The 72,089-nt window shown below is 38.6% G+C and overlaps 1 protein-coding gene, 1 long non-coding RNA gene and 2 pseudogenes across 7 annotated transcripts; 2 read left to right on the top strand and 2 right to left on the bottom strand.

Moving 5' to 3' along the window:
- Positions 1-29,305: 29,305 nt before the first annotated feature.
- LOC145072634 (beta-glucosidase 11-like) lies at positions 29,306-32,672 on the bottom strand. 4 transcript variants are annotated; one of them, XM_079019093.1, is made up of 13 exons: positions 32,447-32,667; positions 32,288-32,351; positions 32,007-32,068; positions 31,782-31,857; positions 31,632-31,703; positions 31,441-31,528; positions 31,085-31,340; positions 30,832-30,947; positions 30,512-30,732; positions 30,391-30,425; positions 30,208-30,289; positions 29,830-29,920; positions 29,306-29,706 (listed from the first exon to the last, which is right to left on the bottom strand). In XM_079019093.1, exons 1-13 carry the CDS (start codon positions 32,600-32,602, stop codon positions 29,475-29,477), a joined length of 1,551 nt encoding a protein of 516 aa, XP_078875219.1. In that variant the 5' UTR covers positions 32,603-32,667; the 3' UTR covers positions 29,306-29,474. The 4 variants fall into 4 exon arrangements, with proteins under 4 accessions (XP_078875219.1, XP_078875220.1, XP_078875221.1 ...); XM_079019094.1 differs by having other exon boundaries at positions 32,007-32,110; positions 32,447-32,505; XM_079019095.1 differs by lacking the exon at positions 29,306-29,706 and adding an exon at positions 30,071-30,141 and having other exon boundaries at positions 32,447-32,671.
- Positions 32,673-39,387: 6,715 nt separating this feature from the next.
- LOC145075474 (beta-glucosidase 11-like) lies at positions 39,388-43,349 on the top strand (annotated as a pseudogene). The gene is made up of 12 exons (XR_013692440.1): positions 39,388-39,809; positions 39,877-39,940; positions 40,235-40,296; positions 40,475-40,550; positions 40,661-40,732; positions 40,833-40,920; positions 40,993-41,243; positions 41,480-41,595; positions 42,009-42,229; positions 42,420-42,658; positions 42,731-42,821; positions 42,975-43,349. The product of XR_013692440.1 is annotated as a beta-glucosidase 11-like (transcript).
- A 9,457-nt stretch (positions 43,350-52,806) lies between these two features.
- On the bottom strand, positions 52,807-53,166 carry LOC145075473 (callose synthase 5 pseudogene; annotated as a pseudogene).
- A 7,706-nt stretch (positions 53,167-60,872) lies between these two features.
- On the top strand, positions 60,873-62,462 carry LOC145072570 (uncharacterized). Of its 2 annotated transcripts, none has more exons than XR_013691069.1 (4): positions 60,873-61,194; positions 61,278-61,464; positions 61,565-61,686; positions 62,127-62,462. It is a non-coding gene; the product is annotated as an uncharacterized LOC145072570 (long non-coding RNA). The 2 variants fall into 2 exon arrangements; XR_013691071.1 differs by having other exon boundaries at positions 61,565-61,950.
- The last annotated feature ends 9,627 nt before the right edge of the window (positions 62,463-72,089 follow it).

The raw sequence follows: 72,089 nt of genomic DNA, 5'->3' as shown, positions 1-72,089 counted from the left end.
TCAGTGGCGGACGCAAAAATTATGATAAAAATGGTATAATTTTTTTCGTCCAAATATAATAGCATAAAAAAAATTAAAAGTATTCGTACATTAAGTATACCATGTCATTTTTTTTTTTACTAATGACACTTGTATTTAAAGCTGTTGCACCTATATAATTCTTTTTTGAGTAAATTACACGAATGGTCTTTATGGTTTGGGGTAATTTGCACTTGGTCCCTAACTTATTTTTTTAATTCGAAAGGTCCTTACTATTTGTTTTTGTTACGCACTTGGTCCCTACTGCTTGTTTTTGTTACACGTTTGGTCCCTGTCTTACCTAAAAAAACTATTATTTAAATAAGGAAAAATGGTAGTGTAGGTAAGGTAAGGCGAGAGGGGTGGGGTTGGGGGTGTGTTTATTTAAATAAATTAAAAAATCAAGGGCAAAATAGTATTTTTAGATAAGCTAGGGACCAAACGCGTAACAAAAACAAACAATAGGGACATTCCGAGTTAAAAAAAAATAAGTTAAGGACCAAACGTACAAATTACCCTAAACCATAGGGACCATTCGTGTAATTTACTCTTCTTTTTTACACTAACGAGCTAAATGGGAGCAGTGGCCCGGGACCCCAAATACCCCATAAATGTCTGCCACTATCACTAATGCTTATGTGGTACCGATGACACAGAAACAATAAGCTTACAAATTATTATGCCTATGTTACATACTCGATTCTACCTTTGGCAATCGGTCCGTCTCAGTTAATCTAACAAACTAAACAAGAAAAATTCAACAAACCCATCGGTGGATTTAATAAACCCACCATCGTCCGCCTACCACCATCACTGTCCACCTAGATCTAGATCTGAAAACTGATACCACCATCATCGTCTGCCTGCCACCATCACATATACTTGTTTCAAATTATGAACCTGAACCCATTTTCTTAATCGTCAAGTCCTTCGCCTTTACCACCGTAGCAAACCTCGACCTGATCTTCTCAGTTGTAAAGTCGACGGGATGGGAAAATATGTCACCATTTAAGTCGACCCCCAAGTTCACCATGGTGAGTTATCAATCGAGAACAAAAAACCATGTAGTTCCTTACGTAAATAAAACAAAAAATGATAGAGTAAAAAATATTAATAATGGCGATTTGGTTTTTTTTAAACTCGCCCGACTCCCCTCCGCGCGTCAACACCGAAGGTACTACCAGAAGAAGAATAAACAATCATGATCCCTAGGCCCACAGTCCATGACTGGAATGCTCTCGATATCACACCGACCTTGTATTATCGCATCATTCGCCTAACACTCTGGGTCTGAAGATACCCACCTCATTCCATTGCACTGAAAGGACCTAATCAACTCCCTTACAACACCAACTGAGCACCACAAAGCCGCTACCCAAACAAAACCTTACGAAAACATGGCAGCATACGACCCGCGAATAGGATATCGGCTGCACTCTTGGTCCAACTCGAAGGCTATAACTCAAAAGGACCATGCACATAATTCGAACCAAGGGCTCCAATGCTATCTTGCCCAACTCACATGAAGGACCACCATGCACATCCTTAGGGAACCTATAATCTCATACCAAGAGAGAAGAAATACCATAGATAATCGAAATGATACCCCAATCAATAACAGAAACATCCCCACGATCAGTCGAAACAAGATCCTATAGTCGGTTGAGACTGAACGGATCCCACCACTACGCAACTAGCCCGAGAAGACTTCCATGGTGATCCCGAAGGTTACCACAACCTGAGTCTGCTATGAACCGAGTTCCCCACCATCATCGAGGGTAAACATACCTGAAGACCAAAGGAACATAGAACATATAGGACTTGATGGCAGATTGAACCGACCACTAAATTTCGGCTGACACAATTAAACTTTCAAGAGAACCTCCGTTGAATGATGACCCCACAAACAGTGGTCAAGGACACATTGACACTTATTCCAGAGAATCAAGACTCACATGGAACTGAACATACCCGCATCTGGAAAAGATCCACCGATCAACATCTGCCAAACTAATCTGAAAACAACAATCCAGACTATGAACTGGCAAATCCCTCAACGACTAAAATACTCAACCTGAGAATCCCAGTTCTCCCCCACTTAGGGCTCGAACTACCACTCACTAGTTCTGAAACCAAATCATAACTTAAACTAGCATAAGCAGGTATTACCCTTCCTAACTATGGAAGTTACGAGCCTGCTCACTCCTTCTCCGAACTTGGAAAAAATGAAAGGGCATAACCCTTGCCACAGATAACAACATTCCAATCCACTCCCAGCTGCAAAACCCAAGCAGATCGTAATCATTGTCCCCTTCCTGAGTCCCGCGACTCGAATACCCGACCTCTAGGAAAACCTTTAAGGCCTCACACCAAAGCTCACTAGGTCTGAACCAAACAACCCTAAATCAACAACTCCTCTAGGGCTCAAACACTTACCACATCCATATGCATGCCTAAGTAGCCACAACCAAAAGATTAACAGGAACATAAACACTGTTGCGAACCATGGTATCAAACCATGTTATCTTCCCTGACAAATACTTAAAATGCCTGAAACTCTCCTTGATTCGAGTATGGATCCTGTGTTTCCAGTAATACATGCCCAGTACTACCTTCCACACCTATCCATACTTTCCTCAAGAATCATCTCAGGTCCTCCAAGACCTACTCATAAAATACTCCCAATACCTGCTCTACAGCGAAACAACCACATTAAAAAAAAACTTCCTAGGCTCTGAAAGGATTCCACCCACACCTCCTCTGCCATCAGCTGCCGAAGAACCCCTACCAATGCTAGCTAACCACTTCATGAATACAATTACATGCAAGAAAGCTTAAATAATCCTTTGACTAAAGGATTCATCCCTACAACAGTTGGACTCAGACAAGAGTTGCGCAGCATGACCAAGTCCTTCATTCTAATATTATTTAACCCTCATGGCATGCAATTTAATGTATTCATTCGATGGTTAACTCCAATCGACATGGGTCCCACAAAGCACAAATCAACCAGCATTCGAGCAGAGGAGCTGACTGGCACTAAAGCACGATAAAATCGACAGGTTCTCATACGAACTCTTGATCTCAGACTCCCATCAGATCGAGCTCACCCTCTTCCCGCCCTCACTCTCTCAAGAGTGGCTAATCATTCCTCATGCTGACCCACTATGAACTGTACCCATTCAAGCGAAACCACCGTCTCCTTATCCAATAACTCAACTGGCCGCTGACCCCACACGACTCACCATACCACTAGCTGTCACATGACTCTCCATTGGTGCCAGATGACTATTACATGAATAAAATCACATACCCCACAATTTAAACAATATTAGGCTAACAGATTCAACCCTACAATGGTTGGACTCAGACAAGAGCTGTGCAACATGACCAAACCCCTTACCTTAAGATCATTTAAACCATGTAACATGTGACTTAGCGTATTCACTCAATAGCCAGTTCACACACGAAAGAGTCATAACACAATTAATCAGGGATTCTATAAGAGGTAATGCATCATATAATCAGAAAATTCTATCATGCAATTCCTGAAGATCCCTAGCCTATCACTAGCATGATGTTCTAACATATCACAAGATCAAATCAATGTGGTAACTTGGGGTCTACTTACTGGATCCGGCTGATCGTACACATCGCATCCTCCTTGATTATTTTGAAAACAATTCTAAAAATCATTTGTAAAATCTTTTTCCTTAGTTTGAGACTGGATTCACACGAGTGTTCCTTCAATTTACTCAAAACAAGGCTCTGATACCAACTTATAACATCCCAAAAATTTCAACAACTTTAAACTTTTCAAAAAGATCCTTTTACTAATAAAATTTTCACAAAATGGTGTTCTCAAAACATTAATTGAAAATCACTGCCTCCCAAAATCAATGACATAGAATTAGGATGTGTACGGTCACGCCTTCGCCTTGCCACAAATCTATGAAACACCTGAAACCATAAACCCAAAAACTGTAAGCACAAATCTTAATAAGTTCCCCCAAAGTACCAACACACAACAGATAACATAAACTAGGGATGTTATTCGGGTCGGAACCGAACCGAACCGACCCGAACAAACCGAAAACCGAATAAGGGTAATTGTATGAACCGAAAACCGAACCGAATAATCAATACGGGTTCGATTCGGTTCGGGTATTATTCGGTTCGGTTCGGTTCTGACCCGAATAACCCAAATAACATGTAGAAGATGATTAAGGAGCCAAATAACCCGAATAAACCGAATAACATTTACAATGTGATAATAAATATTGTATTTTGTATGACTTGAATGGAGTTTGATCATAGTAGAAACTAGAAAACAACGATGATGAGACGATTATTTTTTCCAGACGCAAGGGCCAACTTTTTTTTCTTATCATGAATGGACTTTGAAGTTTGAACTTTGAACCGGTGATGATCGATCAATGAGTCCAGGTTATCGTAAGTCGCAAGGGCAGTAGCCGCAATTATCGATCAAAGAGTAATGTCGCAAGGATGAGAAAAACCTCAATCGATCAAAGAGTAATGTCGTCGACTCGTCGATTTGGTGTAATACGGATGATCGAATTCGATTGCGTTGATTTTTTTGGTGTATTACGTGGGTTTTTTTGGGTAACGATTGATAGAAAAGAAGATCGAATAAGTAATCATGTTAGGAAAAAAATGTGACTTTTCATATTCGGTTCGGTCCTTTTGGACCGAATAAGCCCTTATTCGGGTAACCCGAACCGAATAACCCAAAAACCGAATAAGCCTTATATAGATACCCGAAAACCGAATCGAATTGCTTATTCGAGTCTAATTCGGTTCGGGTTTTCGGGCCAAATTCTCATCCCTAACATAAACAACAAACAACATGCATACAAGGCCTTCAGCATGACTGGAACGGCCTACCGGCCTACACTCCATCTGGTACGCCTATAGAGCCTTTAGTCTGACTGGAACGCCCATCGGCCTACAATCTATCTAGTATGCTCACAGAACCTTCACCATGACTGGTACGCCTCACCGGGCCTTCAGCCTATACGGAACGTTCTACAGACCTTTAGCCTGACTGCTATGCCCTACTAGCCTTCAGTCTATCCGAGACACCCTAGGTCTGTTGGCATTCAGCACTAAGGAGGACTTGCTCAACCCAACCATACACACAAACCATGTCAACATATACATAACAAATAAGCATACATATAACATACTGATATAAATATTACCGGGTTTGTTGAATGGCAATACAAAGCAGTACAGTCTCAACCCAACCACACTACATCAACACATGCAACCGGTAAACATATAGCCATAACGGATAACGGGCAGATCTAACAGATCTCTAAGCATGAAATCATCCTATCTACCAGGATACAGATCTAACAAATTACCACAATACTCAATCCTATGATAAACCATGATAATAATCCAAAGGGATGACATTGGTGCCTTCGACCCATAAGTACAGTGGGGAAGACTCACCTCACACTGTCGAATCATACAGACGATTCCTGGCTGTTGGCTGACAGATCCCCGAACCGCCAACATCAAGACAACACCTCATCAACAGCTGACCCCTCGAATAATCTTTGACTGTAGATTCGCTAAAAATCCACTCACTATCAGATACCACAAAGACAACCCATCAACATCTAGTCCCTGACCCACACTATGAGTCCAAATTAGGGTAAAATACCTTTTTACCCTTCCACAAGCTTGGCCCAAATTCAAGACCCAAACTAGATGACTAAAGTCCCAAAATCCAAAAATAAACATCTAAGGTCCAAATATGGCCCAATTTTCCAAATTGGGACCAATTCCTTTTGTGGGCCTTCACCCAAGAAAGTCCAACAAGACAAAAGCCCAAACCATAAAATCCAGATGGCCCAACATGGCCCAAGGCAATCCGAGCCCAAAAACAAAGAGGTCCAATACCGCTGCATACGCGGGGCGTACTCCGGAGGTACGCTCAGCGTACACGAGGCTGCGTAGAATCCACCATCGGGGTGGTTGATTGGGTACGCAGGGCGTAACCTCACAATCCTTGCTTCAAGCTTCCAAGCTTCTTGATGTACCTTTCTTTCTTCTAAAAGACCAAGAACTCACTTTAGGGATCAAAATCACACTCCAGGGGTGTTAGGGTTTTGCAAGAACGACTCTAAGGCTTTGGAGGCAAAAAAGGTGGGGATAAATGACCATAAGGATGCTTAAATACGCCTCAAACCCTACAACTTAGGTTTTCTTTCGGACATGAGTACGCCCAACGTACTAGGGCACACCCTAGTATGCTTAACATACTCACATGTACGCTCAGCGTACCACTCCTTCTTCCAAAATTACGATCTTGCCACTAGTGCTTCTTGTGACTACTTCCTTCCAAAACAAGGACCAAAATGACATACTTTAAAACCAAGAGATGGACTTGAAAATGCCTAAAAACTAGGGTGTTACAACAATGGCCCATGAATGATGTAATCTTGTTGGATCTATACTTGAACTCTTCTTCTATACACTTTGCCACCACCTTGCTCTTCAAGATTCAACATTTCAATGGAGAAATAAGCTCATAAATGATGCCAAGGCTAAAAAACAAGACATAGGAGGCTAGGGTTTCTCAAGGAATGATCTTAGGTGATGGAGTTTGGTAATAAGAGGGTTTCCCATAAGTTAGAGCCCTTAAATAGGGCTCAAAACCAAAGATTTAGGGTTTTGATCTGCACAGATTACGCCATGCGTATCATAAATTACGCCCTGCATAATTCATTTAATCCCCATTACACCCTGCTTAACTTTTAGTTACGCCCTAAGTAATCCAAAAATCCCCAATTTCTACTTCAACTTCAAACAGTCATAACTTCTTCGTTTCAACTTCGTTTTCGGTGTTCTTTATATGCACATAAAGTTATTGAAGAGCCACATAATCCTATCTAATTACTTTTGTCTTATCACCTACCGAACTAAAACCATAATTCATGTAAGAAGCTCAATCTATAACTTTTCCTTTTCTTCCCTTTGTGGCCAGCTTACGAATCAAGGGCTTAGACCTCACAAGCAATGTTATCAACCTTTAATAAGGTCCAACTGTACTTTATCAAAGCCTAAAGCCTTTTCATTGAAACATCCCAAAAATACGGTCCAAAAATTTTGTTTTGATTATTTATAAAAGTCCATAATTACCATTTTTCATCTCATAAATACATATGTAATGTATCTCAAATCATCATAATAAAATAGTGTATCAAAATCATGTGCCAAATATCAGAGTCTAAACATCCCAGGCTGAATCAAATGGTATGTGCACTGCAATCATCCTGAGCTCTTCTTCTTGCTACCGGAAGTACCTGAAACCAAAACTGAAACTATAAGCACAAATCAAGCAGCATTCGGGCATTGCGTATACATACTCAAACATATACTACTCTGGCTATTGAAGTGACTAATCTGTACTAGCATGCAGTTCTCATAAAGCTGAAACACGTATAGCAGACACATAAGGCATTCTTCCTAGATCCTTGGTCCTATTCTAGCATGCTGTTCTACTGAAACTGATAATCATAACATAAACTTGTATTGGTAATTTGAGAGTACTTACTTGAGCTCGGCTGATCGCATGCACCACACCCTTTTCTCTTTTTCAAAAACTCTTTTCTTTTTAAGTTTCTTTTTCAAAAATTTCTTTCGAAAATGTTTTTCTTTTGAAAACCTTACACCATTTCCTTAGTTTGAGTTCAGACACACCCAAAAGTGAGTCCGAATCCCTCAAACCAAGGCTTTGATACCAATTTGAAACATCCCAAAAATACAAGCCAAAAATTTCGTTTGAAAACATTACTAAAGCCATAATATCTAAATATCATATAATAAAACCATAAGTCGTGTGTTTCAAAATGTCATAAAATATGTCTCATATCAACACTGATGTAAAGATCATGTCAAAATATAAGAGTCTAACTCCCAGGCTAAAACTGTGGTGTGTGCCATGCCATCATCCCGAGCTCTTCCCCTTACTAGCTGAAGTACCTGAAACCAAAACTGAAATTGTAAGCACGAAGCTTAGTGAGCTCCCCCAAACTATCACATACCATACAATAACATATAAGCACATACTGGGCCTTGCCCACTGCATCGGACCGAAGTCCGGAACTGACTAGGGTATTGCCCTATGCATCGGACCGAAGTCCGTAACTGACTAGGGTCTTGCCCTTTGCATCAGACCGAAGTCCGACACTGACTAGGGCCTTGCCCTCTGCATTGGACCGAAGTACGGAACTAACTAGGCCTTTCCCACTGCATTGGACCGAAGTACAGAACTGACTGAACATAGCATAACATATAACAATAACACATATACTGCACAGACATACTGAATCACAAAAACATCAAGCATATTGATCTACTTCTCGGGATCACCTCGGTATCGGACCGCAGTCCGAAACTACTGCTATCTAAACGGGCCAACATTATGGCCGTAGACCCGTTCCTACCAGAAGGAAACTCACCTCGAAGAACTGACTGCTGAAAATCTGAGTGAAAGATCCCTGACTGCTGTCCCGGCTATCATGACCAAAAAAACACTTAATCAAAATGAGGATCCTTCTATGGGTAAATTGACAATTTTACCCCTACTATGGTGTGGGTCATAACCAAGCCCCAAACCCTTTAATTCTTTCTAAGTCCATCAATGACCCACTAAAGGCCCACTAATGGCCTAATTTTCTAAATTGGGCCTAACTCCTCATATGGCCCTACCTAACCCCAAAAATGTGTAACGCCCGGGTTTCAGGGCTAAGCATTTTTGTCAATGTAATAGTCTAGTTCAACTATTGTAACTCTTTTTGAAGTAATAAAGATGCAATATTTGAGTATTATGTGAATTATGTGTGTTTATGTGTTTATTATTTAATTATAAATGTATAATTAATAAAGAATAAAAATAAGTGTCAAAATTAAAGTGTGAGATAAGCCCGATATCTTTATATAAAGTTGTATTGGTCGAAACAAGGATTCCGGGGATATAAGGAACGCCGAAATCCGAGTTATAACGAAGAAGTTATGACCCGTCGAAGTTTCCCGACAGAACCGACACGGTACCGGGAAGCGTGAATAGTGAATTTACGATAGAGTGAGATTTAGCCTTAGAGATCTAAACGAAAGTCGTAGAATATGTTAAACTAAGAACATCGGTAAAAAAAGAACGCCCAAATCTGACTTCGTATGAAGAAGTTATGATTTTTCGAAGTTTCGGATTAGCAGTGTACAACCCGAAATTCGAATATTAGATCGAGTGGTTTTTAGCCGACACAACCTAAACGAGAATCGAAGATCTCGTTAAAAGTAGCGTAACGAGAAAAAGATGGGCGAAAACGGACGTCGGATGAAGAAGTTATGAGGATTTAACGGACCAATCATATCCCGGCCTGTTAATAATATAAAATTTAAAATCAATTCAAAATTAGCCGACGAAGTCTAAACGAAAGTTGTAGAGTACGTTCCCACCTTCGCATGGATATAAAGAACGTCGAAAACGGAGGTCGTACGCGAATGTTACGAATTTTTGAAGTTGTAACTCGAAATTGCGAAGTCTGTTGCAAATCCGATGACGTGGCTTAATCCTGACCGTCGCTTGCTGAACACGGTCCTCGCTTCGGATGATGACACCTCGCGTCCCTTACGCCCTGCGTCCGAAGTCTGTACGCCCCGCGTACCTTCGCTCTTATCCCTTCTGAGTCCGAGTGCGAGCCAGCTGGTGCGAGCTGGCAACCATATCCGAGCTACGCCCAGCGTAGCGCTGCTGGACGCCCAACGTAGACCGAGGCTTCGCGCCTATAAAAGGGTCCGAAGGCAGCTTTCATTTTCACACCAAAACCCTCTCTCTCTCTCTAAAATCTTTCTCTCTCTCTAAGTGCTCTAAACACCCCTAAGCCCTAGATAAAACCCCTAGCACCCTAGGGAAGCCCCGAGGCTCCCGGAGTCCCGAGAAAAAGGACTCTTTTGGTTTCGAAACGCTGCTCCAAATAAGTTCCGGTTTTCGATAAAATTCGCTGTAAGTGTGCTACGCTTACGCAATTTTTAATATATCTTTCAAATAATTATAGGAATGTTATTAGGTCCTTAAAATAATTATTTGGGCTATTATTATGAGTTATATTGAGTGTTATTAACGCTTATATAATAATAATAATAGTCAGACAATTAATTTGTCACGGTTATCGTTAGACTAAACCCTAGTGGTATCGATACTAGGTTTTATCGAAGGAAAATCGTTTTGAGGGTATCGAAGCGCTGTCCGAGTGCTGAGTCACCACCTTTCAAGTGAGTGCATATTTACTTTCAGCTTACACATAGATATGAAATATTATATATAAATTACGTGCTATGTGTGCATATTATCTGAATACTTGCTATCTATGCTGGATGAACATTGTTATACATGTTTTCAATGATTTAAACTGTATATGTATTTTATATCTACAAAAATGTTGGGGTAAAACATGGGTAGATGTAATAGGTGATGTGTGATAAAATGATGAGAGGCCTCGATGTTGATGTTGTTGATCCTGTCATCTAGCGGAGTATGGATGACGACCACGGACTCTTCTAGACAGTCCAGTGGAACACTAGCAGGCTCGCAACCTGTAGGTGTTTGTGAACGATGTGTTCACCGGTGTACTCCATCCCCCACATGGTTGCCTTTAGGACATTTATTGCTGAGGAATCTCCTTAGCAGTAGTGTCCGTCCCGATGATGATCCTTAGGCTAGGTCCCTTATGATAGGTGTTTAGGGACGTAAAGTGAGGATAACGGGAACGGGTAATTAGGTTATTGTTGATTGATGAAATTAATAAACTTATTTATTGTGGGTTGAAAACCCTATGTGCTCACCAGGCTCCCAAGCCTGACCCACTTAGTTTTATGTATTACAGGTAGTGGCGCTTGGGCATAGATATGATGTTGGACGGGGGATTACGGATATAGACCTGTAGATATGAAATAATGTAGTAAGGCTTATATTGTACTGTTTATGCTTTTGATCTGTACGAACATGACATGCCAAGTCTTTTAATGAAATATATTTCTATGAAAATGCTTTTGATAAATCTTTATCATAATATTGTTTTGGGACAAATTCCGCAATTCTTTTATTAAAAGATTACTCTGATTTTGAAATAAAGTATAAACAAACCGGTCTTTTTTGCCCGTGATTTTGGAGATGTCACAGTTGGTATCAGAGCATTAGTTTAAGTGAACTAGGAATTTGTAGGATTTCTAGACTTAAACTTAGAATGCTAAGCGATGATTGTGAGGTGTGAGCACTTGCTTATTTTAGGAACTCTGCCTAAAATTCTTTTATGTGCTAAACGCTTTGTGCATGATATGCTGTTATTTTGTTCGGATCTATGGTCTGTTGCCGACCGGATCTGGAAACCTTATGTGTTTAGGATTCTAAACGTACGATTACGATATTAGAACTAGCATGTAAACGTTTCGGAGCGATAAGGACGATTTAAACGTCTATCCTAAATAAAGATCTAAATTCACCTTATTCGGTGTATAGATCAAGATGGCAAGGACCCGTAGCGGAAACGTAAACGCAAACGGAGACAGGAACCAACCCCCAGTGGTTCAGCAAATACCTGTTGTTGAAGAAGTTGCACCTGAGCCAGTTACCATGGTTGGAGTTCAAGCCATGATTCAGGCTATGCTAGCTGAACAAAGGGAAGAAATGAGACGGATGCTCCACGAGAATAGGGACGAACCTACCATACATGTTGAACCGACGGAGCCAGTTCCCGAGCAATTTGAGGAAGGGAACTACAGCCGCCAAGCGAGTCAAGTAGGGACTCAAGGTGAGCAAAGGGATGGCCCAGAAGGGAGAAACAACAAGGATGGGCGGATGTACAAAAATTTCTTGGGTGTGAAACCACCAAGTCTCAAAGGAAGTCCAAAGCCTGTTGAGATTATGGACTGGATCTCCGAGATGGAGATGGTGTTTGAGAGCTGCGACTGCAGCAAGAAGCAGAAGACTGTCTTCGCTGTGAGACAATTGAAAACTGGAGTCTTAGGCTGGTGGAAGCTATTGGCAGATACAATGCCGCGAGGAGAAGCTCTGAAAATGTCATGGGATGAGTTCTTGGAACAACTGAAGGCGCAGTACTGTTCAGAGATAGACCTGAACAATGAGTTCCAAAATTTGAAGAAGGGGAGAATGAGCATCGATGAATATGCTGCTGCATTTACAGAAAAGATGAAGTTGTTTCCATACCTAGTGCCAACCGAACTTTCCAAAATTGAGAAATTCGCAAACGGACTGCCGGCTGACGTTGGCCCAACAGTCAAGATGGAAACCACTCTGAAATCAGTTGTTCGAGCAGCTAAGAACGTGGAGACCCAACAAAAGGAAAGAGGTCTGGAAAGGGCTGAGGTTGGTGAGAAACGGAAGTTCGATGGATCCTCGAAGTCCAACAAGAAGAGTAGATTCTCGAAGTCTGGTTCGAGAGGAGGAGGATCAGAAACAAAGTGGTGTGACAAGTGCAAGAAGTAGCACTTTGGGAAGTGTGACGGAGGGGTCACTTGTTTCAAATGCGGAAAGCCTGGGCACTATGCCAATGAATGCACCCTCAACCAGAAGGCTTGTTATGGGTGTAATGAAGAAGGGCACATTTTGAAGGACTGCCCGAAGAAAAAGGAGGCAGGAAGACCCAACATACCACCAAAACCGAAGGCGAGAGCCTTCCAGATGACGCTCGAGGCTGCGAAGGAGGCAGCAGACGTCGCTTCAGGTACCTTTCTTGTAAATGGTTTGCTTGCAAATATACTATTTGATTCCGGAGCCAACTACTCCTTTGTGTCGCATAAATTTGGTGGGAAATTAACATTGCCTGTAGAAAAGCTAGATGATGCCCTGATTGTAGAAGTTGCCACTGGCAAATTCGTACCTGTTAGTAATCGTATTAGGAACATCGTCATTGACCTAAACGGAAACGAATTCCACGAAGAGTTATTACCCATAGAGTTAAACGGTTTCGACATCGTTTTGGGTATGGATTGGCTTAGCGCCAACGATGCTGAGATTCAATGCCGAAAGAAGATAGCAAGGTTGTAAAAATCGCTTGACGGTAGCTCGACGGTCGACTGGTGTTAAGGGATTAATCGGTCTTGGCGGGGATTAATCGAGGATTAATCGGGGACCATAAATTATTAATAAAATATTAAAATTAATTAAATATTAATATATCTTAAGAAAACAAGTACTTCAAAATTAGAAAAATAAGAAAAATTGTAATTTGAAAATTTGGAAATATAAAAATATGAACATTTTGGTATAATATTTGAAATTTTGAAAATTTTGGAGTAAAAAACGAAAGTTGGATTTTTGAATTTTTTAAAAAAAATTTAAAACTTTTTGACCTTTTTTTTTTGACTTTTTTTTTCGATTTTTTTGACTTTTTTCCGACTTTTTTGACTTTTGTTGACCGATTAATCCCGCCAAGGCCGATTAATCCCGCCAAACCCGATTAATCCTAAATTTCCGATTAATGCCCTAATCCTCGACGGTTGGAGAACGCCAAGCGATTAATCCACGATTAATCGCCGATTAATCCCGATTTCTGTAACCATGGAAGATAGTAAGGGTGAACCCACTCGGAAAAGAATCATTTATGGTGTACGGAGACAAACGCAGAGTGAATTCTAGAATCATATCCCTGATGAAAGCCAGGAAATGTTTGTCCAAAGGATGTGCATCGTACTTGGCATACGTAATCGATGCTAAGAAGGAGAAGAAAGAGGTGCAGAATATACCGGTTGTGTGTGATTCTCCGGAAGTCTTTCCCGAAGATCTTCCCGGATTACCACCTGATAGGCAAGTGGAGTTTCGTATAGACTTGTTACCAGGAACGACACCGATAGCAAAAGCACCATACCGATTAGCACCGACAGAGATGAAGGAGCTTATGACGCAACTTCAGGAGCTGTTGGACAACGGTTTCATTCGACCTAGTTCATCACCCTGGGGAGATCCGGTGTTATTCGTGAAGAAGAAGGACGGAAGCATGAGGATGTGCATAGACTACCAAGAGCTGAATAAGGCAACGGTAAAGAATAAGTATCCATTGCCGACGATTGTCGACCTATTCGATCAGCTGCAAGGTTCGAGCTACTTCTCAAAGATCGATCTTAGGTCAGGATATCATCAGCTGAAGATGAGAGAGAGCAGGATATTGAGAAGACTGCATTCAGAACACGATATGGACACTACGAGTTCTTGGTTATGTCATTTGGACTAACCAATGCTCCTGCAACATTCATGGATTTGATGAATAGGGTTTGTAAACCATTCCTCGATAAATCAGTGATAGTGTTCATCGACGACATTCTCATCTACTCGAAAAGTCAAAAGGAGCATGGAAAGCATCTACGGGAAGTATTAGAAGTGTTGAAGAAGGAGAAGTTTTTTGCAAAGTTCTCCAAATGCGACTTTTGGTTGGGTCATGTTGTTAACTAGGAGGGAATAATGGTTGGCCCCGCAAAGATCGAGGCTGTGATGAAGTGGGAACGTCCGAAAAGTCCCATGGAGATTCGAAGCTTTCTAGGATTAGCCGTATATTATCGACGATTTATCCAAGGTTTTTCTTCGATAGCTGCTCCATTAACAACTTTGACTCATAAGGGAGCTACGTTACGTGGAGTGATAAACACGATGAGGCATTCGAGAAGCTAAAGAAGAAGTTATGTGAAGCACCGATACTTTCTCTACCCGATGGAGTTGAAGACTTTGCGGTTTATAGTGATGCATCTGGAGTCGGGTTGGGTTGTGTTCTGACCCAAAGAGAAAAGGTGATAGCATACACATCTCGACAATTGAAAGAGCACGAAAAGAACTACCCCACTCACGATTTGGAGTTGGCAGCGGTAGTTTTCGCTCTAAAGCTATGGAGGCATTACCTCTACGGCACGAAGTGAAAGTTGTTCACTGATCATAAGAGTCTCCAGTATCTCTTTAATCAGAAAGAATTGAACATGAGGCAACGACGCTGGCTAGAACTACTCAAGGACTACGACTGTGAGATACTTTACCACCCAGGTAAAGCAAATATTGTTGCTGATGCTCTCAGTCGGAAAGTCAATCTTGAAAGGAAAAGGCCAAGAGCGTTGAGAATTGAAGTCGTCTCGACGATTGTGGAAAGTATCAGGAAAGCTCAGGAAGAAGCTTTAGGGAAGAATGACCGAAAGGAAGAATGATTGGGCAAAACGTTAGTATTCGGTACAAACAGTCGAGGACTGAAGGTATTCCAAGATCGGATTTGGGTACCTAAGACGGGAGGAATAAGAGATCTTCTAATGGAGGAAGCACACAAGACCATGTACTCGATTCATCCCGGTAGCACTAAAATGTATAGGGACCTAAAACCCTACTACTGGTGGCCGACGATGAAGCTCGATGTTGCGAAATATGTGGCCGAGTGTGTGACATGTGCGAGAGTCAAGGCACAACATCAAAAACCGTATGGGAGTTTAGAACCTTTACCTGTACCCATGGGTAAATGGGAAGACATCACCATGGTTTTTGTGACTAAACTGCCCACGACGAAGAACGGACACGACATGATTTGGGTAGTCGTGGATCGTTTCACCAAGAGTGCACACTTCATAGCAGCCAACGAGAAGTGGTCTATGGATAAGCTCGCAAATGCTTACGTGAATGAAATTGTAAGACTTCACGGTGTCCCTCTTACGATTGTATCAGATCGTGATAGTCGTTTTATGTCACGGTTTTGGAGGAGTCTACAAGAGGAGTCGGGTACAAAGTTATGTTTGAGTACTGCTTACCATCCGCAAACCGATGGCCAGAGCGAAAGAAAGATTCAGACATTGGAAGATATGCTGATAGCATGCACCCTCGAATTCCAAGGGAATTGAGACGAGCACTTACCTCTGGTAGAATTCTCCTACAACAATAGTTTTCACTCGAGCATCAAGATGGCACCTTACCAAGCCTTGTATGGACAAAAGTGTCCTACGCTGTCTTGTTGGCTTGAAGCCGGAGAGAAGCAGTTTATTGGCCCCGAGATAGTCCATGAGACTGCTGAGAAGTTGAAAGTGATTAGGGAAAGAATGTTAACGGCCCAGGATCGTCAGAAGAGCTATGCTGACAAGAAAAGACGACCGATAACCTTCGAAGTTGGGGATTCTGTTTTGCTTAAAGTCTCACCGTGGAAGGGACTTATACGATTTAGGAAACAAGGAAAGCTGAGTCCAAGGTTTATTGGACCGTTCAAAGTTCTTCAGAAGATTGGGAACCAGGCTTACAAGCTGGAATTGCCCGAAGAACTCAATGGTATTCATAACACCTTCCATGTGTGTTATTTGAGGAAATTCACGGGAGATGTTCCCGACATAATTCCAATCTCAGAGTTAAGGATGGATGAGAACAAAAGGCTGATCGAAGAGCCCGAGGCAATTGTTAGCCGTAAGACTAAGAAGTTACAACGCAAGATGGTCGACTTAGTGCTAGTCCGATGGAAACATTTGAATGGGCCGAATCTCACTTGGGAAACAGAGGATGACATAATGAGTCGCTATCCACATCTGTTTGCTGATGCATGATTCCGGGACGGAATCATCCTAAGGGGGAGAGAATTGTAACGCCCGGGTTTCAGGGCTAAACATTTTTGTCAATGTAATAGTCTAGGTCAACTATTGTAACTCTTTTTGAAGTAATAAAGATGAAATATTTGAGTATTATGTGAATTATGTGTTTTTATGTGTTTATTATTTAATTATAAATGTATAATTAATAAAGAATAAAAATAAGCGTCAAAATTAAAGTGTGAGATAAGCCTGATATCTTTATATAAAGTTGTAGTGGTCGAAACAAGGATTTCAGGGATACAAGGAACGCCGAAATCCGAGTTATAACGAAGAAGTTATGACCCGTCGAAGTTTCCCGATAGAACCGGCACGGTACCGGGAAGCGTGAATAGTGAATTTACGATAGAGAGAGATTTAGCCTTAGCGATCTAAACGAAAGTCGTAGAATATGTTAAACTAAGAACATCGATAAAAAGAACGCCCAAATCTGACTTCGTATGAAGAAATTATGGTTTTTCGAAGTTTCGGATTAGCAGTGTACAGCCCGAAATTCGAATATTAGATCGAGTGGTTTTTAGCCGACACAACCTAAACGAGAATCGAAGATCTCGTTAAAAGTAGCATAACGAGAAAAAGATGGGCGAAAACGGACGTCGGATGAAGAAGTTATGAGGATTTAACAGACCAATCCTGTCCCGGCCTGTTAATAATATAAAATTTAAAATCGAGTCAAAATTAGCCGACGAAGTCTAAACGAAAGTTGTAGAGTACGTTCCCACCTTCGCATGGATATAAAGAACGTCGAAAACGGAGGTCGTACGCGAAAGTTACGAATTTTTGAAGTTGTAACTCGAAATTGCGAAGTCTGTTGCAAATCCGATGACGTGGCTTAATCCTGACCGTCGCTTGCTGAACACGGTCCTCGCTTCAGATGATGACACCTCGCGTCCCTTACGCCCTGCGTCCGAAGTCTATACGCCCCGCGTACTTTCGCTCTTATCCCTTCCGAGTCCGAGTGCGAGCCAGCTGGTGCGAGCTGGCAACCATATCCGAGCTACGCCCAGCGTAGCGCTGCTGGACGCCCAACGTAGACCGAGGCTTCGCGCCTATAAAAGGGTCCGAAGGCAGCTTTCATTTTCACACCAAAACCCTCTCTCTCTCTAAAAACTTTCTCTCTCTCTAAGTGCTCTAAACACCCCTAAGCCCTAGATAAAACCCCTAGCACCCTAGGGAAGCCCCGAGGCTCCCGGAGTCCCGAGAAAAAGGACTCTTTTGGTTTCGAAACGCTGCTCCAAATAAGTTCCGGTTTTCGATAAAATTCGCTGTAAGTGTGCTACGCTTACGCAATTTTTAATATATCTTTCAAATAATTATAGGAATGTTATTAGGTCCTTAAAATAATTATTTGGGCTATTATTATGAGTTATATTGAGTGTTATTAACGCTTATATAATAATAATAATAGTCAGACAATTAATTTGTCACGGTTATCGTTAGACTAAACCCTAGTGGTATCGATACTAGGTTTTATCGAAGGAAAATCGTTTTGAGGGTATCGAAGCGCTGTCCGAGTGCTGAGTCACCACCTTTCAAGTGAGTGCATATTTACTTTCAGCTTACACATAGATATGAAATATTATATATAAATTACGTGCTATGTGTGCATATTATCTGAATACTTGCTATCTATGCTGGATGAACATTGTTATACATGTTTTCAATGATTTAAACTGTATATGTATTTTATATCTACAAAAATGTTGGGGTAAAACATGGGTAGATGTAATAGGTGATGTGTGATAAAATGATGAGAGGCCTCGATGTTGATGTTGTTGATCCTGTCATCTAGCGGAGTATGGATGACGACCACGGACTCTTCTAGACAGTCCAGTGGAACACTAGCAGGCTCGCAACCTATAGGTGTTTGTGAACGATGTGTTCACCGGTGTACTCCATCCCCCACATGGTTGCCTTTAGGACATTTATTGCTGAGGAATCCCCTTAGCAGTAGTGTCCGTCCCGATGATGATCCTTAGGCTAGGTCCCTTATGATAGGTGTTTAGGGACGTAAAGTGAGGATAACAAGAACGGGTAATCGGGTTATTGTTTATTGATGAAATCAATAAACTTATTTATTATGGGTTGAAAACCCTATGTGCTCACCAGGCTCCCAAGTCTGACCCACTCAGTTTTATGTATTACAGGTAGTGGCGCTTGAGCATAGATATGATGTTGGACGAGGGATTACGGATATAGACCTGTAGATATGAAATAATGTAGTAAGGCTTATATTGTACTGTTTATGCTTTTGATCTGTACGAACATGACATCCCAAGTCTTTTAATGAAATATATTTATATGGAGATGCTTTTGATAAATCTTTATCATAATATTGTTTTGGGACAAAATCCGCAATTCTTTTATTAAAATATTACTCTGATTTTGAAATAAAGTATAAACAAAACCGGTCTTTTTTGGAAGTGATTTTGGGGATGTCACAAAATGCCCTTGGCCCATAATCTGACTTCTGAAGGCCCAATCACTAGATAGGCTTCCCAAGCCACTATTGGCCCATTAATGGCCCAATTTGCTATATTGGGCCCAACTTCCTTTATTGGGCCTTACCCTAAGCCCAACACCTATACTAGGCCTATATTCACTAACTCCTGTTGGCCCACTAAGGCCCAAAGTCCAAAATACAGCCCACATCGAGGCCCAAAACTCAAGGTCCAAACTGACTGCGTTACACGGGGCGTACTCCAGAGTACACTTAGCGTAAGTGCTTGATGGCGAGTACGCTGGGCGTACCTACACATACGCTCAGCGTAATTCCCTGTTAAGTCCTTTCTCTATTAAGTGCTTAATATTCTGAGTCAGAAGCTACAAACTTAGATCCAAGTCTTATTCCATGCCTTAAACCATAAAGTTGCTTACTTGATGGCTTGCATGACTCATATAAGCTCAAACTTTAAAAACAATAATCTCTTTCCATGGAAATGGATAGATTTCATGCATGGCTTCATGAAAGCCTCAATGATTGAAACTTTATTGCTAAGAAATTGTTTTGAGCCTCAAGGATGGCAACCCTAAGCTTAAATCGATTCACATGATCAAGGTCCAACCTTTGGACCTAAAGAGGTCTAAAACTCCCATAACCCTAGATCTAGAATACGAGGAAGAAAGTTAAGTGCTTTATACCTTCTTTTTATGAAAAAGGGTGAGCTTAGTCCAGATCCTTGAGCTCAAGCTTCTTCTCCAACCTTTCCTTTCCTTCTTCACAACTTTCTTTCACTAAATACACTCACAAAAAGCAATTTCACACAATGAAGAGGGTAAGAACGTATTAGGGTTTTCTTGTGGGTGGGGAGGCTGATAAGGAACCAAGGGGGGCTATAATGCGGTTTATATACCTCTTAAACCCTGAAATTAGGGTTTAGTGTCTGATCGCGTATGCTGGGCGTACCTTATGGTACGCTGCGCGTATGCTTCTCATGTCCCGCGCATCCAATGAAACTACGCCCCGCGTACGCTGGGTTACGCCCTGCGAACGGCTTATGGGCAACCTACATCTCGGCCCAAGATTCCTAAAGTCCAATCCAAAATGTCAAGTCCAACCATAGTCCAATATCTTTTTAAGTTGCATAATTGATTAATTAATACCTCGAGAGACGGATGTTACAAGGAAATTGTATGCAACTTACATCAAGCCACATCTAGGGAATTCCAAAAATCTTGGAGAAATACCTGTTCGATATCGTGCAATAATTACTGAAAAAGATGATTGGAACAAATTCGTGACATATACGCAATCTGAAGAGTTTAATGTTACACCTTTTTCCCAAAACTTCTTCATTTATTTATCATAAAATTACCAAAAAGTGCTTGACAAATCTTTTTTTTAAGGTTGTGTCACAAAAGATAGTCAAAGCGTGAAAGATGTCAAAGTGCGCTCATCGGATGGGACGAGGGGGCTATACTACTCTTAGGCGGAAGTTGGTAAGCTTTATTTTTAGCTATATGATCCATTATATTACCTTCATAGTATTCTACTTAACAGAATTTTACTTTATATTGTTTACAATTTTTTTTATCAAGATTGAATAGAAAGTGACTTCAAAGGAAGTGCCCCCAAGGTCAATTATGTGGTGTAAAGGACGTGAAAGTAAAGGAGTATTTAAGGATGAAAATGTTAAACTCGTGGCAAATAAACTAGTAACTTCAATAAAATTTTTTATTACTATTACTGTAAAGATTTTAATCAGTTTTATTAGGACAATAATTATTAATATTTTGTGTGCTAGATGGAACAAGAAAAGCAGATAAAAGAAGGACAAGTTATTGTTGAACCAGGCACGAATGCCATGACCTTAGTTTTTGGCAAGGAAAAGGGAGGATTTTTAAAGGGTGTCGACACAAGAGTCACTTACAACAGATATTTCAATGTTCCTCACAGCAAAGGATCATCTAAGGAAGGAATTAAAGATCTTAAAGTTGCACTGCATAATGGAAAACTTGAGCTTGAGAAAAAAGATGTTGAACTCAAGGTTTTGTCTACAAAGGTTAATGAACAAGATCAAACACTAAAGCTAGTTTTGGCTCATCTTAATGCAAAAGGAGCTGACTTTCAAAATCTGTCTCATATTGTTGTAAGTAATCTTATTAACAACATGTATTTTCAATGTTACATGTAAATTGCATTTTTTAAGACATTTGCTAGGGTATTTCAACTGACAAGATTGTTGAAAGTAGTGAAACAACTCCCGTTAGTCTCAAAACCAAGCAACCATCAGAACCTGTAACACCAGTATGTTATCATTTTATAAGATAATCATTGATATACTTTTTTTGGTACTAATTTCTGTTTTTTCACTTGGGACTTTAACTTATTTAGGTTAATGCAAAACCTACCAAGAAACAAGTTCAAACCAACTTTGCAACTGCAACTCCCGGTACACAATTGATTTCCATGAAATCTGCAACAGTAGTATATACTTACTTTACAGTTTTCAACACTTTTAAATTATCTTTTATATTAGAATATAATTTTACATATATGTCTTAAACCTTTATATTGGGCAAATACAAAACCCACCAGAAAAGTTGTTGACTCTAAGATTGCCACTATCAATCCTGACATACCAACAGTTTCACCAAATAAACCCCTTCACCAGGTAAGTGTTTTTTACATGTTGAATATACATTTCTGTCTTTTTTTTTATGATTCTAATATTACTCATCATTGTAGCCAATCAAGTGTACTCTATCACATCCATAATTGATTGTTGTTGTGACTAAATACTAGCAAATCGTCACTTATAAAATTAATTGTATGTGTCCATTTACCTAACATGGTCATGTTCACCGTAATTATATGTATCTAAAATATACCCAATAGTCTTATTACGATACCGAATAGTCCTTAATTTTAACAAAATGTGTGTCTTTATAATACTTATGATTGTATTCCACTTAATTGTGTGTCTCTGTACGATAGGTTATAGTCACAAAAATTGATTGTTTTTTGTGACTAATTATTAGCAATTCGCCACTTATGGAATTAATTATATGTCGACATTTAGCAAACGTGGTCATGCTCATCGTAATTACATGTTTACAAAAGATACACAATAGTCTTAACAAAATTTAAACTGTGTGACAATATAAAAGAAAACAACTACACTAAAACATCATGAATGTCGCAAGTTGGTGATATACAGTCACCACAGTTACTAAATAAATGTGTCTATTGACGGTTTAACGCTACAATATTGGATATTTAAGGAAAAAATTTACGTAAAAATTTGCCACACTTTTATAATATGGCCACATGTTTTCATCTCCTACGGCCACTACATTTTAAAGTGACCATAAGACACATATGATGGCGTCACCTTCCATCACACTTTTAGTGAAAAAATAAAATGTCATTATATACATATGGTCACACTTTTTTGGTGTGACTGTAAGTCATTTTTATTATAGTGGGGTCAGTTTGTTGGTATGGGAAGAAACGCGAGACGCACAGAGCTAGTGAGTGGTAGACAACAGAGGTCGGAGGTGAGACGACTTCAGATGGGGTTGTAGTTTTCGCTCGAGGTAAAGCGAACTTCGTGACTCATGTGTCACGATGGACCAAGATATTTATTATAATAAGACAACATGTAAAGTCGTTTTATTGATGTGAAATGGGTGGTCTTTGGAGGTTCAACTGTTGGATCGGGAGCCGACCTGGTACTTAGTGTTAGAAGGGATATGTGACAGGAAGTTGGGGCTTGAGGTCCGAGGATACTTCTAAGTGGACACGATCACTCCCTTGTGTATGAGAATAGAGTATTGAGGTTCGTTTTGTTTAGATGGTTTCTGATAGCAGTACAGTTTCCGAAACTTTTTCCGTTTCTGTTACGTGTTTTCCGTTAATGAAATTTCAGATCCGTTAACTTTTCCGTCAAAATTTTGGTTTAATAAAATAATCTAGTTATATTTAATTAAATTATTTACGAGTCGGAACCAAAAATCGCGCGGAAACCCGAAAATCTCGAGAAAACTACATTTTTGATCTAAAATGGGATTACGACCGTAAACTAGTTTACAGCCGTAAACTGGTTTACGACCGTAAACATGTTTACGATCAGTGACGAGTGGACCCCACCTCACCCCTATAAATACGATGCCTCCAACTTCATTAGGACGTTTCTGGCCACATTCTCTCATCTTCTCTCTAAGAAACTCAAACCGTAAACGCTCAAAAACGCATATAAACTCCGGGAAACGTCGAAAAAACACCGTTTGGAGCCCTTTGGAACGTCTGGAAACACTCAGCTCATCCAAAATCAGCATCCAAACACCATTTTTCCGAGTTTACGGTCCAACCTTCAAGAACCATAAACCCTGTTCTTGAGTTTACGGTCCAACCTTCAAAGACCGTAAACTCATCAAGCCTTAAGAAACCGTAAACACCCCTTTTTGGTGGTACTTTTGGCTGAAAACTCATTTCTTCGATTCAAGCAAGTCTCGGATTTTGTTAAGTATCGCGTGCAACAACTTGGGAATCTTCTTTTCAGTCAACAACTCCACGCAACAACTGTGAGTTCATACCCCTACATTTTTCGCATTTTTAATGTTTTCAGGGGGGGGGATACAAGCTAAACATAAATGTTTTCTAGAATACACATAAAACTTATGCAAATTTCATACTTAAATTTCCTTTTGTACTACGCCGAGCGTAAGGGACGTTTTCACAAAAATTGCATAATTTCTTTTTTGACACGCTATTCGCTACGTTATACATGCAAACTATAATCGGTATAGTTTGGGATTTCTCTAAAACTTATCAAGCATAGAAACTTTCACTACTAAACATATGCACTGGAACAGAAACTGTTTATAGTTTACATCACTACTTTATCATGATTTTCATAACTGTAAATATCACTATGCGCGGTATACATACGGATTTTCACTACGGTAGAACGCTACTGCATTACATGTAAACTAGATTGTACGATACTGTGAGGCGCTACTTCACTACTGTACCCTTAGGTGTACAGGGATAAATCCTACCACTGTATAACCAGAGTCTCCTGGAGGGAGAGCGTGAGATTTGTGAATAGATCTATTCGGGACTGACAATCCCACATCTAGACTGCTAGCTACAGTTAGGCAGGCATGCCTGAGATGTACAAATGTTATTTCAATCAACGCCTGAAGAACGTTGGAAAGGTCACTAGTCATATCAAGCATGGTTATACGACTCACATCATGTATAAATCACCTTTAGTTTACCAACCTGGCTTTCTTCAGTAGTTTTATTTACACCAAATAGAACTAATTAAACACACTATGCATACTGGCCGAGCCAGGGTTTTCAAAAAAAAATCATTTATGCTACGGTTTTACATTTAAATACATATACTTCATGATTAGCTTTAGCTAGTCACATGAGGTAGTATTTTTGCATATCACTACGATTTTTCAGAAACAAACATTCATGGTTATATACGAAATCGATAACACTACGTTTTTTTTCACTAAAGAAAATATCGGATTTTCTTTAGACTACGCAAAAATTTCGGCTCGCTCATCAACAAGTTTTCATTACAAATTACTGCTTATGAACTCACCAGATTTATGCTGATATTTTTCAAACTGCTTGCATTCTCAGGAAATCAGTAGACAGGTACATGCTGGATTTTCGAGGAACTGAAGCATTAAGAGTTTTTAATTTTTTACTATGCAAAACTATTGGATGTAATTCAAACTAAATTTCAAACAAATGTAAACGTTTTTACTAAAGTATTCACTGTAATGGTTGTGTTTCTATGATTGCTGTTATTCATTGGTTGTGATGCTATACATGATGTCCTCCGCCCTGGAACGTTTCCGTCATCGGTTTCGGGGTGTGACAAGTTGATGGGTCCCTGGTGAGATGTGATCCTTTTGTTCCTTGGTGTAAGATCTGGATCGGCTGATATGTCAGGCATTAGTGCTCGACAATTGTTATGGTCGATGATCTGATTTCATCAGATGCATCAAGATAATTAGAGCTGGAAGTGTGATTTTGAGATCGGTCATTCGATGAGCGAATGACATGATGATATCTTGCATGGGTGGTCGTGCAGGGAGTTAGACTACTAGAGTTTCTAGGTTCTGGAGAGTCAGAACTGGAACCGCATCGGCAGAGGGAGTCATCCTTTTTTGGGATAGGGAGTTCATGTATTGGGTTCAGGTGTCTTGGGAAAGAGATTGTTGTATGACATTAGACGACAGTGGCGCCATTGGTGGATGTTCAGGTTGATGACCGCCGAACTATATTGAGAGGCCGGTTGCGATGTTGGGTAGAAAAGTAAAGACAATGAGGAACAAGGAGATGCGTCTAGTTAAGGTGCAGTGGGAGAAACGTAGTTAAGGTGCAGTGGGAGCACCGCTGAGGACCAGAGTGGGCTTGGAAGCCGGATTCCGAGATGCGCGAGCAGTACCCAAAGTTATTTCCAGAGCATGACTTCGAGGGCGAAGTATGATTCTAGTGGGGGAGAATTGTAACATCTTGACTCCGAGGTATAATATTTATATATGTTTATTTATGAGTTAGCTGGGTGACTCGACGAGTTGGTGCCTTAAGTCGTCGAGTAAGGACGAATTGGCCACGTGGGTTTAGTAACCAACTCGACGAGTCTGAGAGCCGACTCGCCGAGTCGGCGCTGTGTGATGAAACCCTAAATCTCCGGGGTTCGGGGCCTATTTAAGAGAACTTATGACCTCATTTGCGCCTCACCAGCTGCCCAACCTCCCCTATGTGAAACCCTAATCGGCCATTAAGCTAAGAGAGAGTGTTTGAGCTAGTAATTGAGTGTTTTGGTGAATCCTTTAGAAAGAAAGAAGTGAGATACAACAAGGAACGGGGAGAGGCTGTGGGATCCATCATTCTTTCACTTGGAGCTTATGTGGAAGGTAAAAAGCCTACACATTTCTCATCTTATTGGTTAGATCTCATGATTATGAAAGTCAGGGCTTTTACCACCTTTTTATTGGAACATTGAGTGCATGGAGTCTATCAGGAGGTCTAGACTTCAGATCTGGACCTTGTGAGGTCCATAGAGTCCAAAGATCTCAGCTTTATTCATCCATATAAGAGTTATTGTACTTAAACCCCCTTTGTTAAAGTGTGTTCGCATGTTGGAGCAAAATGTGCCATGCATGAACATAAAGATCGGAACTTTACGTAACATTCGAGCCTTGGGAGCCTATCTGCCTTAAAACGTTTAAATGAGAAACTGACTGAAAGGACTCGCCGAGTCAATGAGCTGACTCGATGAGTTGGCTAGGGTTTTCACGATGAGCCTGAACACGCGATAAGTCGACGAGTTGACGGGTCAAATCGGCGAGTTGAGTTGGATTTCATTAGGGTTCTGAGGGACCGAAGGGACTCGACGAGTCGCATAGATGCACTCAGCGAGTCGGGTCAACAGGGACTGTTGACTCGAGTATTGACTTCTGTTGACTTTAGGGTTTGGTCAAGGAAGGGTTTGTGGGGACCATGGAGGGGTAAAATGGTCTTTTACCCATCCCAAGATTTTGAGAGAGAGAACAATCTAGCTTACTTAGAGACGTGATTTAAATGTAAATTAGAGATAATTATCTTATGTATTAGGCGGAGGCCAGATTGAAATTCATGTGCGAGACCATTTACTTGCATGTTTACAAGGTGAGTCTTCTCACTATACTTTACCTAGAGTGGTAATCTTTGTGTGACCGGAGGGTCTTATGTGTTTATATTGAGTATTGTGATAGCCTACATTATGTCTTTGTGATTTATGTTGTATATTATTCTGAGCTTTACTGAGATAGGACCGGAGGGTCCACCCGGGCTGTGAGACCGGAGGGTCTTCACTGAGATATAGGACCAGAGGGTCCAATCCAATTCGTGAGACCAGAGGGTCCTCACTGAGACACAGGACCGGAGCGTCCATACCGAGCCGGAGACCAGAGGGTCCTCACCGAGACGCATGAGACTGGAGGGTCCATGCCGAGTCATAGCCATGAGAGGATTATTATCTGTACATGTGGTATTTTGGGGAACTCACTAAGCTTCGTGCTTACCGTGTTATGTGTTATATGTTTCAAGTACCGCTCAGGATCATGGGAAGGCACCGACTTGATTGTACACACACACACACGAGTTGGAGACATGTTTATGGAAGATCCTGGATTGTGTTATAAATAATTTTGAGCATGTGTTTTGATAACTTGATAAAATGGTATTTTTGTAATTATGCTAATTAGATTCATGTGATTTTAAAATGAAATATTTTTTTTGAAAATTTACGGTGTTACATCAAGGTGAACAAGGTCCGGATCTACAAGCTCCAATGCAACCAACACTTCTCCAAGGAGTTCCTTCTTCTCCAAGGTGCACCATGCACACTTCAAAGTACTCAAAACCACATTCTTTTAGCTCACAAGGCTCAAACTAGGGTTCGGGTTTTATGGGAGGGTGTTGGAGAAATGTAGCCTGAGAATGGAATGAGTTTGGGAAAGGTAAGGAGCTTCAATATGGCTCAAACCATGAAAATAAGGTTTGGGCACTGATTGCATACACCTAGTGTACTCCCGGTACGCCTAGCGTACTCAGGGATGCCCTAGTATGCCCAACGAACACTGCTTAACCCAAAACCGTCCAAACTTCAAACGGTTATAACTTCTTTGTTTCAAGTCCGATTTCAACGATCTTTATATCCACAGAAAGGTATTGAGGATCTGTAAAAACCTATCGAATTAATTTGACTTAAAACACATTGAACTAAAATTCATAATTCATAAAAGAAGTCCGAAACATCATTTCCCATTTTACTCTTTGACTCCAAAGCATAACCGAACTCTTGGATCACACAATCTACATTACCCAAATCATGGGTCTAAACCTCTCTTGCTCAAAACCCGGAGCCTTATGATACTTACTCTTTAGGTCACGACCACGAATTGTGAAACAACTTGAAACAAGGTGTTACAAAAAATTTATGAAGTTAATCTAAATGACCAAATTACCCTTTTGGTCAAGTATTCACTAAAGGTCAATTCTTTCTGATTTTCGGGTTCTTACATGTGCCCCTTTGCGAGTTCCTAGGGGCAGTGACCTAAAACCTCTTTAGAATTTTGAATTCAATTGTAGTTGGAAAACATGATTTAATGGGCATATTATCGTAAATTGATAGTTTCATCAGTTTTGAAAACCATTAGATCCATTTAATAGCTACAATTAATTCAAATTTAACATCCTATTTTGTCAAATCCATTTAATCCATTAAATCCGCTTAATAGGAAAAGAAGACACAATTTCCTTGAAAATGTTCTCTCTCTCTCTCTCTCTCTCATGGTTCTAAAAGACACGCCATGGCACAAGGTGTGGTGTAGTGGTCATGAAAACGTCAAGGCTAGTATGTTAAACATAGCACCCAAATAATGTGTTAAGGCACACCTTATCACGTTATGATGTGAGTTTTTGTTTTGTTTTGTTTTTTGTTTTTTTGCTTTTTTTTGGTTGGATGTTGATATAATAATTATGTGATTTATCTTTCTTAATGTATATAAAATTGTCACGCCTTGAAAAACGACATGTTTGTGGCTTGACCTTACCGACACGCCTCATACCATTTAGAATCTCTCTCTCTCTCTCTCTCTCTCTCTCTCTCTCTCTCTCTCTCTCTCTCTCTCTCTCTCTCTCTCTCTCTCTCAATTTAGCTTTCGTTTCTTTGCCTAGATTTGAAAGTGCCCTTATGGATCATCCTAGATTGAAATTCAGAAAGTGGTCTCACACAATCCACAAACAATTTGATCATCCAAACTTTCGTTTCCGTACCACCATTACCATGTTCGTATTGTATGATAAATATCTTGTATTATAATTTTTGCGTACCGGAGGCACCAACATTTAAATATTGTTTGATAAATATCTTGTATTATAATTTTTTTCTAGTGTTCAAAATGTTAGGAACTTGTAAACCGCGTAAGGACATGGGGTTCACATGTAATACCTCAATTTCAATATAAATAACACTTGCACAATTTCGTTAAATAAATATCTATTACCACAAAAATAGATAATCTTGTGTTACTATTCTCACAAAACATCAAATTACTATGCAACATACCAGTCTCCAAAAACTCTACCCCATCAACTGCACCTCTATTGAGAGACACTATCAAAAATTTAAACACTCTAGTATGATTTAATCAACATTTTTCTCCATACAGATTCATGTACACACAACAAATTACGCATTCAAGATTCAACTACAGAAATCTAGCCAAGTATCGTCAACTTGGTATCAATAATACTACAAGTATTTGGTTATGAAAATAAAGAATGACCGAATCTAATGTGAAGAAGAGAAAGCGTCTTCAACTTTCAATTTGGGAATAATGCCACTGATATTCTTTCCTTTCAAAAAATTGGCATACCAGTGTGCAGAGAGCTTAGGATATCTTGTCAGCTCCATGTCATCCATGTCAACATAGTACAGACCATAACCCGAAGTATAGCCACCCGACAGTTCAAAGAGATCCAAGAAGGACCAGACAAAATATCCCTTCGTGTTTGATCCATTCCTGTAATTACCATGTCATTGAGACGAAAATGAACAATAATAAATGGGCATTTATCTTTGTATAGCTCTGAAAAGATAGTATATTATAAGAATTAAGTCATGGGTATGTATAATATATAAGTACCTTATTGCATCCAACAAAGCACCAATATACGCATGCAAGTACTCTACCCTTGGGGTGTCCATCAATGTTCCATTACGTGGTTGTTCTTTTCCTGTCAAAAGCAACATGTACAGGATATGCCCATATCATAGTCATATTCTTGAGAATGCATGCACTATAGTAACAAACATTTATTCTTATTTTTATACATGACAAAATACTATTGTGTATACATATAAGTTCAGGAAAAACAAGTGCATACATGGGAGACCACATAGGTTCGCCTGTGAGTGACACCCATTTAAACTCCTTATAAGAAGCAAGCCCCTAAGGCTATATCAAATAAAGTAAAGACACTGTGAGAATTCTATAATTAAGTAAACTGTTTGATGTATATACCATTTTCATGGATGTAGACAGGAGGATTTCCATATTTTTCCTTCACATAGTTAAGAAGCTTTTGGAGACCCAATGGAGCCACCTGCAACCAAAATTAGAAATATTAAAAAAAAAAAGAAACTAAGGACCATAGGAGGATAAAAGGGAAGTAATAATAACAAATGATAAAAAAAAAATTCAAACCTGATCAATTGGTGGGATTTCTCTTCCAGTAGCAACTGCAGATATGCACACATCATGTCAATATCAGATTAAATCTATCTACCAGTTTAGTATAGTGATTAACCATGAAGTCAATACATACATGTAAACGATACTGCCATGTCTGCAACAATATCCCTAGGATCCGTTTTAAGACTACTAGGATTGTCCTTCACATATAATGTTTGATAGTGGTTTATGCCAAAGAAGTCGAATGAACCCTTGATTCTCTTTGATTCAAGTTTAGTAAAAGTTGGAATTCGGTTTCCTGCATTCTTCTTCACTATTTCTGGGTAGTCCCCATTCACCAAAGGATTCATAAACCTGGAGTAGGAACCATAAAAACAAAAGATTAAAGTAAAAGTTTGACACCCACAACAATTTGGCAACAAAATTTATGTAGCTCTTCTGATGATGACTCACCAACCCACATAGAAGTCCTGAATTCTTTCAACAGCTTTGATATCTTCAGTTGTGTTTGTATCTGGTTCAAACCAAAATGCATACACATTTATTCCAACAAAACCATGCTGCATCACCTGCATCACCACCAATATATATATATGCTAACAAGTAGTCGATGTTACTTTCTTTAACTCCATCAAATGTCATTGTAGAGAGTGTTTCTTGAAGAAAATGGTAAAAGCATATAGGAACAAATTAAGTCTTTAATTACCTTGTATTTTTGGCGATAGAGTCTTACAGCTGATGCATGTGCCAATAGCAAATGGTGAGTTACAAGGTATGGCTCAGAAGTAGAGTCACCTTTGCTACAGTTAGTTCCAAATGGAGAAGAACAACGTCCAGGAGGCGAGCCACCAAAATCATAGCCACCTAAACTAAATATATTGCCTTCATTAAAAGTCGTCCAGTGTAGAACCCTATCACCAAATTCTCTAAAGCAAACATCAGCATATGCAACGAAGTCTTTCCTGCAATGTTTACAGACATATATATCATTCATGCATATATATATGCACTTTCTTAATTATAACACATGCAAGCACAACTTGTTCCATTTTAGAAATGTACACAGCTTTTCTACTAATCCATCCTCCATATTCATCTTCAAGTATCTGTGGTAGATCTATATGATGTAATGTAATATGTGGCTCTATTCCTGCATATATATAATCAGAACAAGTTTTTAAACCTCTTTATGCATTGTTTTTATAGTTAGTTAGACAGATTGATGGAAAAGCATTGACAATATTATATCTAACCATGGGCGATAAGCCTGTTGATGAAATCGTTATAGTATTGTAAGCCCTTTACATTGAGAGGTCCTCTTCCATCTGCAAAAAAAAAATGTTCATAAGCAAGACAAGTAGAGTTAATGAAAAATTTTCATTAGAACACCAAGTCAAACATACTTGGGATGAGTCTTGACCAAGAGATGGAGAATCTATACGCTTCCAGACCCATGTCTGCCATGAGTTGAATGTCTTTCTGCAACATTCAAATGCAATCAGTTGTAATTGGCTCTAGTCCACTCAAATTTCTATTATTATACTATTTTGACTTGAAATGTACTAAATGGTTTTGAATTGAACTCTTATGCAATCAAAAGATCAATGATTGTGGATTGTGGAATGTACCTTGTATTTATGGTACCCATCACATGCAATGTCTCCATTTGCTCCATTATACCAGGGTCCCCCTTCAAGATATCACATTGGAAGTCAATATTTTGAGTAATTAACTGGCAATTATGAAAGGTAGTTATTGGTTAATTAGGGAGTTATGGCAGTTATTTTTGGATAGTTTGGTAGTTAAGTTGGCTAATTAAGTTCAGTTGAGATGGAGAAAACTATAAGGATCATACATCTTTGTTTTGACAATATTGATATCGAAATTCCTAGTTTTTAATTTGTATTACCTGAATGAGCGAATGTGTCCCAAATGCTGTAGCTCCTTCCATCTTCCAGCACTGCTCCTTCAATCTTATGATCATATGAAGACACATTTAGCTTCGAATGTACTACGCAATATTACACACACTTGAAATTACGAAGAACATAATAATAAGAGCAAATACCTGATAGGCGGAAGTTGCGGAACCAAAAACGAATTCAGCGGGGAAATCATCTCTTCGATATTCATCAACTACACCGTATACCAAGAATCCTACATTGTCATACTTTCCGATCGTCAAAAGAAGAGAAAGAACAAGAAAGTGGACAGAATAAGACATATGGTCTTCTGCTACCGCAAGTGATGAATCGGCTATCTTCACTTCACATATATGATAACCACCTCCACGTGGTAGGCAAGTAGATACGGTGCTGTAGATTTAAATTGGGGATATGTGGTTTGAAATGGGAGAGAAAAAATAGATTCTTTTGCGCCATTTTTTTTGTTCTTTCCCTGTTTTGGAAACTAAGAAAAGGACGGAAGAGAAAGAATCGATTTAGATTGTTTTAAGAGAAAATCACAAATCTAGTTATTTTTTTAATTTTAGCCCCCCCCCCAAAAAAAAAAGACAACAAAACAATAGATAATTAAGAAAAATTAAGGTTTCCTCAAGAAAGTTTCAGCATAACCGGTTTAAATGGATTACCGTTTGGTGGCTACTGTTTGAGAGCCCGTGTATTATTTGAAGGTCCATAACACTAGAAGATTAATAGGCAATGTCGGCGATACTTTTAGCAATGATGGACATTTTTAGCAGCGACATCAAACAAACGCGTTTTTTTGTCGTCGCTAAAAGTGTCTGTCGCCGCTAAAGGCTTATGTTGGCGATCCACGCAATTTCAACCCTAACCGTCGATTTAGACGATGATCCAATGACTAGGAGGACGTAGAAAACCCCACGTTGTTTTCCCTCCGGTTTGTCGGCGCTAAAGGCTATCCATCGCCGCTAAAGGCGTCGCCGCTATTGCCTGGCGATCCACGTCATTTCAACTCCATCCATCGATTTAAGCGATGATCCAACGACGTAGGAAACCCCAGATTGTTTTCCCTCCGATGTGTCGCCGCTAAAGAGCGTCGACAATAAAATCTGCTTCGTCTTCACTTTCTTCCTTAATCTTCTGTTTCTTCTCTCTTCTCTCTGCTCACCACTGTCGATCTCATCGGAATTTCACCGAATTCTTCTATATTTCACCCCTCTTCCTCTCCATTTTTTCCCATTTTCTTTTCCTTTTCTCGTCTCCCTACTAAATTTGTGTTGGTTGTCGGAATTTTGAGATCCCCCACCGTTCTCGCCGGAGTTTATCGCCACCACCACTGTTCATGACGAAATTTTGATATTTTAGATGTGTATTTGTATGTGTATTTTGTGTTTGTAGATGTGGATATGTATTTGCATTTGTATGTATATGTGTATCTTGAGTGTATTTTATGTATGTATATGTGTTTTTCTATGATCATTTATATGTATATGTGTATTTTGTATGTGAATTATGTATGCGTATGTGTTTTTGTATGTATAAAAATAGATATAAATAGCGGCGACACCTTTAGTGGCGAAAGATAGTATTAGCAGCGACTCAATTTTAGCGGCGACGGAAGACAATATCGGCGACCAATGGAGCATTAGCGACGGACCAACAACAACGACTCTTTAGCGGCGACGGTTCGCCGCTAATACCTTTAGCGGCGACGCCCGTCGCCACTAATACTTGAATTTCTTGTAGTGTAAGCCTAAAATATATAAAGTTATAAAATTTCATTTAGGTCATTTTCTAATACTTGAAGTTAGAAAATATCTCTCAATTAATGTCAACTTCGAACAACGAGGTATTTCTCGTATTTTTCGTTTTTTTTGGGTTATCATAAAATCTATTAACATTAGGAACATTTTTTTGCAAATGATGAAAACAAATACGGAAACCATAGGTGACGTATGCCGCCTACGATGTACAAGCCGTTAATGCACAATTTTTGCATTAACAACTTGTACACCGTAGGTGGCATACCACACATACGGTTTCCGTATTTTTTGTGTGTAGAAAAATATACCAAATGCTAATAAATTTCATAGTTACAAAAAATAAATAAAAAATAAAAAATAAAAAAACGAAGAATACGAGAAATACTTGTATGTAAATGTAGGTTATTTGGGTTGATTATGTAGTTTAATCGAAAAAATAATTGAAAGCCAGGAACGAAACAATAATTATTTGAAAAAAATAATAGATGTAAAAGAAAATAGTAGTTATTTTAAGGAAACAGTAGATGACAGCAGCCACCTATGTTTTGTTCTTCGTATTTTGGGGAAGAGGAAATTGTAGTTTACTAACTCGCCTACGATTTCATCTCTCTCTCTCTCTCTCTCTCTCTCTCTATATATATATATATATATATATATATATATATATATATATATATATAAAGAAATTTTTTTTGGTGAATTTTTGCATTAACAACTTGTACACCGTAGGTGGCATACCACACATACGGTTTCCGTATTTTTTTGTGTAGAAAAATATACCCAATGCTAATAAATTTCATAGTTACAAAAAATAAAAAAATAAAAAAAATAAAAAAACGAAGAATACGAGAAATACTTGTATGTAAATGTAGGTTATTTGGGTTGATCATGTAGTTTAATCGAAAAAATAATTGAAAGCTAGGAACGAAACAATAATTATTTGAAAAAAATAATAGATGTAAAAGAAAATAGAAGTTATTTTAAGGAAACAGTAGATGACAGCAGCCACCTATGTTTTGTTCTTCGTGTTTTGGGGAAGAGGAAATTGTAGTTTACTAACTCGCCTACGATTTCATCTCTCTCTCTCTCTCTCTCTCTCTCTCTCTATATATATATATATATATATATATAAACCCGGTAAGAAATTTTTTTTGGTAGGAAGATAACAAATTTTTTTTCGATTTATTTTTTTGGCGAAAAAAAACAAATGAATCAATAATAACATGATTCACCAAAAAAAACATTACGATGATTCATGTTTATGATGATTTTGATGATATTTACTACAATTGTCATAAAAGTGATTTTTTTTTCTACATTTACCTAAAATGAATCATGAAAGTGTTTTTTTCGGAATTTTTTTTGTGAATCATCTTAATTTTGAATCATCTAATGATTCATTTCAATTTTTGTTAAGAAAATATACATATAAAAATATTTCTTACCTTCCTATGAAAAATTTACATCTTATTTAATCTTGACTCTCTCTCTAGATCTCTGTCTATTTCGATGATGGTCTACAGTTTGGTGGTTATATATATATATATATATATATATATATATATATATATATATATATATATATATATATATATATAACCACCAAACTATAGACCATCATCGAAATAGTAGATGCTTTTGCTTGTCTATGGTTTCCTTGACTATTAAAGGTTAATTGCAAAAATTTGATTATTAAGTGAACAATGATTAAAAACATTGGCTAGACTTGTCATTATCTGTTGTTTTAATATTAACTTTATGTACAAATTTGCTAATTACACATGGGTCAAAACAAAAGAATTATTATTATTATTATTATTATTATCCTTAATAAATCAATGTTTTTTTTTGCTACATGTCATCTTCTTCTTCATTTGGACAAAAGACAAATTTTTAGAATTTTAGAATTTTTTATTTTCCACTTGTCATTTTATTGTATTTTTCATTTTATTAAATTAGAATTTCACATTTAATATGTAAGGTAATATATATGTAAGATATTTTATTAGAAATGATTTACATATGTAATGTATTCAATGTATTAAAGCCTCATTAATTTGAATAATTAAATTTTTTTTTCTTATTTTTCTTATAAATTCAAACTTCTCAAATTGTTAAAATTTCATATTTAATTATTTTTAAATAAACTCATGTAATACATGGGTCTCACACCTATCCTCCTTAATAAATCAAGGTTTTTTTTGCCACATGTTCTGTTCTCCTTCATTTGGACATATGACAAATTTCTAAAATTTTTGAATTTTTTATTTTCAACTTGTCATTTTATTATATTTTTTATTTTATTAAATTAAAATTCCACATTTAATATGTAAGGTATTTATTAGAAATGATTTATATATGTAATGTATTCAATGTATTAAAGCCTCATTAATTTTAATAATTAAATTTTTTTTTTCTTATTTTTTCTTATAAATTCAAATTTCTCAAATTGTTAAAATTTTATATTTATTTTTTTTAAATAAACTCATGTAATACATGGTCCTCACACCTAGTTATTATTATTAGTAGGAGCCCATGCGTTAGTATAACGTGATAAAGCGATTTGCAACTTTGTATTAATTTCTTGTAGTGTAAAATATAATTTTCAACTTTGTATTAATTTTCTTTGTTGTTATTATTAACATGAATATAATGTTTATTTGATATTTTAATTCAGGTTTTGTATTTAACAACATATCTATATTATAATTTTAAATAGTTTATTAGATAACTAGTTCAAAATTCGTAGCATTATATATATATATATATATATATATATATATATATATATATATATATATATAAACAAATATAGTATATATCTTCATGTTCGAATAAAACATAATTAAAAAACAATGATAATTTAGAAAGACTCACGTGTCACCAAATTTGTAAAAAAAAAGCTAGACTTATACGGAAAATATAAAATATTCATGATTTTTAATTAATTCTTTCTTTGAAGCAATACAAAACAAACATTCGCATATAACATATTAAATCAAAAAGTATCCACATCACCTATATAACATATGATCGATAACATGTATGTTTTTTTTTAAACAACGAGTTAGTATATGTCTGAGATTGAATTCATGACTTCCTTGCTAGAAGACATCATGTTAGCCAAGTGAGTTAGCCACAACTTGTAATTGATAACATGTATTTGATCTAATTAAATTAACAATTCAACCAAAACATATAATAACATAATTAGTATATAATAAACTTATAAATTAAAAGTTCTAACATAATAAACTGTCTCGAAAAGTGGTAAAGACCTCAAACTAACACAAAAACTTTTAAAAGTTTTTTTTTTTTTTTGTGAATTTTGTATGTGATTTTTATATGTCTAGTCAAAATATTGGTCTTTTATATTACACTTTCCATTAAATACTTATTAAACATAATGTATACGATGTAAAACCTTTTAGTGGTTAAATCATTATTAAGAATGCTTTTGAGTGATATGAATTAAAAGATGATGTTTCAAATCAATATAGATTAAGTAATAATGTCTTTATTATTATTATTATAATATATATATATATATATATATATATATATATATATATATATTAGAAAATTATACAGTTGTTCTCTATGATTTGTCAAAACAAGTTGATTATGTACAACTATCAAAGCATCTACGCAGTTGGTCCTAGTGGTTGTATCTTTTCAGTGATTGGTCCTTTAACCGAGTTAAACGATTATACTACACTTTTTAATTTAATTCTACCTTTCCTTTTTTATATTTTCGCTAATTTATTCAATTTAAAATTAAAATTTAACCCTACCCCATTGTACCACAACTTCCACACCATTAGGTGAAGATTTCTATCCTCTCTTCTATCTCACTCTATCTTCGGTTGTCTTTCATCCAGAACCGCTATCTGCCGCCTATTTCCTGTCATCTTTTTCTAGCCATTGCCATCGCATCCCTTTCACTTATTACCGCCTCATTCCCTTTGTTTATGTTCTTCTTCATCACCATACCTACTGACAAAGTTTGTCTTCATCACCATACCCATTGTCTCCGAAAAAATGTTTTATGGTTTGCCACTGCACCGCCTTCCCTAAATCTCCTTCGGTACTATCGCTCACATATGTCACTAGAAAAACATCTATGTTACAATTTTGTTCATCGTTTCAGATCCAAACAGTTGAGGCTAGGGTTTGCAGCAGTGTTCGATCGAGAGAGAACATAGACGACAACAACTAGGGTTCGATTTGGAGATAACATAGAGTGTGAGCTTCAACTATGGTTCAATATGGACCCGAGGAGAGAGGTGGGACTGTAACTAGAGGTGTTTTTTCGAAAGAAAAAGGAAAGAAGATAGGAAATGGTAGTGTGGTGGGCTTCCGGCTGGATGAGAAGGTATGAGGACTGCAAGTGTCAAGTAGAGGATAAGGATGATGATGGAGTGAGGATGATATGTCGGTGAATTGTTTCACTAATGTGTATTTAAGTGTAATGGATTGATTTGTTGACCAAAATTAATTTTGATGAATATTAAACAAGTAAGGAAGGTCTGTAGTGCACACTTATTTATGTATATTCAAGATTCAAAGTAGACTGTCATTTAGGGGCAATGCCCCTGAACGAACGGGGGTATGCGGACAGCGCCCCTAAAAGAGGGGTCCAATGGGTGGCAACCCTTGGCAGGGTCCAAGGGGTAGAGCCCCTGGCTACGATCGAGCTATATTAAAAATGAATCACAAATTCGGTGTTTTGAGAATTGATCCAATTATGACTGTTCTCAAAATACCTATTTTTATGACAGTTTTTGATGGTTTGTGACAGTTTGAAACTTTCTGGTAATAGTTTTCAGACGTAGATCAAAATCAGTTTTTGGTCCTAATCTGGTACTTACGAAAAAATAATCTCTCATTTTTTTTTTCAGTTTTCTCTCATATTCTGAGTCTTATCCAATTGAGGATTTCGGAAGTATCACCGAAATACTTTGATTTGAGAATGATATTCACGATTTTCAAATTTCCAAGTGTCATTGTACCCCAAATTTTTAACAAAATGGAGTGAGGAGGCGAGAGGGATGGTGATGGACGCACCTTGAGTGTTGTAAAATTGAAATGAAGATGGTGGAAGTTGGAAGTTGGATGTGAGGGTAAGGATTTTCAGAGTCTGAATGAAAGAGGGGTGCTTTTATTAATAAAATATTATTTTTAAATCAAATTTACATATAAAAATTAATAAAAATTCAATCAATGGTATAATAGACCACTTTATCAAAATAAAACCATAAAAACTGATCACGCAAGAGAAACCATACGCGAAGATCTTTTGATGATGATATGGAATCAATCTGTTTTTGCAAATAAGAGGAGTAGAGGAGCAGCTGCGTAAATATGTCTTATTGTCATAAAGATGTTTCTTTTTCCTCGGTTGTATTCTAGTTCTATTCCACAATAGGAAAAATGATTTGGTGGAAAAATTCTTTTGCTATTTCCATTTTAAGCCATATATACCTCCAAAACAAATCTGGATCGGTGTTAATTTGCATGTCTCGTATGTATGATTTCGAAAATAGTCGATTCATCACTTCCTGTAGCCTGTAGGATGTAGCAGATGACAATGTCGAATTCTGTCCTTCTTGTTCTTTCTCTTCTTCTTGTGATCGGAAACTATGCTGATATACGATTCTTCTTCGTATACGGAGTTGTTGATGAATATCGAAGATATGATTTTCCCAGTGAATTCGTTTTTGGTGCTGGAACTTCCGCTTATCAGGTATTTCTTTATATTGCTCTGTTTCGAGTGTGTGTAGTCGATTTGGAGCTAACTACATGCGTGTAAGGTTGAAGGAGCAGTACAGGAAGATGGAAGGAGTCTCAGCATTTGGGACACCTTCGCACATTCAGGTACGTAATACAAATAAGAATACATGTCGGATGATGAATGATTTCCAAGTGTGTGTAATCGATTTGAAGCTAACTTTATCCCAAGAAACCGAATTGTTTTTTATTTGTGTTGTGATTTGTTCTAAAAGAGAAAAAAACAAATGATTCACATTGAATGATCAAGAGGTTTATGACATGTATCCATAGCATTGTGGATGTTCTTATCTAGGATTATTGGCCTCCAAAATCATAAAATCAGGACGCAAATACTACAACTCTTGAGTGTCAAAGTAATTCTTGTGTAATATCATGAAGGGGTTCCCTGGTACAATGGAGAAAATGGAGATGTGGCAATTGATGGGTACCATAAATACAAGGTACAAACCATGCATCTAGATCACTCATCTTTTTTATAACATATAATAAGAAATTAATTCAGAACACTTTAATACAAAATGTTTGAGCAGATATTGGCTTCAACTTTTACATTACAATAAAAGATAGTAGAATATATAACTAGAGCATACTACAACTGATAACATTCGAGTGTTGCAGGAAGACATTGAACTTATGGCAGACACAGGTTTGGAAGCATATAGATTTTCGATCTCTTGGTTGAGACTCATCCCAAGTATATATATATGTTCATTTGCTAATTAATTAAATAGTCTATTGACAAAATTTCAGTAACTCCACTTGTCTTGCTTATCAAATATGAACATTCTTGTTTTCTTTTTGCAGATGGAAGAGGATCCATTAATGTGAAGGGCTTACAATTTTACAATGATTTCATCAACAGGCTTATCGCCCATGGTTAGATAAAAAAATGTCAATGCCTTGCCATCAAAAAATACAAATTGTCTAACTAAACAAAAAACGCCTAGAATTACTAGTTCTAATTATATATATGCAGGAATAGAGCCACATGTTACATTACATCATTTCGATCTACCACAGATACTTGAAGATGAATATGGAGGATGGATTAGTAGAAAATCAGTGTACATTTCTTAAATGGAGCTAATATACATATATATGTATGCAAGAATGACATGTGTACGTAAATATTGCAGGAAAGACTTTGTTGCATATGCTGATGTTTGCTTCAGAGAATTTGGTGATAGGGTTTTGCATTGGACTACTTTTAATGAAGCCAATATATTTGCTTTATTCGGTTATGATTATGGTTACTCACCTCCTGGACGTTCTTCCCCATTTGGAACTAACTGTAGCAAAGGTGACTCTACTTCTGAGCCATATCTTGTAGCTCACCATTTGTTGTTGGCACATGCATCAACAGTAAGACTATCACCGAAAATACAAGGTAAAGATATGATCCTAATTAAGATCACCTTTCTCTAATTATATAGTAGTATCTTGTTTTTTAGAAAAAAGTAAGAAAGAAAGAAAGAAACATTCACTACTTGTTATAATACCGTGTATATATATATATATATATATATATATATATATATATATATATATATATATATATATATATATATATATATATATATATATATATATATATATATATATATATATATATATATTATGCAGGCTATGCAACAAGGTTTTATTGGAATAAACGTTTTGGGATTTTGGTTTGAACCTTATACAAACACAACCGAAGATGTCAAAGCTGCCCAAAGAGCCAATGACTTCTATTTGGGTTGGTGAGTGAAGAGAAATGTTACATAAAGGTTATCAAAAGCTATATGTAGCAAAATGGTTCAAAGTGACAAAGTGAGTTTTAATATGGTCAAGTTGGTTACCCGATCAATAAATACCTTTTGATTTTTTCTAGTTTTTCAAGTAACTAATGTGATTACAAAAACTAAATATACTCATAAAATAATAATCTAAATTGATTGAATTAAAGTTACAATCATTTGCATACACTTTAGATGACTTTCGAATCATTTCACGTTTGTTTAGTTTTCAAATTTGGCCGATTTGTAATTAAATTGGTCAAAATTTCCACCTCCATACCTTTACCAAAAGCTATTATTAGAAATCGTTGTAGGTGTTTGTTAAATACATTGAATTGTACTTTACTTTGATCTTCGTTTCATGGTTCCCACTTCAGGTTTTTGAATCCCTTGGTGAATAGGGACTACCCAGAAATAGTGAAGAAGAATGCAGGAAACCGAATTCCGACTTTTACCAAACTTCAATTGGAGAGAATCAAGGGTTCATTTGACTTCTTAGGCATAAACCACTATTCCACATTATATGTGAAAGACAACCCGATTAGTCTTGAAACGGATACTAGGGATGCTATTGCAGACATGGCAGTAACATATAAATGTATGAATTGACTTCATGGTGTTCCCTTTATACCCTTGATGCTAGATATAGTGCTTAGCTGGATACTACACATAAGTCCAATAACTATTTTATTAGATTAGATCACCATGATGCTTATACATGTTTTCCTCAAACCATCGATCACTATATATATGAAACTAATACTAACATGATGTGTGCCTTTCTGCAGTCCGTACTACTGGAGGTGAAAATTTTCCAACTCAGGTTTTGAATGTTAGATCCTATGTTGTTTCTGTTTTCTTATTATTAATTACCAAACGTTTATCCTACTATCATACTATAAGTTTCTTGTTTTATTTTTATACTTTTAATCTAATCAGTTCCCCGTGGCTCCATTGGGTCTACAAAAGCTTCTTAACTATGTGAAAGAAGAATACGGAAATCCTCCTATCTACATCCATGAAAATGGTATATACATTATATAGTTTACCTATTAAATTCTTGTATGCACATGTAAATTATGACTGTTTTTTGATATAGGCCAAAAACAACCACATAATGTGACATTGATGGACACCCCAAGGGTAGAGTACTTGCATGCGTATATTGGGGCTTTGTTGGATGCACTAAGGTATGCTTCTTGTAGCCTATATGAAGAAAAGGGCGCATATCCATGGCTCCATTTTCATAAGTCACAATCATTTTAGAGCTTTATAGATCAATCATATCCCCATATCTTATGGTTCTTTTTTTTTTATTTTATATATGAATGACATGGTAACAGGAATGGATCAAACACAAAGGGATATTTTGTGTGGTCCTTCTTGGATCTCTTTGAGGCTACTGGTGGCTTTACTTATGGTTTTGGTCTATACTATGTTGATCTTGATGATAAGGAGTTTACACGTTATCCTAAGCTATCTGCACATTGGTATGCCAATTTTTTAAAAGGGAATGTTGGACCAGTTCCCATAAGATACACTAATACAAGAAGGAGATAAGTCGGAAATCAAATCATAAGAAGGCATGGGTAAAATGGTCAATCTGGAGTAAGTCGGTTAGGAGTTAAAATGCTGTTAGAAGAAGTATTATAAATAGCTAGAGAGTTGGTTAGAATATTGAGTATTATTTGTCATTACTGAATTTCGGTTGTAAGGGAGAGAAGACCCCTCTCGAAGTAATCAATTTTTCAATAAAATCTATGTTTCATCTCTTTTCTGTCAAATTGTATCAGGAAAGGAAAGAACGTGAGTGTCATCATTCTTGATGTAGATAAATCTGACATCAAATAAAGTTTAGGGACCATTTTGTACATGTCAAGAAGTGGTAGACTAAAATTGTGAAAATGACCTCTTTGTTTCTAATACCCACCAAACGCATCAGCGCAATTAGTAGTAGGAGTGTTCATTTGGATGGATCAGTTTAATCCGATCCGATCATGTGAATCCAAATTAATTTCGGTTTTCAAGACATAGATCCATATAGTCCAAACTAAATTCAAATCTGATCCGATCCAACCAAATTATAATTCGGTTGGATTGGTTTTTTACAATTCGGTTTTCAAGAATCAAGACATTTCAACAAATATATAACTTAAGTATTAACTTACTCTATAGTATAAACTAAAAAATATTGTTTATTTAGTTGTGAACTAAAACTTATAAATAACTATAAAGAAAAATATATTATAGTTTACTACTTTATAGACAATTTTTTTTGATAAGAAGTACATATTATAATATTATAATAGATGAAAATTTTTAATATATTAAAAGAATAATTTAGTAAGTTTATAATTTATTAAAGATATATATTAAAAAGAACAAAATAATAAATTGTAATTCGGTTTTTTTGGACTATTCGGTTTTTATTTTATAAACTAAAACCAATCCGAAATCCAAAATAATAATTCGGTTTTGCTAAAAACCAATCCAAAAATCCGAATATCCGAACCAAATAGTCCAATCCAAATTGTCCAATTGGACAATTCGGTTTTATCCAAATAGTGAACAGTCCTAATTAGTAGACTTGTTGCATTTTCATTTATTTTCTCCAATCTCAGTTTTATGCCTTTTGTTTCTTCTGCTTTCATGTACCATTACATGTGACTGAATAAAGAGATTCTTCAATTGTTCCAATCTTTTTCTAGTTTCTTGTTAATTCCATTCTTCAATTCAACTTTACTTCCGTTTATTGTAACAAATTGGTATCAGTAGCTTCTAGGGAGATGATTGATTGAATTTTATTGGAGGATTATTGGTTATGATTTCTTAATCAACGATTGAAGATTGAAAGTGTTAATTGGGGACATCCTGATGCAGAGGATATAGATGATCTAACAAAAGCCTTTATGGACAAAAAGGAGAAACAAACTGAGCAAAAAAGATCAACTTAAAGCAAATGTAACATTTGAATAGACCTCACTAAAATTAACACGACCCTAAACCTGATATGAAATCGGGTTAAACGAGTTAAATTGGTTTATCTTTCAATATGTAAAAAAGTTGGTTATTGTCTTAATGTTAGTCATTAAAAATGGGTTAAATGGGTTAAACGAGTTAAATGATTTATCTTTCAAATTTCAGTATGTAAAAAAATTGGATGATAACTTGATGTTAGTCTTCATACATTGATGAAATGGGTTAAATGAGTTTATCTTTAAAAAAATGGTTAATGACTTGATGTTAGTCTTTCTAAATGGGTTAAATGGGTGAAACGGGTCATGCGAGGTAATCGTGTTACATCGGGTTAGGCAGGTTTAAACGTGTCGTGTTCATGTTGGCATTTTGACCTGTTTATTATTATTAAAGGGCTAATGCCATAAAAACCCTCATGTTTGCATGAAATTGTCGAATTTATCCAAAATTGATTTTTATGTTCATTAATGTCTAATATTTGCATAATTCTACTCATACTTGCCATTTATCTGGTTTACTCTCAACAACAAGTGACATTTGTGCTTAAGTGTCGGTTGAGGCTGAAATGGCTTCCACGTGTCAGCAAGTTTTAGTGTAACAACAAAATTAAAGGGATAAGGAGGAAAACGATGGGGCTAAGGATCAAACACAAGACATCATGCTCCCTATGATCACTACCTTACCTGCAAGCAGGGGTGGATCTTTTCAAGGACTAGGGGGGGTTCCCCCCCCCCCCCCCCCAATTTTTTTTGGCATAAATAGTCCCTATGCTTTTTTTTAACTTTATACATATTTAGTCCAAAAATATAAAATTTTGACTATGACTCCCCCCTGTTCACCAATTTTTATACAAATTATACTTCCCCCCCCCCCCCCCCAAATGAAATATTGAAGCACCGCTACTGCCTGCGAGCCACAACAGTTTTTGTGTAAGACATCATGCTCCCTATGAGCACTACCTTACCTGCGACCCACATAGTTTTTGTGTATGTATTACTCTGGAATGAAATATAAATTGATTAAACTAACTAATTTAATGAGGAAAAAGTAAAAAAATGCAAGGATCAAACCACGTATATAAATTATTAATGGTAATGACTTTACCATTTGCCTACTTAATTTCCATGTTTAAATTCTAAAACAAGTGTATTAAAAACTTGTTGGAAATTACTATTATTATTATTATTATTATTATTATTATTATATATAAAAAAAAAAGAGTTCCCAATTCAACAGTTCTTTGTTTCTATCGGACCACTTCAATTTATTTATTATTTTTTTTTATTTACTTTTCCAGCGGTAGATTAGTGTCTGGACACATGTACGTAGAAGGAGGCCAAGCATCTATGTGTCATTCCAACGTTTCCCCTGAGGTATAACTCGTTTCCCCTCTGTTTTTAAGCTTATTGTCCCTTATAGCTCCATTAAAGTCCTCTTTGAACCATTTCCAAGCTTGTGTATGTTTGAGGGTTTGTAATAAGCTGATTGACCTTTAGATCTAGGCATGGTTGAGCTCCAGGAGCTCAGATCTAATGCCTTTATGGAGTCATATTGCACAAAGCCCTAGATCTACCCTTTTTGGTGCACTTTAAGCCTTAGAACCTTTATTGGTAATGATCTACACGTAAAGTTGGAAACTTTACGTGTAAACCAGGCCCTAGGAGCCCAGATCTATGATTGGCATGGGCTGGATTCAAGCAGAATCGACCATATAGTAATTACATGGTAACGACTCGGCGAGTCGTTTATCTGACTCGGCGAGTCGGTTCGCGAGTCTCCGAGTTTGTCCCCTTTTCGTAGTGTTGAGTGAGCAGTGAGTCACGGGGTGTGACTCAGTGAGTCGGAAGCTGAACTCATCTATGGAGGAACTCGGCGATTCAATGCCCTGACTCGACGAGTTTAAGGCAATCTTCTTAGATCAAGAACGGACTCGGCGAGCTGTTCATACAACTCGGCGAGTCGCAGCATAAGTGTTCTTCGGATGAAGATGAACTCGGTGAGCTGTTCATACAACTCGGCGAGTCTTAGCATAAGTGTTCATCGGATGAAGATGAACTCGACGAGTTGTTCATACAACTCGACGAGTAGGATGAAGGACTTGAATATCAGTTGAGAAGGAGAACTCGTCGAGTCATCGCCTAACTCGACGAGTAGAAACGGGATTCAGGACAATCGTTTGGGTAGGGACTCGGCGAGTTGGAGAGCCAACTCGGCGAGTCGGGTCAACTGAAAGTTGACTCTGACTTTGACTTAGGGCATGATCAGGGGTAAAATGGTCCGTACCGGAACCAACGAAGGCCAAGATAAGACTAGGGAACTTGTAAGTAGCAATGATCCCTCAGGAAGTATCAGTATCACTAATGATTGTATTATATATTGCAGAATGGTGGTACTTCGATCGAGGCTGGTAGATGGCGGTTCAGGAGAGGGGTCAGGTTCGGGATCAGGTTCCGAGCCGGTAGATGAGGGACTACGCGAGTTCATCGCGTCAAAGATCACCAGGGGTATCCTTGAGTCGACTCCCATTATCTTCGGGTCGATCAAGGAAGGGATCATCGAGTTGATGGAGGATCGCCTCAGGGCATTCAGGAGCGACATGGCATCTAGCCAGTCGGGTCCTCGCACATTGTCCTTTAAGGACTTCAGGGGCAGTGGTGCGCCAAATTTCCACGGAGTGAAAGACCCCATTGCTGCCAGGTGATGGATTGCAGACATCGAGTCTGCACAGTTGACTAGATTCTGCCCCGAGGGGTCGAAGGTGAGGTATGCAACAGGGTGTTTACGGGATCGATCCCGGGATTGGTGGGAGTCAGTGGGTGACTCGTTGGGAGCCTCAGCTATCGAGGCTATGACCTGGTTGGACTTTGTGACCAGGTTCAGGGCAGAGTTTGCACCGGCTGTCGAGCTTCAGCAGCTGGCCAAGGAGTTTCTGGATATAAGACAGACGACGGAGACTGTGGCGGAGATCACCGCCAAGTTCCGGGAGAGGGCTTTGTTGGTGCCCCAGTATGCTGGTGACGAGGATATGGGGAGGATCCGTTATCATGATATGCTACGAGCTGACATCCGGGAGCATGTTAGCTTTTCAGCTTGCCCTACCTTGGACTCCATGATTGCTAGGGCGATGGAGAGGGAGATAGATTTGGAGCACATCCGGAAATGGAAGGCAGAAGAGGGTCAGTCAGGAGGGGCTTCGGGGAAGAAGACCAAGGGATCAGATGCGGAGCCGAAAGGCCAACAGGGACGGGGATGCTGCAGGAAATGCGGCAAGACGCACGAGGGGGCGTGCAGGTTGGGATCATCAGGCTGCTACAAGTGCGGCAAGTTTGGGCACTATAGCAGGGATTGCACTGCTCCGGCAGCAGTTATTCAGACATCGGAGTTGCTGTGTTTCCACTGCAACCAGAGGGGCCACAAGAAGGCCAATTGCCCCCAGTTGACAGTTTCAGCGCCGGTGAAGGCGCCAGCTCCAGCGACCCTGCGGATCACGGATGGCCGGCAGGGCAAGGCAGAGGCTCCGGTGGTGAGGAGCCGAGCATTTCAGTTGGCTACCGAGGAGGCACGCGCCGCACCCGATGTGGTGACGGGTATGATTCTTTCCCTCTATTTTATTTTTATGATGTTATGATATTGATATGTGCTCCGTATGTATATGTATGCATTAGGATCGTTCCATGTGAACGGCATCCCAGTTCAGGTGTTGTTTAACTCGGGTGCATCCCGATCATTTGTTTCCCTTGCGCTTAGCAAGAAGTTTCATGAGACTTCGGGCGAGTTAGATTGCCCTTTAGAGGTAGAGATTGCTGATGATCGATCAGTGCGAGCATCGATGGTGTTTCGAGATTGCGTGTTGCGTTTGTTTGAGGAGCGCTACTTGGTAGACTTGGTTCCCATTCCGCTGCGTGGGAACAAGGTGATTATAGGCATGGATTGGTTAAGCCCCAATGGGGCGGTGATAGATTGCGCACAACAGCTAGTGCGAGTCAGGACCCTAGGTGGGGGAGAGTTAGTGATTCATGGCGAGAGGCCACAGTGTGGACCTGCAGTCTGTTCGGCAGCGAGGGCTAGGCGATATCTTCAGCAGGGATGCGCAGGATATGTCGTGTACGTGATGGATACCCGGGAGGCGGGCAAGGCGACGGTGAGTGAGGTTCCGGTGGTGCGAGATTTCGCAGATGTTTTCCCAGAGGAGCTTCCTGGGATACCTCCGGAGCGACAGGTGGAGTTCAGGATTGACCTCGTTCCTGGTGCGGCTCCGATAGCCAAGGCACCATATCGGTTGGCTCCTCCCGAGATGCAGGAGTTGTCTACGCAGCTGCAAGAGCTGCAAGACAAGGGATTTATTCGCCCGAGTAGTTCACCCTAGGGAGCCCCGATCCTGTTTGTGAAGAAGAAGGATGGGTCGCATTGGATGTGTATAGATTACCGGGAGCTGAACAAGGTAACGGTGAAGAACCGTTACCCACTCCCGAGGATTGATGACCTCTTTGACCAGCTTCAGGGAGCATCTTGGTTCTCCAAGATTGATTTGCGTTCGGGTTATCATCAGATGAGGGTCAGGGAGGAGGATACGCAGAAGACCGCGTTTCGGACACGCTATGGCCACTATGAGTTTGTGGTGATGTCGTTTGGGCTCACCAATGCTCCTGTCGCGTTCATGGACCTCATGAACCGCGTATACAGACCGATGCTGGATCGATCTGTGGTAGTCTTTATCAATGACATCTTGGTTTATTCCAAGACTCAGGAGGAGCACGAGGTACATCTGAGAGAGGTGTTGGAGACGCTGAGGAGGGAGAGCTTGTATGCCAAGTTCTCCAAGTGTGAGTTTTGGTTGCGCGAGGTGCAATTTCTCGGACACCTTGTCAACCAGAACAGGATTCTGGTCGATCCGGCTAAGGTCGAGGCCGTGATGAGATGGGAGGTTCCGAAGTCTCCATCTGAGATTCGGAGTTTCCTGGGATTAGCAGGCTACTATCAGAGATTTATTCAGGATTTCTCCAAGATAGTCGTACCCCTAACGCGGCTGACGAAGAAAGTCGTGGTCTTTCGATGGGGACCCGAGCAGCAGGCTGCGTTTGAGACACTGAGACAGAGACTGTGCGAGGCGCCGATCTTAGCCCTGCCAGAGGGCGTAGAGGATTTTGTGGTATACTGCGACGCGTCCATTTCAGGGATGGGCGTTGTACTGATGCACAGGGGGCATGTCATTGCCTACGCTTCGAGGCAGCTCAAGCCTCACAAGGCGAACTACCCGACGCATGATTTGGAGTTGGGGGCGGTGGTTTTTGCCCTCAAGATTTGGCGGCATTACCTCTACGGGGTTCGATGTACCATCTACACGGACCACAAGAGTGTGAGGTACCTCATGGATCAGCCGAATCTGAACATGAGGCAGCGTCGGTGGTTGGACGTGGTAAAGGACTATGATTGCGAGATCCTCTACCACCCGGGGAAGGCCAATGTGGTGGCCGATGCGCTTAGCCGCAAGGCGGCGCCGATCAAGGACGTTTGCATGAGGATGACCATGGTGACTCCCCTGTTGGAGCGAATTCGGGAGGCTCAACATGAGGCTATCAAGGAGGAGCATCGGAAGAGTGAGTGTGTGGTGGGTCAGGTTTCCTCCTTTGATTATGATAGCCGATGACTATTGACACTACACCATAGGGTGTGGGTGCCGTATCACGGAGGCGTGCGCCAGATTTTGATGGAGGAGGCGCACAAGTCCCGGTGCTCTATTCATCCCGGGGCGACGAAGATGTATAGGGATCTTCGTCTAGATTATTGGTGGCCCTGCATGAAGCGGGATGTGGCATGGTACGTTGAGCGGTGCTTGACCTGCAGGAAGGTCAAGGCCGAACATCAGAGACCGCACGACAATATGCAGCCGTTGGATATTCCACTATGGAAATGGGAAGATATCACGATGGATTTTATCACGAAGCTTCCCAGGACCGCGCGTGGAGTGGATTCGATTTGGGTTATCGTGGATCGATTGACCAAGAGTGCTCACTTTATCCCGATCCAGGAGAGCATATCGGCCGAGAAATTGGCCGACATCTATATCAGGGAGATCATGGCGCGGCACAGGGTGCCAGTATCGGTTATCTCGGACAGGGATGTGCATTTTACTTCCAGGTTTTGGAAGAGGTTTCATGACGAGTTGGGCACTCGTTTACATTTTAGCACCGCCTTTCACCCGCATACAGATGGTCAGAGCGAGCGGACCATCCAGACTCTGGAGGATATGTTGCGGGCGTGCGTGCTAGACTTCGGTGGTAGCTGGGATACCTATCTTCCCTTGGCCGAGTTTTCTTAAAACAACAGCTACCACGCTAGTATTGACCGTCCCCCATTTGAGATGTTGTACGGTCGGAGGTGCAGGACCCTGATATGCTGGGGTGAAGTTGGCCAGAGAGTCATGGGGAGCACCGAAGTGGTGCTCAAGACGACCGAGAGGATCCAGCAGGTTCGAAGCAGGCTTCAGACTGCTCAAAGTTGGCAGAAAAGTTACGCCGACAAGCGCCGATCCAACCTGGAGTTCCAGGTTGGGGATATGGTTCTCCTGAAGGTGTCGCCTTGGAAGGGCGTCATTCGATTCAGGAAGCGGGGCAAGTTGGGATCGAGGTTTATTGGGTCGTTCAGGGTTGTAGCCCGGGTGGGCAAGGTGGCGTATAGGCTGGATCTGTCAGTCGAGCTCAGCCAGATCCACAACACTTTCCACGTTTCCTAGTTGCAGAAGTGCCTAGTGGACGACTCAGCAGTAGTGACGTTAGAGGATATTCAGGTGGATGACAGCCTGAATTACATTGAGCGCCCAGTCGCAATCCTCGGCAGGAAGTCGAAGGATTTGAGGAACAAGAGGGTGGAGCTAGTGAAGGTGCAATGGCAGCACCGCAAGGGTTCAGAATGGACTTGGGAGCCAGTGGACGAGCTGATGGAGCATTACCCCGAGCTGTTTCAGGATCGAGCAACAGACTTCGAGGACGAAGTCTAAAATAAGTGGGGGAGATTTGTAGCACCTGGTTCCTGGTACGTAAATCTTATTTGAGTATTTTCCATTTTTAGCCTTGGACTCGGCGAGTCATAGGGCCGACTCGCCGAGTAGAGACGGGACCCGGGACATGTTTAAGTTGGCGACTCAGTGAGTCCATATTCCGGACTCGGCGAGTCACCGCTGTTGAATGAAACCCTAAGTTTTAGGGGTTTGCACCCTATTTAAGCCTCATATCCGCCCCAAACCAGCCCCCATTCACCCTCAGAGCCCCCAACCCTCGTTCAAAGCTTGTTTCCTTGTGAGTTAAAGTGTTTTTGTGGTGTTCTTGAGGTTTTTGAGGAAAAAGAAGAGTGAATCAAGAAGAGGAGAAGGAGGCCAAGCATCTCTGTGTCATTCCAACGTTTCCCCTGAGGTATAGCTCGTTTCCCCTTTGTTTTTAAGCTCACTACAAGAAAAAAGGCCTTTTACGACGCGCAAAATACGACGCTCATTGATCTATGTTACACAAAGGAGAGTGACATTAGAAAAATGTCATCTCTTCAAAAAATTTAAGGATAGAAGACACGCATTATTGCGCGCCCTTAAATTAGTGTCTAAAAAAAACACGGAGGGCACCTATAATAAAATGCGCGTCGTCTAAGGATGTCGCTTTATAATTTTTAATGGAACGCGCGTTCCATCCTTTAACAGTAGGGGGAAATGAAATTCTGAAAAAAATAAAAATCCCGCCTTCCTTTTTTTTCTCCTTTCCCTCTTGCCCTGGACGCTCCTTCCTTCCCCCTCCCGACATTGACTGCTGCTTACTTCTTCCCTCACTTCTACCTACTGGAACCACCATATCTCCCACTCGATGTTGAAATTGTTAGAAAAAGCCCTAATTATACTCTCAAGTCTAAATACAGAAAAAATAGAAGATGGTGAAGAAGTAGCAGTAGAAAAAGCCCTAATCGGAGGTGGTCCTGTTCTTCATTGTTTCTTCGATGTTGAAATTGTTAGAAAAAGCCCTAATCGGAGGTGGTCCTATTCTTCCTCCCACCACGATTCCCAGCTTTTGTTCGCCGGAACACCGATTCCACCGTGGTTTCTGATCCACGCTGACCAGTCGTCCCAGTCTTCAACGATTTTCTGCCATTCAAATCCAGATGGGTTGAAAAGAAAAGGGGCGAACAGCCACGACACGACTAGGAACCACATTGAGATGGTTAGGTGGCTCTGTATTTGGCGCCGCCGTGGAGAATTGTGCGACCGAAATAGTGAAGTTTGGTGCCAAGAGAGAAGGTGAAGAAGACAGCGGAGAGCTGGAGGTTCATGATTATTAGGTCACGGAGTGCAGTTCTGAAGCCTCTTTCGAGTCGGATCTCCATAATCATCGGTAACGCCATTAAAAGACCAAGTTGAACTACAGATTGAGAAGCCATGGCTGCTTTCAAAGCTTTATCTCCTTGCATCTTTGCTGATTTCATAATCGCTTTTTCTAATCCACTTAAACAGAGATATAATCTCCCGTATAAGAACGCATACACAGTAAGCATCACCATTTGAAACATAAGATAATTTGTCATTTTCTTTAGACTTTAAACTGTTACACACACACACACACACACACACACACATATATATATATATATATATATATATATATATACAGATATTAATTAATTTACCATTGAGCTAACGTCGTCCTACTTCCTAGATGGTGTTTGTGTGTGCATAGACACACACGAATGTGGAGTCTCCAAAGCTGTTGATATCATAGACAACATCATAAAGGATCCTTCAAGGGCACAATTGCTAAAGTTTTTCATGTCTGATGGAGATCTTTCAAAAGAACTTGATGACAGATTTGGCTCTTAGTGTGGGGATATTTTGGTCTTGATTGTTATTAGAACTTTTTAACTTTTAACTTTTATGATTTAATAATGATTTATTCCTATTTTTATTTTGTAACAGGCTTCGGTTCCCACGAACGAATCTAATAATGATTGACAAGGTTCAACAAAGTCAAACGTTCATATTTTGATGGAGGTAAATACCAGAATACAAAATGAAACTAAAAACAATAGTTTATAAAATGAAAATGATCCTGTATTTACAAAACCAATAACAATCGATACATCAATATGTACAACAACTTACATTACAATGAACCCGTATCGTTAACCATTCAAAATTGACATTGAAGAAACAATGAAAAGTTTTTACCTTTTGTTACTTTTCTAACTCGGTTTAAGCAAAAATTCACCTTTTTTTTACTGGGATTGCAGTTGTGTACTTACAGTGGGCAGGAACATTTTACCAAAGAAAAGAAGGAAGAATGATTTCAAGAGGAATTGGAATTGTGATCATCTGCGACTAATGTGGGTATTTGACCTTGATTGACAAAGTCAATCTTGTTTAATCTCAAACAGCAAAGAATTTTCTCGGGTAATTCTTCTGGTTTTTGAGCCTGTATGTTTTTTTTAACAAGAAAAAATATTAGGGAGGGAAAAAGTTGTAATAGTTTGAAAGTACATCAACAATTCATGATTAGATTTAGATTACCTGAATTGTTAAGCCGAGATTCATAATCCCGTGTTTTAGACGTTCACAAAATGCATCCAATCCTTTTCTTGCTATGTAACTAAATCGATGAATATCAAGGTCAATTTCAAAGTAATTTGATCCCTTAAAGAAGTTGTGTTGGGGGCGTGAGAACATGGCTCCATATAATCAACAGAGTGAAGGGGACAAAAATATTAGTACTACTACTCCTCCTGTTGTTGCTGCACAAAGCAAACCAAATCTGAAAAAGATTCAAATGATGTCTAAAACAACAGGTGAAGATAATATTCAAAGCATAAAAACTTATGTTACTGAATTAAAAGAACGTGTGTCAAAGTTACAATACCAAAAACAGCTACTTGTCTGCCAAGTTAGTTACAATTTAGAAAGAAAGTAAGTTTTTACTAAAATTCCGAAAATGCCCTTTGTAAAATTATTGTTTTGGTTTGAACAGACATTCAAGGTAGAGGAAGCAAACGATGGTGGTGGTGGTGGGGCCTCTGATGAGACGGATTTTGTGGAGGAAATGGAATATCCTATCATGCCACGTCACCTTGTGTTATGTCAGGTACCTATGGAACAAGCTTGTACTCCTCGAATAATAGTATTGCAATCACTCATATTACCATAAATTTCAATCCTATAGACTTACAATGCAATTTCGTTCTAGGTATAATTCCATCAATGATATACAACCAATAAAACTACTTTTGTCAAACACATATATGTACACTACACTAACGGCACACCTGTTGGATTAGGGTCTGATACGTGTTCTACAGGTGTATAATCGTACTGCCATCCCACTGGATTCATCCCTGTTGCTTTCTTTCTTTTTACATTTGGCAATGTCGGCTATCTACGTGTCATTTCCTACAAAATATCCGTTTGTGATAATAATTTTAAAATAAAATAAAAATAAAAAAACTCTTTTGTAAAAATGTATGGGCCGAACAAGAAAGAGTGCATTTTAATTGATTCATCAATTAACTTTTTTTTATAAGGTGTAAGTTAATTATCGTTCGATATAATCGACTTTGATCGATAAAAGTTGAAATGCAATAAATATGATCAAGGTTTTCTAGAGATAATGCATAATTAAAAGGTTCCCTAAATAATGTGCTGATGAAACGTGGCTTTCGCATGTCGGCATACTTTTTTGTTTGACTTGATGGGCTTTCTTGGTTAACCACTTAATCTGGACAGCTTAGTGTATCAAAACACCAACCCTTCCCCTACTTGCCCTTAATATTTTTTCCACCAACTTCTCTCATGTTAAAATTGATGATGATTATGAAATCTGTTTGTTGGGATGTAAGGGTAAAATGGTCATTTGGTCTTAGGGGCTGTTTTATAGTTGCTAACCATTCAGCCACTTTACCATACAAGACTTGATGGGAAAATAAAAGAAAAAAGAAACAGTCCCTGAATTATTTGTATTGATTCATGATTGATACCTTGTGTTTTCCCATTCCAGGTAACAGTTTCCAATTCGAATCCAAACATAGTAATGGTTGGATTTCGTGTCCCTGTGGGGAACACATTAGCAAACCATATACCCTCTGAGATAACAATTTTCCAAAGAGTTATAAAACTAGACGAAGGCATGAGGTCATGGTATGACATCCCATTTACAGTTGCAGAATCCCTTCTAGTTGATGAAGAAATTACAATCTCCATAGGAACGACTTTCAACAGATCAACTTTACCAAGAATAGACACTTTAGAAATTTATGGTAGAGTAAAGGATGAATTTGGTTGGAAGGAGAAAATGGATGCAATACTGGACATGGAGGCACGTGTGCTTGGTAGCAGTTCTTGGGTTTCAGGATCTGGGAAAAAACGTTGCATTGGTCAAGTTACTCCTATTGAAGAACAGGTTGTTTCAAGCCGTTTTGCCTAAATGAGAAATATATTATCAAGTACACAAGTCACTTCTCTACTTCAGTTTTTTATATTATGCTTTTACTAATTTACAATCACAGGGACAACAGATACAAATGAGGAATCTTCACGATCACATGCCATTCTTCGTTTATAAATCTTGCAGGAAATGAAAGAGGTGCAGATACAACTGATAATGATAAGAAAACAAGGTAAAGGTTGGAATATAGAATGGAATGGAATGGAATGAGTCATTCCTTCCATTTCTTCCCTCTCTATTTTTCTCTCTCTCTTTTATTCTAATGATCAAAGTTCTTGTTTTTAATATCAGTTTCCCTGTTCTCTTTTATACTTGATGCACCTTTTATTTGCAGGCTTGGCCTGTGTGTACTCCAAGGCCTGTTGCTTTCAGCTTGTTGCTGATACCCCTCTTCTTACTGGATAGGTAAGTTTCAAATCTTTTTGTTGTGGATTTCTTATAGTTTACTTAGCTTCTTAAATCAAAGAGTATAAAGCTTTCCTAATGTGTTCTAATAATTAAGAAAATGGTGTTTTTTTGAAAAATGCTTCTCAATTTATCTTATTAGGAAGAATGGAGAATTGGCCTCAAATCATATGTTTTTTTTCCAGTAACTTCCACTTCCTTCATGGGTTTGTAACAATACTGATGGACTTTGCTATTTTGTTGTATGGTGTATTACCTTGGATATAATTTGTTTTTACATTTTTCTCTTTTTATTTAATTTAAATTTGGATATAAGTTTGTAACACATGGGATTTATGATTGCAGCAAACAATCTTTCTTTTCTTTCCAGACATGATTAAAGGCATGTTTTTGGCTGTAGTTATTGGACCACCTGTTGTGGTTGCCATCATTTTAATAGTACAGGTATTATTCTATCTCTGAGAAATTTCATTTGCCATGTCATCAAAAGTTGCCAGATGGACTATTATCTTTCATGTTTGAGTTGGTTCTCAACTTGTAGAAGAATAACATAAAATATTTTGGCATCTGAGTGTAAAAAATAATCTTTGAACTCATAAGTTCCTTAATAATACTTTATTGTGTTACATGTACTTTATTACTTACTCATAATATATAATTCAATCTGATTATTGATTATGTTTGGTGAGATCATGTTCTCTGTTCTTGATGCTGCATCTGATAGGGAACCGAAAGTGAGGACTTTTTTCCCCCTGACACTTGAAATAACAAGGTAAGGAGAGCATTCTAAACATTCTGGAAACTTTAAAAGAAGAGGGAAATAGGGTCTTGTTCAATGCTTTAGCTGTGTTTGCTCTAAGGGAGATCAACTTATCAAAAGTAAGTTACTGTTTCACCCTTTTATTTAATATTTTTGTGATTGAATGAAAGTCTTAATGAAAGTAATTGACAACCCTTTCTCTGTAAATGATGTTGTGATTGTGGGAGAGGTGTTGTGTTTTTCTCTGTTGCTAGGTAACCTTCTCAACAACAACATTCTACTTAAGCAAGTGAGTAATCAAGATTAAGGGAGACTTGTAATCATGTTTGACATTCCTTTCCAGTAAGAAATATTTCTTACTTGTATGATTATTTGTTAGTTTTATAGGAATGTATAACCCATGTTAGCAATGTATTATTTTTGTTTAACATTTGAATGATTCTTTGTATGACATTACAATTTGTGTAATTTATTTTATTTTTTGAGTATGAAATTTTATTTTATATTATGCAATGGATTGTATTTTTTGTATATGGTATTTTATTTCTATTAAAAATTAATAAATATATAAATTTATTTTTTTTAAACATTTAAATTTACGATACGCAAAAATGTGTGTCATCTTCATTTATGACATGGCCTTTCTTGACAGGGGCTTTCTTGATACGCATTGCGTGTCATTAACACGCGCGTCGTAAGGTTACGACACGCGAATGCGTGTCATCTTCCTTTATGACAGGGCCTTCCTTGATACGCATTGCGTGTCGTAAACGCGTGTCGTAATTGCGCGTCGTAAATGAGCGTCGTAAATGCGCGTCGTCTATAGACGACGCGCAAAAGCGCGTCGTCTCTCTTTATGACAGGGCCTTCCTTGACACGCATTTGCGCGTCGTCTGAGCCTTTTACGACGCGCAATGAGCGTCGTAAAAGGCCTTTTTTCTTGTAGTGGCTTATTGTCCCTTATAGCTCCATTAAAGTCCTCTTTGAACCATTTCCAAGCTTGTGTATGTTTGAGGGTTTGTAATAAGCTGATTGACCTTTAGATCTAGGCATGGTTGAGCTCCAGGAGCTCAGATCTACTGCCTTTATGGAGTCATATTGCACACAAGCCCTAGATCTACCCTTTTTGGTGCACTTTAAGCCTTAGAACCTTTATTGGTAATGATCTACACGTAAAGTTGGAAATTTTACGTGTAAACCAGGCCCTAGGAGCCCAGATCTATGATTGGCATGGGCTGGATTCAAGCAGAATCGACCATATAGTAATTGCATGGTAACGACTTGGCGAGTCATTCATCTGACTCGGTGAGTCGGTTCGCGAGTCTCCGAGTTTGTCCCCTTTTCGTAGTGTCGAGTGAGCAGTGAGTCACGGGGTGTGACTCAGTGAGTCGGAAGCTGAACTCATCTATGGAGGAACTCGGCGAGTCAATGCCCTGACTCGGCGAGTTCAAGGCAATCTCCTTAGATCAAGAACGGACTCGGCGAGCTGTTCATACAATTCGGCGAGTCGCAACATAAGTGTTCTTCAGATGAAGATGAATTCGGCGAGCTGTTCATACAACTCGGCGAGTCTTAGCATAAGTGTTCATCAGATGAAGATGAACTCGACGAGTTGTTCATACAACTCGGCGAGTAGGATGAAGGACTTGAATACCAGTTTAGAAGGAGAACTCGTCGAGTCATCGCCTAACTTGATGAGTAGAAACGGGGTTCAAGACAATCGTTTGGGTAGGGACTCGGCGAGTTGGAGAGCCAACTCGGCGAGTCGGGTCAACTGAAAGTTGACTCTGACTTTGACTTAGGGCATGATCAGGGGTAAAATGGTCATTTTACCCAAAGGACAATTAGCAGTGTTTGATTGAGTATGTTGTGGGAATTGCAGCCGGAGGATTTCCGGAGCAGTAGTAGACAGTCAGTTCCTGATCAGATCAGAAGCTACTTCGAGGTGAGTTACCTTCAGTAGCGGTGGGTCTACGGCCACAATGCCGGCCCACCAGTAGGAGTTGTATGTAGATGATTGTCTCTGTGAAATTCATCTAGGGATTACTACTACTTGTGTTATGTTTATGTGCTAGTATGATATGAGGCTATGTGCTAGTGACAGTAGGGGGAGATAGTCCCCGAGATATCCGGTCGGTAGGGCCGAAGGGGTAGTCATACCCAGCCATGATAGATAGATTCTGATATTATGATACATGTTATGTGGTAGTAGTAGAGGGGAGAAATAGTTCCCCAGTATCCGGTCGAGAGGACCGAAGGGGAGGCCAACACCCAGATATGCTAGGCAGTATCCGGTCGAAAGGACCGAAGGGGAGGCCAGCACCCAGATATGCTAGGCAGTATCCGGTCGAGAGGACCGAAGGGGTAGGTCGGGCACCCAGATATGCCTGACAATATGTGTATGTTATGAGATTATATGGTATGTGGTACAGTGGGGGAACTCACTAAGCTTCGTGCTTACGGTTTTCAGTTTTGGTTTTCAGGTACCTCTTCTTCGAAGGGGAAGGAGCCGGCGCGGTAGCGGCATATCACACACACTCTTGTTTCCACAGTTATGAGTTTATTCTGGGATTGATACTCTGATATTTTGGTTGTTCAAATGTTGTGGATTTCAAATTTGGTTTGCGATGTGAAATGGATTAATTAAACAATGTTTTATTTATTAATGTTTTAAAAACGAAATTTTTGGACGTGAAAATTGGGTCGTTACACAATGTCTCTACCGGTTACTTCCTTTTCCTCCTCCTCCACCTTCTCTCTTATATCGTCTTTGGTCGATTCAATTTCCATCCAAAGATATATCCATGACCGCTTCTTGGAGCTCCCTCTTTCACAAGAGAATCGTCGGCATCGACCTCTGCTATCGTCATCACAGGTAATCGCTGGAACCCCAAAACTTGCAACCCAGCTACTAGGGTTGCCGAACGGGTAAAATTTTTGGGTTTCGGGTAGAACGGGTCGGGTAGAACGGGTATTTCCTTAAGAAAATAATACCCGATACCCGACCTATATTGTAATTCGGGTTTTCGGGTTTCGGGTATTCGGGTTTGAGGTCGGGTCGGGTAATTATCGGGTATACCCGAAAATTTCTTAAATGACACTTATTGATAAATTTTTTTCTTTATTTTTTATTTTTACATGTTGGTTGGTTTAATAAAGAATCGGGTAGGAAAATACTCCGTACAATTAACAAGTACATATATAATAACAATACAAATCATTATAATATGTTATGTACTTTTTTAATTTTATTCCGTGCGATAGTGAGAAACTGAGAATTGTGATGACGGTTCAGGACTTCAGCTTTAGCGTCGTATTCCCTATGCAAGTTTGCGTCGACTATCGAGCTGTCGTTCATAAGAAGGAAACGAAGGGTTTTGTTTATTTGAAGTGTACATACGTGACTTCATTGTATATTTAATATTATTTAAAAAACGAATTCGGGTATTCAGGTATACCCGAAAATAAATATTCATACCTAAAACCCAACCTATATTATTATCGGGTTAACCTATTACCCGAATGTTCACACCCGTTACCCGTTCTACCCGAATTCGGAACGGGTCGGGTGGGTAGAACGGGTTTCAGAGTTTTTTTGACAGGCCTACCAGCTACCGTCATCACAGGTAGCATTTCCATTAGCCTGCTCTTCCTCTACCTGTTCTTCAGCTTTTACGTAGATTTCTAATTATATGTTCTTCCGTCTTCTCGTGTAATTAGCCTGTGATCTTGAAGAATGTTGTGATTAAATAATAATTACGCAGATATTAGGTGGATATAATTCCAATTTCTACTTTTCAATTTGATTTTTTGGATTGGTATATAAAGTTATAGGGTTCGTGAGCCGATGACGACCTAGCTAGGTTCAGGGGAGACGTCGTTGTTTCAAGGACACATGGTTCGTTCTATCTCTGTCATTTTGATTAGGTCCCAAAGCTCTTCCATGTTTCCAGATTTGAGGTTCGATCTATCTTGCCGTGAATCAAACCCAAAACCTTTTTAAATAACTTTTTTGTAATTTAAATATCTTTATTATGTTTCAGATTGATGAAGAAATTGAAGGTTTGAGGAGAATTTTTTTCAGACCTAAAGGAGAAAATTTCAAATGTAAACAAAATCGGGAACCCTATCAATGTTGGATCTTACTCCTTGCTAAGACCACTCCTGGCTTAGTTTCAAGTTGCTCACAAAAACAGATCCCATAGAAAAACATCATGATTTATGACACAGGTTGGGTACCCAAGCGCTTAGAAAAACAAGTATTTATGTCAATATACTCGGGAACTGTTTAATTCATGGTTGTGATTCTTACCTTTCTATTATCTTGCAGAATTATAAAGCTCTTTTTGGATTAATTATACAAGTCTGTTCATTCATCCCACCAACTATTAAAAAGCTGAGAATCAAAATACATATGGAACAAGAATTGGAGAGCAGGAGCAGTTTGTAGAGGTACTCCACTTTCTCCTATCACTACCACTCAAGTCATGACCAACAAAGTTTATTTGAGTAATGGATTTCAAAAATTAACCAATCTTCCTGAAATAAATGTCATTGAAATTGTATTGGAGATTCTTGAAATCAAAAACTTAGAAGTGGCTTATAAGAAAAAAGTTGGGGTTTTTCAAGTAAGGCACAACCTGATGGAATCTTTGAGGATAAAAAGAAAGTTAATATCAAGTTTGAATTTGGGAAGAAAGAGGTTTCTACATTCAAGTGTGAGCCTATTAGATCTCTTTTCTTTAAACCTATTCCTAAATTACTACCATCCAAATCACATGAAACTCTCGGTTAGCGTTTAATGTTTCTGGAAGACATTTTTACCCCTACCTTTAAATTCCTTATATATGTGTACAAATAAAGTAAGGAAAGTATGCTACTATTTCTTGCAGGCTGTTGTCGGTATTGCTGCATCCGACAAACATTTTGGCAGATGAAGGTGGTATTCAAATACCAGAGCATCAGTCTGTTGTTGGACTTCTTGCCCAACCGTGTTCCACTAGGAAAACGTATGGAAAATAATTAATCTTTTCTTTTTGGTTTATCATTGCAATTCATTACCTGTTTTCTTTCTTTATGATATGTCATAATGTGCATAAATGGATTGTGCTAAGTTATGTTGCATGTATCTTTTAATCTGCAAACTGTTGATTGCATATCAAGGTAGGTTGACAATTTTATGGGTTGTAGGTGTGATCAATTTTCTATATATGGGTTTTATTTTTCAACTTAATCCAAAAAAAATGTTTTGTATTCATTTTTACACAAGGTATTGAAAACATCACATTATCCAAATACAATAAAATCTAATTTTCACTTAAACAAATCATTAAAAAAAAAACAAAAACAAAAAACAAAAACAAAAACAAAACCCCTCCTAACCCATGCAAAGCATGGGTCTCTTCCCTAGTATATATGTTAAAGATATGAAAGTTAGGAATAGTAAACTTCCTAAGTTTTTGGCAAGATTGGTCCCTAAGGTTATGTATGTTTGCTTCTTTTTTTTTGTCAATTTTTTTGTCACTTTTGGTCCTCCAACTTATGTTGGTTTTAAAAAACTACTTACAACATTGACCCTTCACCTTTATGCTTTTGTTCACAAACAACCATTTCACTTTCGTTTGAATTTTTTATAACCCTCGTTTTTTATTACATATTATTAATATTTAGTCTTTTGGCAAAAATGGTCCCTCATTATTATTATTATTATTATTATTATTATTATTATTATTATTATTATTATTAGACAAAATTACACGATTGAACACATTGAGGACAACGATGGAAACCGAAATCACTCTTTTATTCTTAATCCGATTTTTTTTATTAATTTATATTTTTCTTTTTGGTTTTAAATTAATGTTTTATTTATTAGAAAATACTCATCCAATACCATAAAGCCACCTACTAGCTGCCACCACCCCCACCGCCAAAATTACATAAATGGTCCATATGGTTTACCCAGCGTCACAAATTCAGTCTTTACTACCTTAAAAGACCAAATTACCCTCACATTAACGGACAAAAAACAATAGTCTATATTTTCCGGATTGGTTTTCTGGCCGCTGTCATAAATGGCAATATAGTTCAATTTGTGAGACCATTTCTTTATTTTCCTCATTTATTGCAAGAAATAATGACTTAGATTTCTTTACTTATGTAATTAGATGATATTGTTTATCTTCCATTACTAGATTATCTCAATGCAATTCAACATGCTACTTTACTTTACAAAACAATACCTTCCGACCCAATCAATGTCGGGGAATCTTTTCTAGTTATTATTATTATTATTACTATTATTAGCATATGAATTTAAAAAACACATTTATTGCATATAAAAATGTATTTAATAGGTATAAATGTATTTACTTTATATAAAAGCATATTGTATTCATAAAAATATGAAAATACCTTTATAAAATACATATAAAAATGTGTTTATACGTTTTATATGTATAAAAAATATTTTTATACATATAAAACGTTTTATAGATGTAAATAACATTTTAATACATATATAAACATATAAATATGTTTTTTTACAATAAAAAAAATGCATCTGCAAGATTTTATACGTAATTAAATGTATAAATTATGTGTAAAGATATTTTGTTTTGCATATTTATATGTATAAAGACATATAAATAGCATGTTTAAACGTATTTAGTAGGTGTATATGTATTTATTTTGTATAAAAACATAATGTGTACATACAGTTATGAAAATATCATATAAATACATGAAAAATATCTCTATACATTTATATATGTATAAAAAAATGTGTTTATACACATAAATATTGTTTTATACATATGAATAACGATTTTATACATATTTAGATCGTATAATACATATAAAAATTCATCAATGTGTTTTTATAAAAAAAATACATACATACCAAATAAATAAGTTAAAATATGTAGTTATGTGATATAAATATGTTATTAATATATATATATATATATATATATATATATATATATATATATATATATATATATATATTGTAACGCTCGCTGATTCGGGCTAGTCCATTTGGAGACAAAAGCATCAAAAATGAGTTTTTAATGGAAGATTATTTAGAATGAGTAATTTTAACCAAGTTGTAACATATGTTACAAGGGTTCCGTACATATAAAGAACGCCGAAATCCGAGTTATAACGAATAAGTTATGGCCCGTCGAAGTTTATAGCAAAACCGACACGGCACCAAGAGACGTAAATAGTGAATTTATGATGGAGCGACTTTTAGCCTTAGTGATCTAAATGAAAGTCGTAGAATATGTTAAACCGAGAGCATCCATAAAAGAATGCCCAAATCTGACTTCGTATGAGGAAGTTATGACTTTTCGAAGTTTCGGCTTAGCGGTGTACAACCCGAAGTTCGAAATTAGATCGAGCGGTTTTTAGCCGACAAAACCTAAACGAGAATCGAAAATCTCGTTAATAGTAGCGTAACAATAAAAAGACAGACGAAAACGGACGTTGGATGAAGAAGTTATGAGTTTTTAACGGACCAATCCTGTCCCGGCCTGTTAAAAATATAAATTTAAAATAAATTCAAAATTAGCCAACAGAGTCTAAGCGAAAGTTGTAGAGTACGTTCCCGCCTACGCGTGGATATAAAGAACGTCAAAAACGGAGTCTAAGCGAAAGTTGTAGAGTACGTCCCCGCCTACGCGTGGATATAAAGAACGTCAAAAACGGAGCTCGTATGCGAAAGATACGAATTTTTAAAGTTGGAACTCGAATTTGCAAACATGGTGCGAAGTTGGTGACGTGGCAGCACCACAGCCGTCCGATACTGATGATAAAGCTCACTTCGGATCATAACACGCAGCCCTCGCTACGCCCGACGTCCGAGGTCGAGTACGCCCAACGTACTCCGGTCTTATCCGGTTCCGAAGTGCGAGACAGCTGGACGCAGCTGGCATCCTCATCCGAACTATGCCCAGCGTAGTGCTGCTGAACGCGCAACGTAGTCCGAAGCTGCTGACCCTATAAATAGGTGCGAAACTCGGTTTTTTCACACATTTCCACTTCTCTCTCTAAATACTTTCTCTCTCTAACCCATTCCAACCCTCTTAAACCCTAGGGAACCCCTAGAACCCGAAGGAAGCCTCGAGGCTCCTGGAGTCCCGAGAAAAAGGGTCTTTTGGTTCGGAAACGCTGCTCCAAGTGAAGTCCGGTTTTCTATAAAGCTCGTTGTAAGTGTGCTACGCCTACGCTATTTTTTATATAGCTTTTATTTAATTATAGTAACGTTATTAGGAACTTATAATAAGTATTTGGGCTATTATTATGGGTTATATAAGTATTCTTTAACGCTTATATAATAGTAATAATAGCCAGACTGTTAATTAGTCTCACTGAATATTAGACTAAACTCTAGTGGTAATGATACTAGGTTTTGTCCGAGGAAAATTGTGTTGAGAGTAACGAAGTGTTGTTCGAGTGCTGAGTCACCACCTTCTCAGGTGAGTGCATGGTCCCTTTCATCTTACACATAGATATGAAGTATTTTATATAAACTACGTGTTATGTGTGCATATTATCTATATAATTGCTATCTATGCTGGATGAACGATTTTATACAAGTTTTATATGATTTAAACTGTATATGTATTTATATCTACATAATATGTTGGGTAAAACATGGGTAGATGAAATATGAGTTGGCTGATGAGTTGAGAGGTGATATAGACCATGATGTAAGGGTGAGAGGTGGACGATGTAAAAAGCCTTGTTCCCAAATGTTGGCCCCGTCATCTAGCAGAGTGTGGATGACAACCACGAACTATTCTAGACAGTCCAGTAGAACACTAGCAGGCTTGCAACCTGTAGGTGTTGTGAACGATGTGTTCACCCGGTGTACTCTAAACCTTAGCGATCATGCAAACTTGATGCCTAAACCCTGGTGACTATGCAGACTTAGTGCCTAAACCTTGGCGATCATGCAGACTTGATGCTTAAACCCTAGTGACTATGCAGACTTAGTGCCTAAACGTTGGCGATCATGCAGAGTTGATGCCTAAACCCTGGTGACCATGCAGACTTGGTGCCTAAACCCTGGCGACTATGCAGACTTAGTGCCTGTTGTGTAAACCGTGGCAACGATGGACTTCGTGCCAATTCCTTAGGATGATCCTTAGGAATAAATGAATGAGGAATAGCTGATTCTTAGGGTAGATCCTTAAGAATAAAGAAGATAATAGGGATGGATAATTGGGTTGATTGTTTGATGTTTAAACATAATGATTCTATTATTGTGGGTTGAAAACCCTATGTACTCACCAAGTTTCCCAACCTGACCCACTCAGTTTATTTATATCACATGTGTTGATATGAAGTCACATTACACCGAGAGATTAAGGAGATATAAATCACTAGTCATAATGAATGTAATTTATGTTTATGTTTATGTTTCTGTATTGATGTTGACTTCCCAAATGTTTTAAAATGAATAAAAATATTTTTTTTTCAGAAATTTTTTGATAACACATTTATCATGTTTTACTGGGAACAAATTCCGCAACATTTTTATTAAAAGATGTACTCTGATTTTTATAAAGCATAAACAAAAATCGGTCTTTCTTGGCCATGAAAATAGGGATGTCACATATATATACATGATTTTAAATATATAAACATGTTCGAAAAATAATAATAATAATAATAATAATAATAATAATGAAATAAATTATATTAATATTAATAATCAGTATTATCTATTATACATAATGTTTTAGCATCAAATACAAAAAAGAATGTCTAGCCTAGTGGTAAGGCGCTACGCTTAGGAGTTGCAAGTGGTTGGGTTCGAAACCTGTTACCCTCATTGTAGACATTTTCTTTAAGCAAATGACTTTATTATACTATCAATGTCCACATCAGCACCTACTGCCAAATAAGCATCGATGTGGCACTCCAATCGTTGTCAATGTATGTATGCAACCGGCTGATAACCGGAAAAGGGTAAAAATGAAAAAAAATTAGTAAAACATTTGGGAGTTTTTATGGAATTAGCCCGTTTATTAAATGTGTTGTGTTTGTGTCATGCATTTCCAAGCCATTTTCGATATGGCTCTATGTAATCCTTTAGAGGTATCTTGGAATTCAATAAACAATTACATGTGAATACTTTTGTTACACTTGCTTTCGTTCTACATCATATCCAATTTAGAATTCATAGGTTTCTCAATTTAAATATATCAAAGAACATTAAGTCTTGGGTGTACCAATTTTGGGTGGATTTTTGGTCTTCAAAAGATAATAAAACACATTCGATCTTGTTATACCATTTGTTGGGTGTTAGATCGAAAATGGAGTCCATATCTGGTTGATTCCGCATCTCGGTAGAGGTTTTGGTGTTGCACACCAAGTGTTCGATCAAAATCCCAAGAAGGTTTCCTGTATTTTACGTAGCCATGTGAAAATTCCCCCGCGGTTGTGTGCTTTTTTTCCCCTCATGTTGTAGGTCTTACTACAATAACCAAAAAGGGTGACAAGAGTCAAAATAACATGTATAATTCATGGAACTATCAAAGATCATTGAAAATTTTAATGAGAATAATAGTTTTAATATTTGGCGCATAAAAATGCATGCACTCTTGAAACAAGGTATGTGGGCTCCTCTAGGTGAGAGCCATGCACCATTGGAAGAATGTGAATTCAAGTTACAAGAAGAAACAACTCACTCAACTATTTTGTTGTTGTTATTCGACGAAATTATTTGTGAAGTATCTGACAAAAACGGTGCATCGAGAATGTGGCTAAGGTTGGATTTCAAATACATGACAAAGTCTTTGACAAACAAAGTTTTTTTGAAGCAACACTTATCCTCGCTACGTGTGAAAGAAGGTCAATGTTAAAAGAACACCTATATGATCTTAATTCAATTTTGATGGACCTAAAGAATGTAGAGGTCAAAACCGAGGACAAGGATGCATTATTGATTCTATTGTTTTTCTTGCCACCATCTTACGAATGAGATTGTAATCATTAAAGGCTCCACTCTTTGGTACTCGATTCCAGGTGCTTTTTTCATATGTTCCTGAATGAGATGTGGTTTGTTACTTATAACAAGGATTGATAGGGACAACGTTTTCATGGGAAATGATGATACATGCAAGGTGATTGTCATCATGTCAATCAACGTTTTCATCAGCTTGTTTTCTCTAAAGTCATTCATCCGATGAAAGGAACCCTTTATTATTTACATGAGGATTGTTGGGATCCTCTCATGTACCATGTTTAGGATGTGTAATGCATTTTCTCTCTATTGTTGATGAATACTTGAGAGTGTGTTGTGTTGTAATGATGAAAAGTAAGGGTGAAGTCGTTGAGAAATTATGGGCTGAACAAATAAGTTTGATGAATTTTATAGGGGAAGCATCATCGAAAGACAAAAGACAATTCAACACACTTTTGTTTATTAACTTTCTTTTGTTAATCCATCAAATCATTTGTAACGACCCAATTTTCACGTCCAAAAATTTCGTTATAAAACATTACATAAAAGCATCAATAGTTAAAACATTGTTTGATTAAACCATTTCACATCGAAAACCAAGTTGAAAACCACAACATTCAATCAATCAAATATCAGAGTATCAATCCCAGAATAAACTCGTAACTGCGGAAACAAGAGAGTGTGTGTGTGTGTGTGTGACATGCTGCTACCGCGCCGGCTCCTTTCCCCTAGCTGAGGAGGTACCTGAAACCAAAACTGAAAACCGTAAGCACAAAGCTTAGTGAGTTCCCCCAACCTACCACATACCATGCAAACACATAACACAATTACTGCCAGGCTATTCTGGGGTGCCTGACTACCCGGTACGTCCATTCTGGGGCGCCGACTACCCGTGTGGCCATTCTGGGGTGCCGTCATACTCGTGTCAAGCCATTCTGGGGTGCTGACTACCCGTCGGTCGTAACAACCGATCCTCGGGGACTAGTCCCCTCCCACTACCTCTATCGCATATAACATAACAAGCCAGCATGCAAACATATCATCACGTACTGTCAGACATTTCTGGGGTGTCTGAACTACCCTTCGGTCCTATCAACCGATCTCTACTTCTATCTCATATAACATATCATGCTAGCATATAACATATCAGGTAGTAACAAACCTAGATGATATCACAAAGACAATCATCTAACATACGACTCCTACTGGTGAGCCGACATTGTGGCCGTAGACCCACCGCTATTGGAAGGTAACTCACCTCGAAGTAGCTGCTGATCTGATCGGAAACTGACTGTCTACTGCTGCTGCTGCTGCTCCGGAAATCCTCCGGCTGCAATTCCCACAACATACTCAATCAAACACTGCTAATTGTCCTTTGGGTAAAATGACCATTTTACCCCTGATCATGCCCTAAGTCAAAGTCAGAGTCAACTTTCAGTTGACCCAACTCGCCGAGTCCCTACCCAAACGATTGTCCTGAATCCCGTTTCTACTCGTCGAGTTAGGCGACGACTCGACGAGTTCTCCTTCTAAACTGATATTCAAGTCCTTCATCCTACTCGCTGAGTTGTATGAACAACTCGTCGAGTTCATCTTCATCCAATGAACACTTATGCTAAGACTTGCCGAGTTGTATGAACAGCTCGCCGAGTCCATCTTCATCCGAAGAACACTTATGCTGCGACTCGCCGAGTTGTATGAACAAATCGCCGAGTCTGTTCTTGATCTAAGGAGATTGCCTTGAACTCGCCGAGTCAGGGCATTGACTCGCCGAGTTCCTCCATAGATGAGTTCAGCTTCCGACTCACTGAGTCACACCCCGTGACTCACTGCTCACTCGACACTACGAAAAAGGGACAAACTCGGAGACTCGCGAACAGACTCGCCGAGTCACATGAACGACTCGCCGAGTCGTTGCCATGCACCCACTAAATACACAGATTTGCTCGATTCTAGTCCATGCCATTCACAGATCTGGACTCCTAGAACACGAATCACACGTAAAGTTTCCAACTTTACGTGTAGATATTCACCAATACGGATTTTAGGGTTCAAAATGTACTTAAAATGGTAGATCCAAGGTTTTCAAGCAATGAGGGTCCATAAAGGCTACAGATCCGAGCCCTTAGAGCCCAAACATGCCTAGATCCGAAGTCCCTCAACACTATAAGCTCATTACACAAAGGTCAAGACTAGAAGAAGCCTTGAAATGGCTATCACAAGCTCTCAATGAGATAATAATGAAGGGACAGAGAGGGTTTCGAGTCCAATACCTCTAAAAGTTCTGAAATGGCACAAAGATTCTGGATCTTCTTCCTCTCCTCTTGATCTGCCTTCTTCTTCTCTCCAAAACTTCAAAGAAATGCACCAAAATCACCCAAATTACCAAAAGAGGAGTTAGAGCTTCGAGAGGGAGTGTTCTGGACGCAATGGGGGCGGATATGAGGCACAAAACATCGTTTAAATAGGGTGCAACCCCTGAAACTTAGGGTTTCATCCAACAGCGGTGACTCGCCGAGTCGCCAACTTAAACATGTCCCGGGTCCCGTCCTTACTCGGCGAGTCGGACCTATGACTCGCCGAGTCCAAGGCTAAAAAGAAGGAAAATACTCAACAAGATTTACATACACAAATATGGCAACTTTATTTATATGGCAACTTTAAAAGGGTAAAGTGTGAATTTTGAAACTTGGGGGGGGGGGGGTGCAATGCTAGATAATAGTGATTAATAAGATAAGAAACTATATGACATGTACACAAATATGCAATTTACCATCAGAGTGACATCAACGGTTCAAAGAACACAATTTTGGCCAGTAATAGTTGGTCTATCCGGTTTCATGAATTTGATGGATTAATTACTTCATAGAGTAAGAAACTACGATTTATGTATACATTTGGTCCATTTCTTTTACTTACATGATTTACCATTAAAGTGACATGTACTTTTTATAAGACATTATTTTGATCGAACAACCTGATGACTTAGAACACATGGTGCAATGCTAGATAATAGTGATTAGGATCGAGGAAACGTTTATACTAATCATTTGCAATGGATAGTAAGATTGGTGTTACATCTGCCACCAGATTTGATTAAACAAGGTGTATACACCCTTTAAACCTAAATATAAATATATTTGTCATGTTTGATTAATGTGAAAATTGTTTGAAGAGGGACACATTGATGTGAGTATATCTTGAAGCTACATTCGTTTTTCTAAGTGCATAACAAAAATTAGACTATTCATTTCAACCGAAAATACCCATAATATGTGGTCTTGTAGCTCGACTAGAACCCTAAGGTTGCGTTTAATTACGAAAATAGTTTTCATTTTTCCTTTCCCGTTTTCGTTTTTCGTTTTCAGCTTCCGTTGGAAAATTTAGAAAACGCATTTAGTTAAAACTTATTCATTTTTCATTTTCAGTTTTAGAAAATTAAAAAAACGTGTTTAGATGTGTATATTTCTATCGGTTGGTAGGATGGGGTGGGGGCGGATGTAGCGACAGGGGGCAGTGGTGGTGTCGATGATGGCGATGGTGGTGGTGGTGGTGATGGCGGTGACGGTGGTGGTGATGGCGGCGACGGTGGTGATGCTAGTGATGAGGTAGTGATGGTGGTTATGTCAGATGGTAGGTCGGTGATTGTGGTAGTGGTAGTGGTGTTGGGTGGGTGGGTGGGTGTGTGTTTGTGTGGGTGTGGGTGTGGGTGTGTGTGTATGGATGTTTGTGGATATGAGGATAGGTGTGGGTGTGGGTGTGTGTGTGTATGTGTGTGTTTGTGGGGGTGGGGGTAAGTGTGGGTATATGTTTATGTTTCTGTGTGTATGTGTGTAGGGGGGGGGGGGGGGGGTTGGGGGTGTGTGTTTGTGGGGGTGGA

Source organism: Lactuca serriola, chromosome 9, assembly GCF_051521515.1.
Source record: "Lactuca serriola cultivar US96UC23 chromosome 9, Lser_US96UC23_V15, whole genome shotgun sequence".
NCBI classification, from domain to species: Eukaryota; Viridiplantae; Streptophyta; class Magnoliopsida; order Asterales; family Asteraceae; genus Lactuca; species Lactuca serriola.
Note: the sequence above shows the minus strand (reverse complement) of the source record. Positions and strands in the feature narration are given on the sequence as shown.

Bases quoted from the DNA above. Each gene is read 5' to 3' on its own strand.
- LOC145072634 (XM_079019093.1), bottom strand. From the start codon at position 32,602: ATGTCTTATTCTGTCCACTTTCTTGTTCTTTCTCTTCTTTTGACGATC. The intron at 32,352-32,446 runs GTATTTGCTCTT...TATGATCATAAG, and splicing joins CCGCAACTTCCGCCTATCAG to ATTGAAGGAGCAGTGCTGGA. The intron at 31,704-31,781 runs GTATGTTTGACT...TTTTTTTTGCAG, and splicing joins TTGGTCAAGACTCATCCCAA to ATGGAAGAGGACCTCTCAAT.